The sequence below is a fragment of the Solanum dulcamara genome, chromosome 2 (assembly GCF_947179165.1).
Source record: "Solanum dulcamara chromosome 2, daSolDulc1.2, whole genome shotgun sequence".
NCBI classification, from domain to species: Eukaryota; Viridiplantae; Streptophyta; class Magnoliopsida; order Solanales; family Solanaceae; genus Solanum; species Solanum dulcamara.
In genome coordinates, this window is record NC_077238.1 from 7,781,233 (window position 1) to 7,853,321 (window position 72,089).

The 72,089-nt window shown below is 33.0% G+C and overlaps 4 protein-coding genes and 1 pseudogene across 9 annotated transcripts in view; 4 read left to right on the forward strand and 1 right to left on the reverse strand.

Annotated features, from left to right (window-relative positions):
* The window catches only part of LOC129880193 (PH, RCC1 and FYVE domains-containing protein 1-like), an 8,484-nt gene extending 5,730 nt beyond the window's left edge, over window positions 1-2,754 (forward strand). The window contains exons 8-10 of the mRNA XM_055954122.1: window positions 335-481; window positions 1,312-1,592; window positions 2,254-2,754. Coding sequence (XP_055810097.1) covers window positions 335-481; window positions 1,312-1,592; window positions 2,254-2,350 — 525 coding nt within the window. The 3' untranslated portion in view covers window positions 2,351-2,754. The remainder of the gene's footprint in view (window positions 1-334; window positions 482-1,311; window positions 1,593-2,253) is intronic.
* Window positions 2,755-12,159: 9,405 nt separating this feature from the next.
* Window positions 12,160-20,658, forward strand: LOC129880194 (uncharacterized). 4 transcript variants are annotated; one of them, XM_055954123.1, is made up of 10 exons: window positions 12,160-12,301; window positions 12,416-12,496; window positions 14,682-14,810; window positions 15,201-15,383; window positions 15,480-15,585; window positions 15,760-15,942; window positions 16,541-16,697; window positions 17,177-17,502; window positions 19,045-19,134; window positions 20,273-20,658. In XM_055954123.1, the coding sequence occupies exons 3-10, from the start codon at window positions 14,796-14,798 to the stop codon at window positions 20,344-20,346; spliced, it is 1,134 nt and encodes a 377-aa protein (XP_055810098.1). In that variant the 5' UTR covers window positions 12,160-12,301; window positions 12,416-12,496; window positions 14,682-14,795; the 3' UTR covers window positions 20,347-20,658. The 4 variants fall into 4 exon arrangements, with proteins under 4 accessions (XP_055810098.1, XP_055810099.1, XP_055810101.1 ...); XM_055954124.1 differs by having other exon boundaries at window positions 14,712-14,810; XM_055954126.1 differs by having other exon boundaries at window positions 12,163-12,496; window positions 20,276-20,658.
* A 5,154-nt stretch (window positions 20,659-25,812) lies between these two features.
* LOC129879840 (uncharacterized) lies at window positions 25,813-26,642 on the reverse strand (annotated as a pseudogene).
* Window positions 26,643-33,749: 7,107 nt separating this feature from the next.
* On the forward strand, window positions 33,750-37,358 carry LOC129880195 (ribulose-phosphate 3-epimerase, cytoplasmic isoform-like). Of its 3 annotated transcripts, none has more exons than XM_055954129.1 (9): window positions 33,750-33,948; window positions 34,063-34,184; window positions 34,553-34,620; window positions 35,609-35,671; window positions 35,760-35,866; window positions 36,321-36,418; window positions 36,632-36,724; window positions 36,814-36,855; window positions 37,020-37,358. In XM_055954129.1, exons 2-9 carry the CDS (start codon window positions 34,071-34,073, stop codon window positions 37,173-37,175), a joined length of 741 nt encoding a protein of 246 aa, XP_055810104.1. In that variant the 5' UTR covers window positions 33,750-33,948; window positions 34,063-34,070; the 3' UTR covers window positions 37,176-37,358. The 3 variants fall into 3 exon arrangements, with proteins under 3 accessions (XP_055810104.1, XP_055810103.1, XP_055810105.1); XM_055954128.1 differs by having other exon boundaries at window positions 33,752-33,948; window positions 34,059-34,184; XM_055954130.1 differs by lacking the exons at window positions 33,750-33,948; window positions 34,553-34,620 and having other exon boundaries at window positions 34,058-34,184; window positions 35,448-35,671.
* A 1,281-nt stretch (window positions 37,359-38,639) lies between these two features.
* LOC129880196 (40S ribosomal protein S9-2-like) lies at window positions 38,640-41,239 on the forward strand. The gene is made up of 3 exons (XM_055954131.1): window positions 38,640-38,792; window positions 39,494-39,875; window positions 40,800-41,239. Exons 1-3 carry the CDS (start codon window positions 38,765-38,767, stop codon window positions 40,981-40,983), a joined length of 594 nt encoding a protein of 197 aa, XP_055810106.1. The 5' UTR covers window positions 38,640-38,764; the 3' UTR covers window positions 40,984-41,239.
* The last annotated feature ends 30,850 nt before the right edge of the window (window positions 41,240-72,089 follow it).

Below are 72,089 nucleotides of genomic sequence, written 5' to 3' on the forward strand. Positions count from 1 at the left end.
AATTACAATCTTTGTCCAGCATCTTAAACAAGTGAACAAACTACTATCAGATACCTATTAACATAGGTGGATGATCGCTAGCTTCGCATCTTTAAATAATAAGCTCATGGTCGATCAAGATGGCAACTTAAATAGATTAGTATTGGACTTGGGACTAGGTGGGAATTTGAGCTCAATTCCCTCGATGCTATTGGATTTGAAATAGCGTTTACATAGTTGATCGTCACTAATTTACACAATAGTTTAAATATTCTTGACGCAAACCTCTGTGAGCAATTGAGTAAAGTGATAACAAAGTTTCACACTGCTAAGCTTGCCTCAAAAATACTTGTAGCTGGAAGAGCTGGCAAGCAAATCTCAACTTCTAGAAGCTGAACTTGGGAGAAAGACAAAGCAGCTGAAGGATGCGACTGCAAAAGCAGCTATTGAAGCAGAGAAAAGAAGAGCTGCGAAACACGTAATCAAGTCTCTGACTGCCCAGGTTAGATTATCGCAGACGTTTAATCTCCAACGTTTGCATATTTATTGCACATAAAGTCTTTTAACTATTTTAGCATTCTTCAGTAAATCAACTTTTTATAGCCTCATGATCTCATATGCCCTTCTCATATTTTGCTCTGCGCTGGGCAAATATTTGTATCTATTTGCTCATCAGTTGCAGTGATTCGCTTTCGGTTAGCAGTAACTGGAGCTCGTTCCAACATGTGGGAACTCAACCTATTAGTTTGGATATCGTAGTGTGCACGTTATTCATTCAATAGTATGTGCTGCTTATTGCTGTTTTGCCGTGACATAAATTTACATGGTACATAGTAACATATGCATGACCTATAAGGTTCTCATTATACATCAGTTGGCTGTTTGTGTTTCTCAGAAAGCATTCAGAGTATGTAACTATGTCTTCTGTGTTTTTGTTTACTCATTCCATTTCAATTTTGTTTGTATGCTTTTGACTTGGTACGGAGTTTTAGAAAATAAGGAAGACTTTTGACTCTCGTGGTCTTAAAGATAAGTACAATGTACCAAAATGTCCTTTAATCTTGTGGTCTTAAATATGTCATGTGGAAAGTTGTTAAAGAGTTGCCAAAAAAGGAAAGAGACATTCTTTTTAAACGGACTAAAAAAGAAAGTAAGACAAACATATTGAAATGAAGGGAGTATTTAGTTATATCTCACTGCATAAACTCGCTACATAAAATGAATCACTTGTTTATAAGCTTTGGGGGAGAGTGTAGGATTTTGCTGATGTGCATTATTAGTTTATTACTGTGACATGTATTCTAATGGCATAGATAATCCAATTTTCTACAGCTAAAGGAGGTAACTGAAAGGCTTCCAGAAGAGCAGATCTCCACCAGTAATTTAGATTTTAATGTTGAACAAACGTCGTTTAATCGTACCCGTCCTTCTAATGGTAAATGTGTAACCACCACAACCCTAACCGAGTGCAGTGGCACTTCTAATACTGCTGTCTCAGCCAAGAAGTCTAGAGGGCAAAAGCCAGAGCGCATGTTACAGGTTGAACCAGGCGTGTACCTATATCTTATTTCCTTACCCGATGGAGGCAATGAACTGAAACGAGTTCGTTTCAGGTACTCATCCTTTAACCTATTTCATTTTTTACATGGTATAATCATGCAATGCTCTGCTCATTTAGCAAGAGGAACAGAAAACTGTGATTTGAGCTGAAAATACCTGCAAAAGTTGTTCAGTTATCACTTAATTTGTTGCTCGGACATATTGATATTTTTGTCTTCTGCGCCACTTTAGTTTCCACCAGAATGACAAAAGAGGTTAAATATCTTTCCTCTTGTGAATTGAGAACTAATATATGGTTGTTGCCCCAAAGTGATCATGCTGGATGGCTTAGTGAAAGCCTTTGAATCGCTATCATGCTTGGATTCAGCTAGTTCTTTATCCAAAAACTCTGCATTCTATTGGAAAGCTCCATTTGCCTTGTTCATAAACTATGAATCCAAGCATGACCACGATTCCATAAATATTGTAGGTAAAACAGTGTATTCGACATCCAAATAGATGGACTAATACTCTCCATACCTACCCTAACTAAAATGTGTCATCAGAGATCAAACAAGGACTACATGAAACATAAAGCATCATGCTGCACAATGTAATATGTGTTGCAGAAAAATCTTAATCAGTGCTTTATTTTTTACTTTGCTTCGACTTGAATCATGATTAGTGGTTTATATCATCATGTGTTTACTGAAGTTTCTTGTGCTTTCCTTACAGCCGTAAATGCTTCTCAGAGGATGAGGCAGAAAAGTGGTGGAACGAAAATGGACAAAAAATCTGTGAGAAGTACAACATCACACCAGATCATGTCTAATTGTAGCAACTAGCAACTGTGCATTTTGTCCTGTAAAAAGACGCGAAGGAAGGCTATACAATGGATTCTTACGATGTTCTCTGCTCTTTGCTATGACACTGGAAATTTTGTTCATTTTTGAGGCTTGAGCAACTACATTTCTGCATTCAAAACTAGAACAAGGAGCAGCAGCATCCGGGAATCAGCTGAAGACAGAGGAAAAGGTTATGGAGAGATTAGAAGAATCTGATTTTTAGTTTGTATTTTTTGTATATCTTTTTTGACTCGAATGTCTCTATATTTTTTGACGATTTCATTTTAACTATAGCTAGTTTTCATGTAGCAAAATTAGTGAGCAAAACCAACCAATATGTAGGTATAACTTTTCTTTATGAATTTGATACAACAGTCAAGAGTTGCACATTCTTTATATATATATATCATCATGTTGAAAGTGTTGCCCCAAATTGGTCCTGCAACTTGCGATCCAAATTTAATTGGACTTAAGTATAAATATCGGACATCAGGTGGAAAATAAAAAATAAAAATTACAATACATCATATACTTGTATATACACAACAATCAACATCATAAAGTATTTCTTTGTAGTGTTTGCATGTATACAAGCAAAAATAAGATATTGATCTATGTATAATGAATTTGTCATTCTTGTTGATACAATGGAAGTAGTACTTCAGCTTGTTATCATAGTACATGTGAATAAGAATGGGAGAGTTACATATTTGGTCGGTCTTCTAAAGTCAATTACATTCACTAGCTAAGTATATCAAAAAGTATACACTATTTTGCATATATTATGTATATCATATTTCAATATACAAAAGATATCCATTTACTGGTTATTATTTGATGGACGGTTACTTATGTCAATTTCTCAATTAGAATCACTGAGGGGACATTTGGTTGGTGGGATGGCAAAAACAAAGATATCTGATGTAATTATTTCATTCAGTCTTCTATGTGAAATCACTTATTCCATTATTCATATTAAAATTATGGGATAAAATAATCTTGGGACTAAATAATATTCATGACAAACACAGGCTAAATAAATTATTTTGAAATTATTATTTTTATCTCATCCCACCAATCAAAAGATGGGCTTTGGTTTCACATAAGAAGGGAAACTTATGGTATATTAAGAAAATATTTTTCATCTATAGGAATACTTTTTTTTATTGGACACTTATAATACATTTATAATATAATTTTAATATATATTATAGAGAATAATTTATAAAAATACATATAATACAAATTTTATTCATAGATAATACAGTTATCACATACTTTAATACACTTATAATACATTGTGTCAATTCTTTATCAAACAAGCACAATATATTTTAAAATACTTATAATATATTAATATTGCATGTATTATTCGCTTTCAATATATAACAAATTTATCATAATATTATTACGCATTATTATAAATTATAATAAATAAAAAATATTATTAAAATCAATAATTATTTATTAAAAAATAATCAACTAGATAATTTTTCCACGTAAAAATGGGACCAAGGCCCAAAAATTCAAAAAGTGGGCCCAACTTATGAATTTGTCATATCCAAACAAGGAAGTGGAGTCAAGCAGGAAGTTTGAAAATGTAATAGTAAATAAAGGGTAGAAAAGGAAGCCACGATGTGCCACTCTTTTCTTGAAACGTGTGCACTTAGGACCAATCATATTTAGTTGACAAGACATGGGGGGGGAGTATGATTTTTTACTTCACTTTTTTTCATTCATCATTTGTTGGTCTGTCCTTTTGAACAAAAAAAAGAAAACAAACATGTCATATAAAAATGTAGCCTACTCATTCCTGGCTGTTACCCAATCAAAATTTCCTATTAGATAAATCTTTTCTAATAAAATGATAATCAATTTCAATATATTTGATGCAAGCATAGAAAGTAAGATTTAATGGACATATAAGCATCATCATGATTAGAGGAGAATTAGATTTGACAATTTTTTCATGTATTTTTCTAGACAAGTGCTAATTATGCGTACGTGATATATTCAAGCACTATAAAGACGTATTATTCATTAATTACCTTCTATACACTCGTGCCTGAATATTACCTATCTCTTCATAAAATAGTAACTTTACTTAATTTTTCATTTTCCCTCCAAAATGGGGAGTTATTTAATTATATAATTATCCCAAAAATTTCTAATCAATCCACATTAATTAATCTTTTTATTTATTAATCCCAATTTACACACACATATATATATTACAATGAATACTATTAACGAAATTTATGTATTCACACACTGCTAATTAGACATGGAAAAGAAAATCTCCTTCATTGGTTTTCAAGAGGGAAAAATAAGAAATAGATGGGTTGACATATTCTGTGCCCACTAAAGGCAATTGCTTTCGCGACATATATTTCATCCGTTCTAATTTGTTTAAATTATTTTAATTTGATACGAAATTTTAAAAAGTAAAAAAGATTTTTCAATCTTATAATTCTAATTTGGAGATAAGCAAATATTTGTTGTTTTAAACATATCATGTGAAAATTAAAATTATAAAGTTATCAAAAAGGAAGAAAACATATAGACTTAACGTCTGTGTATATGATGAACATGCACCTGCAAAAATATAGAAAGCGTAGAAATCAGGTTTATTTAAGACCTAATCTACTTATATGTTTAAAACTTTAAATGTATTAATTAATATTTTTTTTGGTCATTAGGTACGTACTATAATACAATCGAAGTTTGTTGGTGATGGTTTGAAATAGTAGGGTAACTTCTTCTTTTTTGAACTTTTTAAAGAATTTTCGACATTTTGAAAAAGTCATTAAATTCTCGACCAAGGGTGTGTTTGGTATGAATTCTCTTCTCTTTTTTCACAAGTGGTCTAATATTTTGTTTTCAAAATATGTTTTTTTAAAAAAAATAAATAAATTCCTTAAAAATCAGAAAAATAACATCACTAGTAGAAGCTAAGTAGAGAAAATAAATTTTATAAATGAAATTTCATGTCGATTATCCCACCCCCTCATGCAACCGTTGTAGGGGAGTGGAGAGAGCCTATAAGTTAGGAATTCAGACAAACCTAGTAATTAACTCTTATTTAAAATTTATATTTGTATTAAAAAATTTCTTAAATATGTATAAATATTTAACTGTGAATTCAGTAACTATGACAACTATGAATTTGGTGACAAATTCAGAATACATGAACTCTAAATCTTACGTATGTTTTTGCCATTAAATCTGCAACCCCCCTCACCCTGTAAGGCCCTAGAAGTTGAAAAGTTAGAAGAAATGAGTTTGAAAGAAATTCTTTGAAAAGCTGCAGTGGTGATCTCCACGAGGTCCTACACGGATCGTGTAGGGATCCACGGCCCCGTGGAGACTATCTGTGAAGGAGCTCAAGAAATGGAAATATGAGGGCCAATGCTTACAGACCCTTGTACGATCCGTGATAGTTTCTACGGATCGTATAAAGGGCCGTGAAAGAAGGGCTTCAGGAAGACTTTGGAGTTACTTTCCACGAGCCACTATACGGCCTGTGGTGACCTGTACAGCCCGTCATGGTGCCCTATAAGGCACTCCTTTAGGATCCCAAATTTCATTCCCATCACGTACCCTTGAACGGTCTGTGGTGTTGTGTATGGTCCGTTAAGCGCATCTATGAAGGGTGCTCGACAGTTTCTTCTTTGAGGATATTTTGGACTTTTTTCATTTATCTAATGATAAAGTTGTGTTGTTTTGGGTATTTATCCTAAGCCTATAAGTACCTATATTCTTTTAAATTTCCCTCATTCCCTCACAAACAACTCCATACAAAATTCTCTCTCTAAGATTTCTTTCCCAAGGATTTTCTTTTTCTCCAAGCTAGGGTTCAATTCTCCAAGGTTCAAGTCTCTTCTTCAAGGTTTGAAGATAAATTTCATCAAGGTATGTTGGAAACTCATCCATGGATCTTCTTCCATCCATGGAGTCCCAAGAATTTTTTTAATTATCTCTTTCATGAATTTCTCCTAAATTATAGTTTTGATCAATTTGCATTGGATCAATTCAATTATGATTTTATTGAACTTTAATGATCTATTCCTGCATGATTTCAATTCAATTATATGTTTTCAATGTGTTTTACAAGAATCCATGCATTATGCTATCAATTTCAAGTATGGACCATGTATTTGTGATCATGAATTTTATGAATTCTCATGTATGATTTATGAAAGTTATGCATTATGATTCAAGTACGTTTTCAAGTATAAAATCATGAATTGTGAAAGGTTTTCTAACAATATGCAAGATATCATGATTTGAATGCTTAAAAAGGTAAGTATCCACAAGTTCAAGATATAATCATGATTTTCAAGGAGCTATTCTTATGATGTATTTTCATGATGTTGGATTGGTTGATTTACATTTTCTAATGACTATGTTTTATGTATTTCGTTGGAGTAACTTAGCACCGAGAGAACTTTATGGTGCGGATCCATGAGGGAACCCTAGTAGCAACCCTTAGTTCCAAAACTATGTACCACCAGAGGTGCCTTTATGGCTTAGCTAGTGGATCCACAAATAGCTCTCATGTTGTTACTTACGGAGTCCACCTTGACAAGTAACCTATCTCTTCTCAGTATGGGAGTTACATCAAATTCCATATTATAGCTCACATAGTTTTACATGTCTATTAAGGTTAATATCCCACATATGTATATGCTATATCTACAACTTTAAATAATTTTTTATGACGCATTGGAGTTATGTTATGATTTCAAGTGTTTTCAAGCTTTATTCATGTTTTCGAGATATTGGTGATCATGCATCACATGTTCATATTGTTTATGTCCTATTATTCTTGTTCATACATGTTTCTCACATACTTAATACATTACATGTAGTAACGCAAACTTTTTGCCTACATTGTATCATAATATATGATCCGACTATCACCACTCTACGCACGCATCCCGCTCGTGGCTAGATATTGTGTTACTATCTCTTGTTGGTGAGTCATCATGTTTCAAGGATATGACATTTATGATTTCTATACATTTCTTATGACTATCACTCTTACATTGGTAAGCTAGGAACTTGTCATAAGCCCCATCCATAGTAGTAGAGGCGTGTTAGATTTGTCATGGAGTCTATGTTGTTCCGTTATTCGGAGATTTTTACTTTTCTTTCCCTTACGATGAGATTTTTTATTTGAGACCTTTATTCCGCATTCACGATGTCTCGTGTTATATTCTTATTTACTTTATGTATGCTCTTAAATGATATACTAAGAGGCTTGGTTGAGGTCTTTCGGGACTCTAATCGTCATGTAACGTCTAGGGCCTAGCTTGGGTCGTGACACACCCCTACTCACTCCCACTCCTCATCCCCCCTCCACCCTCACCCCATAATTATTTTACTAAATTATATGTAAGTATTTTTAGTTATTTATTTAAATACATGATAAGTAAAAACGTTATATATGTTAAATTTAAAAGGATTTTTTTTATAAATAACATTATTTGTGCCCAAATTTGTGAGAAAAATAGCACGATTTTACTTAATTATGAAACGTAGTAGAATTTTTGAATTTTTAGCATAGCATAATACATTGTATTTACATACACAATAATAGTGAAATGCATTATCACTACAACAAAAACAACTGTTAGCGGCAATAAATATGCACATTAACAAAGAGTACTAAAATCTTTATCGGCATTGGTTAATTGTCATTAGATCCAATGTTGTTATAGACTTTAGCGATATTTACAAAGAGTGTTAATTGCCTCTAAAAAGACAATTTTAGTGGCAATTAAGCTATTGTCGTTAATTAATTGTCGCTAAAAATTATTTTTGGTGTAGTGTATATTCATACATTTCCGAAATCTCTATAACGGAATACATTATATTTTTACATAGTAAAATATATTATATCCGTGTACATAATCACTATATTCATACATTTATAACATCTTTATCTAATTGTATCGATGCACATTATAAACGTGATGTAGATATTTGATTTATGCATTTAAAGGAAAAAGTGTTTGACCAGTGAAATGTATTATTTGATTTATAGATCCCTAACTTATTAGCTATTGGCATGCAATAATGGGCCAGCAAAAAAAGGATTGGCTCGATGAACAAGTCTAGAGGTCATTTGAATTGGCTTATAAACTGCTTATAAGCTCTTTTCAGCTTTTTTTGATTATTTGGTTGTCCAACTTAAAGTCATTTTGTGCTTAAAATAAGCCCCAATAAATAATTGGGTTTATTTAGATGATCTTATTTTAAGCAGTTTATAAGTTGAAAACAGCTTACAAGTCACAAAAAAAAGTTGGTCTGCACCTATTTTTTTTTAACTTATAAACAATTTTCAACTTATAAGCTGCTTAAAAATAAGTCAGTCCAAACATGCTACTACTTTGTGGGACCATTTTCAGTGTGAGCCCCCTATCAAAAAAATTATGGTTAATTTATGAGTAATACAAGTGCATATTGTTTTTTTTAAAAGATAAATTAAAAATTATTACATTAATTCGTCTTAATTTATGAGATATTTTAGCTATTGAGAGTCGATTTAATTAAATTTTTGAATCTGAATTGACTTAGAGTAACTCAATATTTCAAAAGTTAGATATTAAAAAATTATATAAAAATGTAATTCTTGTCATGTCAATATGATGAAATAATATATTTCAAAATATTGGTCAAAATTTACATAGTTTGAAATCGAGAAGCAATATATTGACAGAAATTGAGTTGGAGGGAGTATTTTTTTTATGTTTTCATTTAGTATTTGAAAAACTACTCGTTCGAATTCAGATTTGAATGGACATGTAGTCCAATTAAGGTGGAAACACTCTAACAAATATTTTTTTATCCCTTTTTTTTCTTTTTTCACCCCCATGTCGCCACACGGGGGGAACACATATAGGGACGTAAAAAAGGGGGTCCTATCAACTTGTTCCGACCTAGGATAATAAGCTCATGAGCTTGGTCTTCCTTCACAGTCGAGAAAGAAAAGAAGACTTCCATCTCCAAGTTTAACTCAAACGTAGCTCACTTTTTTTTTTTGGTGGGTGGATGGAAGGAGTGTGTGAAGCAGTGTCAAACCAAAATACCCAATAAGAATTAGATCTCCCCGAAAAGAAGGTGATTCAACTGCACCTTCCAGTACGGCTATCTTTTTACGACCTCATTCTAGTCACTAGCCCTGCCTTCGGCATCCCTCTCCTTGCGGTTAAGTTAATGACTTCGGGGCATGGCCAGCTCCCATAGTGTGACAGACGATGTGTACAAGGCTCGAAAATGAATTCATGCATAGTAAGGTTGTCATTATTAGGTAATTATGCTTTTGTTTGGATGCATAGAACCTTGAATTACTATTCATATTGGTATTGAAAAGTTAGTTATTTATGCATTTTAATCAAAAGAGAAGTGCCTTGATTATTATCTTTAATCTTATGGTTCAATTCTTGATTGATAATTTCATGAAGTAGTCAAAAGGGCTTGAGAATTGTTGTTAAGAATTAAAATTAGAACGTATTCACAAGAAGCTTTTTTAGAACTAGCCTTTCTAGTACATGTATGCATAGATTTACTTGATTTATGTTACTAGTCTATTGGAAGTCAAATTCTTTCGAAATAAGAGTTTTACTTATTGATAGAACTAGTAACAAATGTCCGTATTCGTAAGAAGCAGAAATATTTATTTGTGAGCCTTGAACTATAGCATAACCTTAGGTTTGCAACCTTGCTATCATATTGTCCGTATCCTGAATTTCTTTTATTGATACTAAACGTTGTAGTTAAGTCTTTAATTTACAATTTAGTAGATAATCGTGGTTCTTAGCCACAATTCAATCTTTTTTTTTGATCACTTGAATAATAGTTAACAAGATTTGATTGAATTATTATTTGTAACAATCCCCATGGAGACAATCTTCATAGACATAATACATAAATAAGACCCTTAACTTGGCAATTATAACTTTGACAGTGAACAAGTAGACATTTTAACTATCTAACACTTAAACAAAAACTACTCAAATATTGCAGCCCAAACGCGTGATACGCAGATGCTCCGACGTGGATTACTAAGCCACTCAGTGACTGCCACCTAATGAGAATAAATACACATGGACTTTAAAAATAACCTTTAACTTTGACAGTAAATAAGTAGACATTTTAACTATCCAACACTTAAACAAAAAAAACTCGAATATTGCCCTCAATTTTATCTCTGACGCGCGTAATTTGAGTGTTTTTCACGCATTTTGCTAAGTAGGATTAGAGTGTTTTTTTTATTTAAGTGTCTACTTATGCACTATCAAAATTAAAGATCAAACTTATAATTTGAAGCCATGTAGAGAAATCTCATCCATCCACCATAGTCACATCACATTTCTCGTGGAAGTTTTATAATTAAACTTCATTAATGTATACATGGCATAAAAAATAACTTATTTTGTCATGTCAAAAAGATTTTAATAATAAATTTAGTTGAGTGATTTTATTAATATAAAATTTAAGTTGAGTGATTTTATTGATACAAAACAAAGTTTAATGACTTTGCTAGATAAATTCTCAAAATTAAGTGACCTATTGAAATAATAAATAAATGACATAATATATAAATATGTCTTTTAATTTGACTTCATTTCACATTTATGCCCTCCAACTTTGGGTGTGTACAAGTAGGCACTTAAACCTGTATAAAATTGAACAAGTAGACACACATGTGTTGTGTGGCGCAATACATGTAAGACGCCATATAGGACACAAAATTGTCATAAAGGACGAATGTGTATATTTATTTAGGTTTTGGATAGTTAAAGTGTCAATTTGTGCATCAGAAAAGTTAGAGGTTATAGTTGTCAGCTGAAGCCAAATATGTATTATGCCTAAATAAAATTACATATATAATTTAGTATAAACATCGAATATAGATAAGTGTTGGTCAATATTACACTGGTAGTAAATACTATCTAAACTTTATACTGTTGTTTTGCAGACAGCAAAATAATTATTTTCAGAAAAAGAAAAAGAGAGGCAAAATTAAAAAAAAGACAGCCAACAATTTGGGTTTAACGCTACAAAGTTTGCGTTTCTTTGTAATGTTCATCCATGCCCAGACAGCTTCTCTACATGTGCATGTTACATAAAATTTGGTCTCAAATTGTGTCATATATTTTGTTCTTTTCCTAATTTTTTTTTTAAAAAAATATTGCTGAAAGTGAGAGACTGAGTTCACTTAAAATAAAACATATTCTTGTTGTTAAAAGTTGAACACAAAGTGAGAGTCTTTTACAAAGATTTTAGAAATGTAAATTATGGGAAATTGAATAAAAATGCTTTCAATTAATAATTTGGTCGAAAAATGTCTTTGTCGTCATTAGTTTGGTCCAAATATACTTCTATTGTTATTTAATTTGTCAAAAATATCCCTTTTCAAATAAATATATTATTTCTTTTCTTTTATACGCATTCTTTTCCTAAATAATTTTTAAATTAGAAAATGTTTATCCTCCTTCAATTCAGAAAAGATTATAAAAGAATAATATTTTCTATTTTATTGGGATTCTTTTTCGTTATCTAAATGACAATTAATGATAGAGATTACTATAATCTTATATATATGATTTTTTTTTTCAATTTCACGCAATTTAAGAATATTTCTGACGATTCTTTGTGTTATTTCTAAATTTGTATTACACACAAATTATTATAGCATCTTCTAATTCTATGGAGAATTTTATGAAGCATTTTCTCCACTTTGAATTCAAATTAGAATAAAATAATGTAATGGTATTATTGAATCCATGTTTGGCGGTTATATGCACTTTCCATTGCTATTTTGCAATTTTCTTTACTGAACAAAAGCACCAATAAGCAACTCTCATAAACCATTTTTTTCACATTTTTGCTGTAAAACCTTCCTTAACTGTACAACTCCTCTGACTCTTGTAAGCCAAAAAATCCGTCAAGACTTTTTTTTCCTTCATCATCTTCTTTAGCCTATATTCTATATCTTGCAGATTTGTTGATTTTTTTTTAAAAAAAAATTCTGTTTATTTTAGCAAGTTCAGATTTTGCTGGCACTTTGTTCAATTGATGCTACTGTAAGACAAAGGGTTCAGTTGGCCACCTGCAAGGCTAAGGTTTGACCTTTTTTCTTTTTTTTTGGGTTTCTCTTTGTTGTACAAGCATTTCTTGAATTGGGTTTTTGTTTTTGTGTTTTTTAGATGTTTTTTTTCTGCATAGTTTGTGCATTTCTGAATTGGGTGTTTGAATCTGCTGTTTCTTGTTTAAGTTTTAGGGTTTTAGCTCATAATATACAAAGTTGTTGTATGTCTGAACCCTGGTTAGGGATTTATCAGATTGGTGCTTGTATGGTTTGTTGTGTGTTACTAAGTGATTTTTGAATAACCCCACAATCTTGATTTTCTGGAAAAAGATAATCTTGATTGGAAAAATGGTAACTTTTTTGCTACAAGATTTGAGATCTTTGATAATTTCTACTACTACTAGAACAACAACAACAACATACCCAGTGTAATCCCACAAGTGGGATACAGGATGGGTAGAGTGTATACATACTTCACTCCTATCTTGGGGAGGTAGAGAGGCTGATAATTTTCTGCTAGTACTATGTAATTTCTATTATTAAGCTGGAGGTCTTGTACTAGGCTCTTGCAATGTGGATATATTTTTGCCTATTAGAATGATGGTTGGATTATTTTTAATGAAATGGGGATTGTTGTTTTGATTTCTTATCCCATCAGAGCGGCTTTCTGCAGTTCAGCTTTTGATTAAAGACTTTATGGATTCCTATTAAAGTCAAGCATTTGGTAGAAAAGTCTTATATCTTTTCTGTGAGTTAAAGTCACACATTCTGTAGAAAAGTCTTAACCTTTTGTGGAGAATTTTTTTGGAGAGTTGATTCTTTTTGTAACTTTTCAGGTTTGTTTGTTATGGTATGTTAATCTCATTAATGTGATGTTTGCTGATGCTAGAGTTTCTCTGAATTTTCACTTTTGGGTCTCTGTAGGTAAGCATTCTGAGATTTTGAAGGAACCAAATTACATGAGAAATATAAAATTTCCCAGGACAGTGTTTCTCTTTAGTGTTCCTTTCAATTGCTCCTACAATGTAGAATCCAAACCTGGGCAGAGAAAATATAAGGAGACTTTTTTGAAGTCAATCTCTTTGTAGTATTCTTCAAATCAATGTTTCCATTTTCATCAGTATTAGCTCCTCCATTTGTATTAGTTCTTGAATTATTTGAAGATAGTACAGCTTGAGCGCCTTACAGTGTAAACCCGGTGATATCAATATTTAAGTCAGCAGGTACAGAACACATACAATTTTGGGATGAGACTCTGTGGAGATACTTAGTTGTTACTTGAGGATTTAGGGCTTAATAAACAAAATAGACAGAAAACATTAACTAAACAACTATTTGTAGAATATAATGGAAGTTGGAAAATCAGTGAGTGATCAGAACAGATGACCATTTTGTTGTGATAGGGTGGCAGTACATGTTCCATGAACCTTAATGCTGCAAAGGCAGCCCCGTGCACTAAGCATCCCGCATTCACGTAGGCTCCTGGGAAGGGCTGCCTCATATAGGGGTGTGATGTAGGTAGCCTACTCTGATGCAAGCATCAGTGGCTAATTTCATGGCTTGAATCCGTGGCCTATAGGTCACATGGAGACAACTATACCATTGCTCCAAGGCTCACCTTAATGCTGCAGTACTTGATTAATAGTTCTAGCTCCCAGAAAGTTGGAGTAGTCTACCATGGGGGATGAAATAGCGGTACCTCTATTAGAGACTGGTTTGTATCTCCATCTGAATGCATTATTTCTAGCCATGACTTTGATATTCGTTAGTATATCATCCGTTCTTGTATATGTATAAGTGTGAAATGAAGTTCTTATCTCAAGATTTTAAACAGAAGATTCTCCAAGGATCATTGCACTATGACCAAAAACGGGCTTTATTTCTGTGCAAGTAACATCGGACTCATTTACTATCCAGTGCAATAGGTTCCTTTCGACCTTTTAATAGCTTGCTCCTTGTTTGGAATAAATTCTCCTTTTTCAGTTTGACTCATCAAATCTATAGAACTCAATAAGTATCATGTATCGGGGAGTGGGAGTACAATGCTTCGTTTTAGACTTGACACATTATCCTAAAATATACCAGTCTCTTGCATTGAAAATGTTATTTTTTTTCTCAATTCTGAAATTTTATGCTAAAGTCTCAATATTCAATTTTCTCTCTTAATGAACTCGTGTGATTTGTTGTATCTTCTTATTGATGGTACTTTTTATCCTAAGGTGATAAGCTCTCCAACATCCCATATGCAGTGTGCTAGAAGTACATACACAAATTGTAGCAGTGCCATGTTGGGGCTTCGTGGAGATATTTAATGTGCTTGGAGTTGAGCTAAAATGAAGACCACCAAGGTTGTTGTGTGTATTTCAGCGAAGTTACCTATGCTGTGTTCACATCTTTCATTTCTTGCTGTTATATGTGCGTTCTTTTGGCAATGCGACCCATCATTTTTTCAGAACTGTTAAAATGCTGCTAGTTGGAAACAATATCTAATTTTATTAGTTCGCGTGCCGCCTGTATATCTTTTTATTTGAAGATTGGGGATTTTCCTCTCTATAATTAGGTTATACTTATCCCTATAATAAGTGATTACATATCAATGCACTATACTAAATGGTTAGTGAATAATTTTTTCTAAAATTCTGAAATGCTTGTGACTTTTAGTGAAGAATATCTGTTGCATAGCTATTATTCAGATATGGAATCATGTTTGCTTCTATTATTTTACGAAAAAACTGCAGCCAATCAAAGCAGAAAAAAAACTGCAGCCAAACAACACAGAAAAGAAACCTTCAATTCAGGCTTCTCATGAGGCCCAAAATGACCAGCAGAATCAGACAGCAGATACACCTGTAGCTGATGCAGGTTCTGTTTCTGCATCAGGCAATGATAACAGAAAAGTTTCACGTGAAGATATCGAACTTGTAAGACAGTCTTTAAGTTCTTCATTTTGCCTGGATATCATTAATTGGGAAGTTGTACTGGGGTCTTTTAACTTTATGATGACATATTTGTTGCAGGTCCAAAACTTGATTGAAAGGTGCTTGCAATTGTATATGAATAGGGATGAAGTGGTAAAAACACTTCTGAATCGTGCAAGGATAGATCCTGGATTTACAACTCTAGGTAGGTACATGAGTTACTGATGAAGTTGCTTATGACATTGTCTGCTTGCATTATATAGCTGTGTACTGCCTCACATGTATCGTGACCAAGTGTTTTCTGGTTTATGACTACGGTTATTGGGTGGTCTTTAGATTTTCAATTTCTAACTTTAAAATCTTTTTGAATTGTGTCCAGTTTGGCAAAAATTAGAAGAAGAAAATGCGGATTTCTTTCGGGCCTACTACATTAGGCTTAAACTGAAGAAACAAATCATCCTGTTCAATCATTTGCTTGAGCATCAGTATCATCTAATGAAATATCCAGTGCCCCCAAAGGTTCCGTTGGCTCCAATGCAGAATGGGATGAGTACCATGCCAGGTAAATTTATTTGTCATATGAAGGCGAGTATTACTGTATTGTTCTGCCTCGGGATTAGATTTTGAAATGTTGAGATTGTCCAATCATCAGTTACTGAGCCTTTTCTATGTCCTCCTTTGTGATCTTTTAATTATGTGAACATGTAGTAGATAAGAACCCCTCCAGTTGTAGTGGAGGGTCAACTGTACTAATCGTTATTAACAAAGAAGCTTGTATCTTCTGCAATATGTCTCTCCTAAATGCTTGGAATGGGCAAAGAAACTCATGTTACTTTATAACTTTATTTGGAGAACACCTGCATTCTTGAATGGACCGAATAGAGGCACTCTACGGAGGGGAAGTGTAGAGAGTTATACAATATAAGTCGCATTATAAAACAAAGAGTTTATATTGCATAAATTCTTACAAAATATGTAGTTCAACTTGCCCTCTGCACTTACTATCATCTGCTTCCTTTCTTCCTCAATATTGTGTAACATGGCTTTTCAAATTGGAATTAAGCTGCTTGAATAACATGGGGATTAATATTATTCTCAGAACAGGTAAATAAGTCTTTTTTTATTATCATTATATTTATTGCCACTTGTTTCCAGTGCAGTCAACAACTTACCCATGGGATATCCCGTCCTGCAGCAACCTCCAGTCCCAGCTGCAGGTCAACCTCATCTTGATCCAATGGCCATGTCCAGCTGCCACGTGGTTAATGGTGTGCCTGCGCCAGGAAACTATCCTATGAGGATGAATTCAGGAAATGAGTGAGAATCTTCTTTTGTTTTGGGATTTTAGGTCTCTTTGATATCAAAATAGAAATTTATGAGCTATCGGAATTCTTTTCTGGTTTAGCCAGTTGTGTCTGTGGTACTTGTTTGCTCAGCATCTTACTTGCTATGCGCTCAAAGATTTGCCATTTGACTATTTCCAGTTCATTTAATTCGTGCTTTCCCAGATTAGTAGGAATTGAAATTGCATTGATATTTCATATTGGTTTAAAATGAGTGTAGGTTAGGGAAATAGGTTGCTTTTATGTGAATATTTCAAACCTAATACTTGTTTGTTGTTGCTCATGCGGAGTTTGTTAAAGAAACGAGGTTCAGGTCTTCTTTTTAAAGATGATGAAAAAATCTGAGTGTTGAAATGAACATATCCTTGGGCTTCTGGGATGAAAAGCTTTTTATATTTGTTGACGGAGACCTGCATGACAAATGACACTTTTCACATTGTTCTCTGCTGACAGTATGGTGATTGACACTAGTGTGTCAGATGTAGCAGCAGCTGTTCCACCTAGCAATGCCATGTCATCTATGTCAGATATGGCTGTAAGCCCTACATCAGTAGCTTCCAGCGGCCATTTTCCCTTTACTGCTTCAGAGATTTCGGGTATGGGAGTTGACACCTCAGCCCTTGATGCTGCCTTTCCATCCGATGTAGCAAGTTCAGTAGGATTACAACTACCACCAGATAATGGTGTTGGTAATTCTAGGGATTCACTGAGATCTTTAGCTCAAATTCCTTGGAACTTTAGTCTCTCAGATCTAACAGCAGATCTGTCGAACTTGGGAGGTAAGTTAAGTAATGCACAACTCAACCATTATCACTGCTCATGACTAGAAAGCAAGATTCAGCGTTAATTGCAATGTGGTTCAACCCCCTCCCACTCCTTTGGTGCTTCTTTTGATGTTGTGAAGAGTATTTTATTTGAGAACTTTGTTACCGTCTTATTTGATGCATTGCCAATTGGGCTGTTTTTGACTATTCATAATATGAAGTATTAAGTTTTAGACACTCACATAAAAAAGTGGCTCGTTGAGTTACAAATGAAGTCCATTAGTCTGAAATGAGAAATTTACTTTGAAGGGGAGCCTTGGAGTAACTAATAAAGTTGCTGCCATGTGACCAGGAGGTCCCGAGGTCGAGCCTTGGAAACAGCCTCTAGCAGAAATACAAAGTAAGACTGCGTTCAATAGGTCCTTGTGGTTGGGCTTCTCCAGAACCTGCGCATAGCGAGAGTTTTAATGCACGGGGCTGCCCTTCATTGTTCTTATGGAACACTAGATGAAGGTCATGGTAGTTGCTCCATTAAGCAATATTTCATGTATGAACTTTCATGTTAATAGTCAACCACGGCAAACTCTAATATATAATTTCGGAGGAAGCATGGTATGTGTATACATATTTAGTGTACTTCTAAGCTCAGTAGAAACATTGGTGTCAAAAAAGTCATGTTGTCCACAATGAAACATTAAGGTGGTTTTCATGGGTTATCACAATTCTATCAAGGTCTTGCTTTATCTCTAATAATGCAAAGATCTTTAGTACTAGATGGTATTGATGTTTTGAACTGTCTGGCCCTAGATATCTTATCTCTGAATTGTGCTTTCAGAAAACATATAGTAGTTTTCAGATTGGTGCCTTCTTCCACCTTAGAGCCAAAAATATCTTTAGAAATTTTGGGGAAGCCGTCTTTCTTCATTTTTTCAGGAAATGCTTATAGGTTTAAGGTCAGCAGCAGAACACTACTTGATATTATTTCTAGTTAGCTATGGACTTCGTTAGGCCAAAAGGAGATCCATTTGACAGGAAAATAGAGTAGTCTATGGTGCACTGGCCAGTATGCGCTGTGGCCAGCCCATTGGGATTTGCAGTCATACTCGTCAAAGACCTTTATTTTCGATTAACTACATACTTTTCAAGGACTTCTAGTATGGTCTTGCTTGTTTATTGTTATGTAGTGGTATGGATAGGCAGAACAGACTAAGAGACTGCAAAAATGTTGCATCACAGTAATCTTTTCCAGGGAATAAGGTGCAATGCTCTAAAAGTAAAATATATGTAATATATTTTCAAATTACATATATGATATGTATTGAAAGATATGACTTACAAAGACATAGTTGCACTGGTACTAGTAGTGAGTACAATAATTTGTATGTGCTGTTTCTTCAGTGACGATTTTTATGGATTGTTATTCTGCTCAGAGTTTCTAAAGTTTTCAATCCCCTTTCTCATGGCCCATGCGTCTATTCCTGTCTTTTTTCTTCCATTTATTAATTTATTCCTCTTTTATTCTGGTTAATATTCATTTTTGCTCCAACATAATTACAGATCTGGGACCTCTTGGGAACTATCCTGGTTCTGCATATTTGCCTTCTGATTCAGATATTCTACTTGACTCTCCCGAGCAAGATGATATAGGTGAGAACTTTTACTTTCTTTCCCATCGAATGTTATGCTTTGAGTCATAATCTGCAGAGATGTTCAAAATATGTTAGCATTAAGCATCTCAACTTGTCTATTGTATCTAGCCAAAGTTATTAGATGCAATGTTGATACTGTTATCTTTACAACAACAACATACCCAGTGTAGTCCCACAAAGTGAGGTCTGGGGAGAGTAGCGTGTACGCAGACCTTACCCTTACCTCATAGGTAGAGAGGTTGTTTTCGATAGACCATCGGCTCAAGGAACAACAGTCCAAAGCACTTCCGAAAAAGTACACCCCCATATGATGTGGTTTGACTTGGCAGAAAGTTTAACAAAGAAAGACTTTTGAAATTTGTGGTTTAAAATGAGTGAGAGATGTTTGTGTAGCTATAAATCATTTCATTAAGGGTAAAATGAATATTTTAAAGTTAAATTGTTACTAAATATAGAAATGTGTTTTGTGTCATTTTTTTGGAGACTGACTAAAAAGGAAAGTGAGTCATATAAAATCGGACAGAGGGAGTAATAGAAGTACAAGAAACACAAGTAATAACAAACATAGCAGATAGTAACAAAATGGAAACTACAACAAAGCAATATGATAATTGAGGTACAAGAAACGACAAATAGTAACAGAAATCGAAGGACAAGAAAATACATGAGCAATACTACGACTACTAATATGAAGGACAACAAGACAGCACACTGCTACCTACTAAAATTTTCAGAAATGCAATGCTGTTTTCTCTAAAATTTTCTTTCTCTACATTAATTGTGGCTTTATTTGGCATCTCACTTCTGATCTTTGTTAGTTCATTCTGGCTTTCATTTCCTGCATTTTCAGTCAACATTGCTCATGAATATTTACTTTGCATTACTACTGTTCAATTGCAAGTTTCCGACTGGTTGATAAGTTAGATGTGAAACATTGAACATAAATTTCCAGTGGCATGGTTGGACCAATAAACATGTTACTGTTTTCATTTCCATGCGCTTCTCTTCGGGAATACTGTTTTCTGTGAAATAAGTTCATTTCGCTATTATGACACTGTTATTGAAATGCAAACTAGTGTTATTATATGTTTGCTTGCATTAGCTTGATTTGTTTTTTTTTCTCCCTTTCTTATCAGTAGAGGAGTTCTTTGTTGATGTTGAGGCCTCTCCAGAACCAACTTGTCCTCAATCGGATGAAGAGAAGCCATAGTTTCAACTGAGATATTAACGTCACGTTGCATTTGAAGTTAGAATAAGCTGTTGTTAAAATGATCATAAAACTGATAAGAGTGATGAGCTGAAAACCATTGATTTACCCTTTGTTAGGTGTGCTAGATATAGTTATTAACCTAATTTAGATTTATACTTTACCCTTGGATTATCATAGTGATCACATCTTTGTTTCATCAGTAGAAACAGGACAACATATGTTATAGTGAAAATAGTCTATCAGAAAGGATTTATTATCCATATGTTGTTAATTAAAAAAGTTACTATATTTGCTTTTGGATGATTGAGATGAGATCATTGATAGTATTTGTTTATGCAAAGTCTGATGTATTAAAATTCAACTTTGGTAGGATGTCAATTTCCAAAATTTGTTGGTTTAATTAGTGAGAGATGTCTAAGATTTGAAAAATTATGAACCGTTAAAAGATTATGGTGGGGTGATAAGAAGTCCATCTTTAATTAGAGGTTTTGATTCGACCCTTGTCTTTGGTAGGGAGCTTTGTTCCCAATAGTATGACTTTCTGGCTTGATTTTGAATTATTCGAACCTCAAAATTGATGCGAGATATTGAATGGAGACCATAAAAAAGTCCACGAGTCTAGAGTTGCTGGTAAGAGTTGAATTCAAGTTGATTTTATAATAAAAGATTGATCATATCAATCTACTATTATAGGCGTTTTAAGAGGTTTTGACACTTCAATTTGTAATGTTAACTAGCATAACTAGTTTAAAATAAAAGGCCAATTGATCACGTAAACACAAGTTTGTTAAAATGAGATAAATTACTTTTCTAATGGAAGTAAGAAAATTAAATTTCATAAGTGACATTTCAGTGCGAAGCCTCATAAATTTCTAGACGTAAAAAAGTTAGCAATTTTTAATGATTCAATTTTGCAGTTAATCGATAATTATCCTTTAAACTGTTGTCGATTTTTTTTTGATTAATAAGTTAGGGTATTTATTGTTAAATTAAACGTCATGAACATTAATATGAGGCCAAAAAATAAAAAGATTATTTATCTAAACAAAATTACTAAAAAAGTATTGTGAATGATGTGTGGTAAACCGTACTTCAAAGACATAAATTTATATGTTTTCAACTATTTTATTAGTGTTAATGGCACTTGTTCATTTCAAATCGAAGTAAAATTTTTAAAGAGCTCAAAAGTATTCTTTCGAAATTTGAATCAAAGAAATTACAGCATATCAATCTCTAGAAGTTTGATGTTTTGCTCAGGAGAAAAATAAAATTTAGAAAACATGAATAGATTTTATCTAAATTCTAAAGTCATTTTTAATTAATTAGTAATAAAAAAGTTAATATGATTTTATTGAGTTATCATTTAACTATTAATTAAAACCTAAAAATTGAACCGAGGATGGTAAATACTTCTACTTCTGATCTAAAGGTTATAAATTTGAATTATGAAAGGAGCAAAAAGAATAGAAGACTCATCGCATGTTTTAAATAAGTTAAGCCAAACAAGCTCAATTTTTTTTGGCTTATTTAAACACAAAATGACTTTAAGTTGGTCAGTCAAACACTCAAAAAAACTAAAAACAACTTATACATCAACTTATAAGTCAATCCAAACAGATTTTCAATAACCCGATATCAATAAATTAATTGGATAAGTACACAAAATGGACTCTTTAAACAAACTATTTAACACCCCATACACCACCCCTAAATAATTCATTTCTATACCCATTCGGCCCAAATTAATTACCCCTTGTCTGCCTTTTAGTTTAGGCTCAATTCGCGTTTATGATGCCATCACATTTTATATATATACTATGATGGTATCATTATGTATTTGTGCAATTTTTCCTAAATGTTTGATTACTTAATAATACCATAATATATGCAATATATTTTTATGATATCATTGATGATTTTAAAAGTGTCTCATTAAATATTTTCAATATCATGATAATATACAAATATACTGTGATATATCACTCATGTAATATCGAATGACTTAGGAAAACTTTATGATACCATCACAGTGTATATATACTATAATGGTATCATTCAATATTGTGATGGTAGCATGTTAGTATACAATATATACTTGAGGACTGCTCATTCGTGAATGATATCATGCTTTTATATATGATATTATGTGATGGCATCATTGATATTCACATATTGCGATGATGTCATACATAATTTGAGGAGTGTTACTGATTATATGAGACAATCCTTAATGATACCATGTCAGTATATGATGGTATCATGGAGATGTCGTTATAGGATTGAAGTAGACATCAATGATATCATGACAGTATATAAATATACTGTGGTGGTATCATTACGGATTGAAGCAAACCTCAATGATACCATGTCAGTATATTGATATTGCAATGGTATCTTGGTTTGAATCTCATGTTCTGGGGATATGAATTGTAAATGGGTATTTGTTTGTAATTATTTTGCTTTTATGGAACATGAGCTTAGTTTTTCCTAAATTAATAACATTTTTCCCCGATGAGGTTTAGATTTTGATTTACACTAATCACTAATGGTAGGTAGAAGAGTCCGGAGCTGAAAGGGTATATTTTTTTTTGCAAAAATTTTAAAACGATAAATAATTTTTTTTGAAACTAAAAGGGCAAAACGCAAGGCATCTTGCGACTTGCCTTTTTGTATCTGACTCCGTTAACGCCCTGTCTTGCGACTTACAAGTTGCGAGGTGCCTTGCGAATTCTTTCAACATTGTGGCCCCATGCCCCTCTTCCCCCCCCCCCCCCAGCCCCCCTACTCCCGTTGCCCACCCTCCCCCAGCCCACCCTCAATGCAATGTTTTATATTAATTTCCTTGTTTTGTAAATTTATATATTTATGTTTTAGCTTAATATTTATTTGATATTACAAATGTTTTCTATTTAACTTTCATTCTTTATTTTATTTCTTATAAATTTACGATTATAATATTTTTAAGTTTACGTGTTTCTGATAAATTAATAGTATTTGTAATGTAGGATAGACATTCTTATTGCATTGTCCAATTATTCATATATACGCATTTTCATCATTAGTTTGTTGTTTTATCAGTTCAAATAAAGTAGTACATTTTGCATATCATATGATGTTATTATTGTTTCTAGTAGAGATTTCGTGCATTTTTTATTTATAATTATTCAATGTTGTGTTCTTAATTTATAATATGTTGTTATTACTATAATTAGAGTACTTCATTACTAATTAATACTTTTTTAAAAAAAAAATCACATTTGTAATAAATATGTAATGACACTTCCTACTTATAAATAAAGTTTTTGTAAAGCTATATAATATAATTATTTGTTATCAAATTTCTTAAGTTACATGACCTCGAGGGATAAACTTGATACGACCCAATAAAATAAAGATATTTCCTTATTCTCACCAAAAGTTAAGTTTTTATAAATTTTATAGTGTTAAGGGCCAAACGTTCAACGCACGTTTCCAAAATTAGTATATATATATATATATATATATAATCATCAAAGAACTAAGCCACAACAACAACAACAACAACATACAACAATAACAACAACAACAACAACATACATTCTAGGTTCTTCGCCTTGCAACTAAAGACCTAACATGATTGTTATGTATGTAAACATAACAATCATGTTAGTTCTACTACTAAAACACTTACCTAACTTATTCGAATATTTGACTTTTCTATCCGTTGTAGTGTTAAGAATAGCTCCATAATTTTATGACATTCAGCAAGGTCGGCCTGAGCTTGAAAACTTCATGAGATTTATAACTCCATGAACTTGATAACTTTATGATGGCTCAAAAAAAAAAAAGGGCAGCCCGGTGCACTTAAGCTCCCGCTATGCGCAGGGTCCGGGGAAGGGCCCGACCACAAGGGTCTGTTGTACGCAGCCTTACCTTGCATTTCTGCTAGAGGCTGTTTCCAAGGCTTGAACCCGTGACCTCCTGGTCATATGGCAGCAACTTTACCAGTTACTCCAAGGCTCCCCTTCAACTTTATGATGGCTCACTTAACAATTATTTTTTCTAGAATGTATTCAAACATACATTCTAGCTTCTTCGCCTTGTAATAAAAGGCATTCTAGCTTCTTCTCCTTGCAACTAAAGACATAACATGATTGTTATGTATGGAAAAATATATTTTGCTGTAAATCGAATATAATTTTTTATTTATTTTGATTAGTGATATAACAGATCTAAACATTGATAGAAGTTTCATGTTAAGTGAATATCTATCAAATGAAAAGCTACGTATATATTGGAGTTTTTGAAGGAAGTAGCACCGTAGTGTGCGACTTGTAAGTCGCAAGGCAGTATGCGACTTGTAAGCCGCACCCTAGTGTGCGACTTCTTTCCAAAACCCTAAGCCTAACCCCAAATCAACACTGTAATTTTTTTTAATGATATTTAATAATTGATCTTAAAATTTAAATAAATTAAGTTATGAAGTGATAAATTTTAATACAAAATAACTAATTATTTTAATACATTATACATATCTTTAATTTAAAATCAGTTAATATAAAAAAATTATTTATTATTTAAATTTTATATTAATTTAAAATCAAATAAATAAATTTAGGTGACAAGATTAATTAATTTAAGTAAGCACCTTTATACAATGATTATTTTCAGTGTGAATAGTCATGTCATCGCAAGATGTATTGAAAATAATTTGGAATAGGAATTGTGAATAGTTTAGTCAGAATGAGTAGTGATTCATGACACATCTATGACAAACTTTGCAGATATCTATTCCCTGTAACGTGTGTTGTGCAATTTTGTAGTAGTTAATTTGTAGTGTTGATGTGATTCAGCATTGCATAAATTTTTTAATGATATTTGATAATTAATATCAAATTTAATTAAATTAAGTTATTACGTGATAATTGTTAATAGAAAAATAACTAATTATTTGTTTTTAAAATTATATTCCAATAATTAAAATTATACTTTGCTGATATCTAGATATTTATTTTTAAAAATATTGCAGTATCTAATCAACACTGCAAAGATTTGGTCTCAAATTTTTAAAGTAAGTCACATGGTCGTGTGCGACTTTTTTTTTTTTAATTATGTATATCTATCTTTTTTATGGTATTATAAATAAGTGTCTAATGGCTATTTTGAAACATTGTATTTTCAATCATGCAAAGAAAAATTCAGTTGCAATGTTGGTTTGATATTACCAACAAAAATAAAAATAGAAATGTCCCCCAAGGACCCAAGAAAGGTATTTGGATGCTACACTAATTTATGTGGAAAAAAATAGTATGGCAGAATTCGTCCACTAGAAAATAAATCCATTGATATTTATTATGATTTAAAAGTTGTTGGACGCATCATTGAGGGAGAAACAAACTCTTCTAAAATGGATGATTTTATTATTTGGGGTGAAACACTTAAATGACTTAGTTTATATTCTAAGAGGTGCGACTTCGAAGTTTTATGTCACTGGCATGGTTTGGTCAATCCATTGTACGTTCGCTTGTAGTACTTTGTGCTGTAGTATTTGCTTACGTAAGTTTTTGGCTCGATACCACAAACACCATAAAATTTAATTGCATGCGAGCATGACATGTGATATTTAAAACATTTGCCGCATGAACATTTTTTCGAATCTGCAAAAACTTTGTGAACACATCCTCCCTTACTATTTTTTTCAAATGTGAGGATCTCACATACAACTGAAGTTGTACTATAGTTCATCATTTCAGTATGTGCTTAGGCTCTTCTCCAATACTCGCTGAATTTTTTGTCTACACCAAGAGGTCAAGGAATATGTTTTTCAAGTAAAGCATCAGCAAGGGCATTTCGTTCAACAAAACAATCAACCAAAACCCTAAATGCCATGTGATCCATAACAGTCGCCGGAAGCCCTATTGCTTTTTTCAACATACCATCGTCGACTCAGATACATTTGTTGTCAAAGAACCCATCTATGACCCCCATCAAGATACATAGTCCATTTCTCCAATGAAAAATCATTTAACCACCTGTAAGCTTCACAGTTCAATGCTTTTATTTGTTGCATCTTTTGTAGTTTTTTTTTTCTTTTTTACTCTGTGGCGGCATACCACATCAAATTTTCAAGTTCGCTATTTAAAATTTTTTTATTGAAATTTTCTTTCAAATGGCGAACACAAAATCTTTGATGAGTTTTTGGTGGTTGCAACCAATCGAAAGATTGAACACATTTTAAGATACCTTGATGGCGGGCAAAAATAAGGCCAACTCCTCTGAACGCGCCAACAATATGTCTGCATAATAAGGCTAACCATGATCAAGATTCAAAGCTCTTACGGGCAACTAAGGCATATGCAAGTGGAAAAATATTTCTGTTTTCATCAATAGTAACGACAATTAATAATTTTATATCATACATGCCGTAAAGATGAGTTCTATCTATTGAAATGATAGGCCTACAATTTTTAAATCCATTAATGCACGCTTTAAAATTCTAAAATAAGTATTTAAAAATTCGCTCACCTTACATCGTTGTTGAATGGTGCTCCCACTCAACAATGGTACCTGGATTAAAAAATTGCAAAGCTGTCATATACCTAGGTAATGTCTTAAATGAATTTTCAAAGTCTCCAATAAATCATAACAAAGGCCTTCCGTCGGCCTTTTTGGGCTTTTCGATAGTTGAGAATGTAGAAGTGCAATCCTTTGATGATTTGCTGAACCATCTTTATAGCAATATTGGGGTTCTCGATAACATAAGGAATCAATGAAGTAGAAATTATATTGCTATTCAAATTGTAGTGATCCTTATTATATTGATCTGGATTACAAGTATGGTTGATCATTTTTCCTGCCTTTCAAATACCACCTCCAATCTCGCGAAAATGAATTATCCATTCACATCCCGAAATGTATTTCTTGCATGTTACCTTCCAACTTTTTCCTTTAGATTGGTCACACAAATGCTTTTTCTTTATGAATATATCCAAAAAGTTATAGTCAAATCAATGAATAATTTATCCTCTTCAATAATGAAATGAACATCTTGGTTTATTCCAAGAATGAGGTAGATCATGTTAGGCACCTGAGGACAGTCCTTCAGAGATTAAAAAAGGAGAAGTTGTATGCAAAATTCTTCAAATGTGAGTTTTGGCTTGAGTCCGTGACATTCCTGAGTCATATAGTGACCAAGAATGGTATTATAGTTGATTCGGTCAAAGTTACAGCAGTTCGTGATTGGTTTAGACCTATTTTAATTAACGAGATTCAGAGTTTTATTGGATTAGCAGGATATTATCGTCGGTATGTTCAGGGATTCTCTTCTATTGCAGCCCCATTTACTAGGCTAACTCAAAAGATCATGACATTTCAGTGGACTGATGAGTGTGAGTCAAGCTTTCAAAAACTTAAGGAGTTATTGACTTCAGCACCTATTCTAGCCTTACCCGAGGAGGGTGTGGCCTTTATTGTGTTTTATAATGCTTCGAGAGTCTGCTTGGGTGGTGTATTGATGTAAAAAAGTAGAGTTATAACTTATGCTTCTCAACAGTTGAAGGTACATGAGAAGAACTATCCTACCCACGACTTAGAGTTGGCGACGGTGGTGTTTGTTCTGAAGTTGTGGAGGCACTATCTCTATGGAGTGTATTGTGAGGTCTATACTGACCACTGTAGACTTAAGTATATCTTTTCTCTGCCGAATCTGAACATGAGGTAGCGTAGGTGATTAGAGTTATTGAAAGACTATGGGATCAGTATTCTTTATCATCTGGGTAAAGCTAATGTGATAGCAGATGTCCTGAGTCGCAAAACATCTAGTATGGATAGTTTGGCCTTCCTTAAGGCTGATGAGAGGCCTTTGGCATTGGAGGTTCAGTCATTGGCTAGACAGTTGGTCCGACTTGATATTTCTATACATCATGGTATTTTGGCCATTGTGGAGGCTAGGTCTACTTTGATGGACCAGATTCATACACATTAGTTTGAAGATGGCAAGTTGAGAGCCATTCATGAAAAAGTGTTGAGTGGTGAAGTAAAATCATCCTCTCTTGATCCGGAAGGAGTTTTAAGGATTAATGGTCGCATTTGTGTGCCCAAAGTTGGAGAATGGGTATGTATGATGTTGGAGGAGGCTTATTGTTTCAAGTATTCAATTCACCTAGGAGTGGCAAAGATGTTTTATGACTTGAAATAACATTATTGGTGGTGTGACATGAAGAGAGACATTGTTGATTTTGTGGCTAAGTGTCTAAATTGCCAACAAGTGAAGTATGAGCATCAAAAATCGGGTGGTCCTATGCAAAGGATCCTCATTCCCTAGTGGAAATGGGAGTGTATCATTATGGACTTTGTGTCTGGATTACCCATGGCATTGGGTAAGTATGACTCTATTTGGGTGATTGTGGATCCATTAACTAAATCAACCCATTTCCTTCCGGTGAAGACTAGCTACAATGTGGATCAGTTAGCTAGGACCTATCTTCGTGAGATTGTTAGGTTGCATGGGTTGTCTATCTCTATTGTGTCAGATTGGGGTTTAGTGTTCACCTCTCACTTTTGGGAGACATTGCAGTGTGGTTTGGGTACGCGGCTAGTGTTGAGTTCAGCATTTCATCCCCAAACTGATGGTCAGTCTGAGCGGACTATTCAGGTGTTGGAGGATATGCTTAGGGCCTATGTGATTGATTTTGGTGAACATGGGACTAACACTTGTCCTTAGCGTAGTTTGTCTATAATAATAGTTATCACTCTATTATTCAGATGACACTATTTAAGGCATTATATGGCCGTAGGTGCCGATCATCTATTGGGTGGTTTGATTCTATTGTGGTTGATGCATTGGATACTGACTTACTCAGAGATGTTGTAGAGCAGGTACATTTGATTTAGGGTCGACTATTGACAACTCAGAGTCATCAGAAGAGTTATGTTGACAAGAGGGTTCGTCCTCGTAGAGTTCATGGTGGGTGATTGTGTGTGGCTTAAAATATCGCACATGAAGGGTGTGATGATGTTCGGGAAGAAGGGCAAGCTTAGCCCGAGGTTTGTGGGCCTATTTGAAATCCTAAGGAGAGTAGGTGGGGTGGCGTATGAGTTGGCCTGACCCCCTAAATTGTTAGCTTCATGTTTCCATACTTCGCAAGTACATAACAGATGAGTCTCATGTGATTTCTTATGATGCGATAGAGTTGGGTCTAAATTTGACTTATGAGGAGGAGCCGACAACTATCCTAGATAAGCAGCTTCGTAGACTCAGGACCAAGGAGGTCGCTTCGGTCAAGGTGTAGTGATAGCATCGACCTGTTGAGGAGGCGACTTAGGAGTTAGAGCCTGATATGCAGGCTCGGTACCCTCAACTTTTTTAGATCTCAGGTGCTTTCTTTTAACTTATGCTCGAGGACGAATATCCTTTTTAGTAGTGGATGTTGTAATGACCTTGAGGGTCATTTTTGAAATTTTGTGCAAAATTACCATTTTACCCCTATCTTTAGTGCCTCCGAGTGTTATTTGATCGGTTTGTATTTTTGGTTTTGTTAAAATCTTAATAGGTTGTGAATTGTGTAAGTTTTTGAGTTTTTAGAAACCTTAAGTGTTAAAAAGTAGTTTTTGGTACCAACTGAAGCTACGGGTCTCGGAACAGAGTTTCGTAAGTTCCATCAGCTCCAGAATGGGGAAATTAGTCTAGGAGAGTTCTCGGAATCACATTTGGGTTAATACATGGATTTGAGGTCTTGAGGTTGAAAGTTTGATTTTAATAAGCTAAGTTTGACTTTGGTCAAAAAATTGAGTTTCAAGTGTCGTATGGTGATTCTGCTAGTTTCATTGGATTCGAAATGTATTTTCTAATCAATTTGTACTATTAATTCATATTTATAGGGTTCCGAATGAGATTTGAGGGTCAAAAACATGTTTTGAAGAGTGATGGTGTAAGTTGACCACGATCAATGCGTGGTCAACAGTAAACATGCGTGAATAGTAATACGCGTAGACAGTAATACCCGTGAACAATAAGTTTTTGGGCAGAAAATGTCTTTTTCTTCTCATTTCAATATTTTCACCATTTATTTTTGAGTTCTTGAACATCATTGAGGCAATTTGAGAAGAGATTTCCGAGGCAAAGTATTGGGTAAGTGATTTTTGACCTAAAACCTTCCTTTTTCATAAAGTATTTGATGATTTTAACTCCTAAATCTTAGTTTCAAACCCTAAAATCCTTATTTCTTTCCTAATTCGAATTTAAGGAAATTAGTGGTTTCTAACTCGTTTTGAGCTCTATTTTTATGAAATTTTCAACCATGGGTTCTTTATTACCAGTAGAATGTGATTGTACAATAAATTTCCAAGTTTGACCCTTTTCAAAAGTAATTAATTTTTGGACCATTTTACCCTCGGTTCTGAAACCTATCAATATGGTTGTCATTGGACTTCTTGTGATGTGTATGTTTCATTGTTGATAGTAAGTTGTCATTCCGGGCGTTAAATTCGAGAGTTGCTTTTCCGATGGAGGTATTCGGGTGCGGTTTCAATAACTGAGATAGGTTTGACTATCCTTCTTTGAGACTGAGATGGGGTAATTAGTCATTCATATATTATAAAATTTGGGATGGAGTTGTAGTATGAGTTGAAAATTTTATATATATTGTGATGCCCGTGTGGGGGCTTATTTATTAATGTGTTTCCGCGTGAGGGCCTATTTGTATTACATAGCCCATGTGGGGGCCTTATTTGTTATCTTATTTGCTTTGGAAATATGTGATTCATGATTTTTTTGTGAGAGAGGCTTGAGGATATTATTTGACTTGTGATGTCCGTCTGAGGGGTTGAGTTGGGGTTTTGAGCATGCCTGAGTATTGAATTATTGTTGAGAAAGTAATGAATATTTAAATTGAAGTATTTCTTTTCCATTACTATTTATTGAGGGTGAGTATCATGTGTAGCTTAAGTTTTGAGAACTTTGAACATTGTACTACATGTGAGTTGAATATTACTTTCATGCCATACATGTTTTGATGCATTCATCCTCATTCATCATGTCATGAAACATGAGAAGTTGAGAAATATGAAAATTCTTTTTGAGAAAGAAAATGAAACACCTTTAAACTTTTATATCTTGAGTCCCTGACCAAGACAGTTTTACGGCAGGGTAGTGGATACATTGTGATCCCTTGATCACGAGGAGGTGGCAAGGATGATGAGATATTGTGATTGAGGCATATGGTCTGCGAGACCCCCATGGGTCCTGTTTGGTAGCATAGCTCGGCAGGTGTATACGATAGGTTATGCGACAATATTGATTCCACCGTACTACCACATCATTGTATCATCATATTGCATTGCATTGCATTGATATTTGTACTACTTGAATCATTTGGTTAATTGTGATTATGAGTTATTGTTATAGGATTAATTTATTTGCATCATTCTATATAAATTGGCGGTACCGATGCCGGAGTTGGACTTTTCTGTATGTGGGTGGAAGCGTTCCTTAGTTTATTTCATATGTTTGATTAATTTCTTATACTCAGTCGACTAAAACCTACTGAGTACATGTGAATTGTACTCATCCCTACTTTTGTGTCCCTTTTTGATGCAGATACTAGTTAGGGTACCTCACGTGACAGCTGATATTCTAGTGGATTGTATATTGTCAGATTAGTAGTGAGGTCTCGGGATTCAGATCGTTAGTAGTCTATTTTTATTTTTCAGTCTTTTATATCATTCAGAGACTTATGTTGTATCTTTAGACTCGAACATTGTATTAGAAGCTCTTTATACTTATGACACCAGGTTTTGGGATAATTTTATTGTTGTCCGTTTATTCTGTTTAATTGTGGCCTGACTTTCCTTTGAGAGTCTCGTATGATTTTATTTTTTGGGGGGCTTACACATCGGGATGGGATTTGGGATTGTTCCATCATGACCTCGATTTTTAAATCGTGACATTTATGTTGTAAGACAATTAGACCAACTGGTGAGGGATGAGGGAAATTATTGAATGGTTAAGATTGCTAGGTGGGGACTATTGGGGTGATGGAATAGCAGCGAGGTGGGTCCCTAACCCATAATTTTAAGTCATGAATAGGGTGGTAGTGAAACCGAGTTGCGTAAGGTGGTGAATACCCTAACGGTGAGAATAAAGAGTGCACTTATTGGACTGGGGTGGCTAAATTGAGAAAGTCTAAGTATTATGATATCTCTTACTTTTCTATTCATATATTATGCGGTGGGTGTCAGATTAAACAATGATGCCTACCAGTACGTGTTGTTTGTACTGATACTACTCTTGCTATGCCACTTGGCATAGTCTGATTGTAGAGTCAGTGATGTTTCATAGGTGAAGTCGAAGATGAGTCTCCAACAACTTCTACTCTTCCTTCCTTATGGTGGGAGTTGTGTCTTGTTTTTATTTATACTCTGTATTTTAAGAAGCTCGTGTACCTGTTTAGACTAGTATCCTTGGAGGGATTGTATAATTGAATAAACTGAGCTTTAATATAGTTCTTTTTAGAAATTTGGGCTAATTTTTCAATTTTGTTTTAAATTCTGCAGCTGTTCTTATATAAGGGTTCTCCTACTTAGGGTGTATAGTGGGTGCCCGCACGGTCCGGTGGATTGGATCGTGACAACCTTTATTTTATTGTGTCCTATTAAGTTTATCCCTCGAGGTCATGTAACTTAAGAAATTTTGACAATAAATAATTATAATATATAGCTTTAGAAAAACTTTATTTATAAGTAGGATGTGTCATTACATATTTATTTCAAATGTGGAATTACTTCTTAAAAAGTATTAATTAGTAATGAAGTACTATAAATTATAGTAATAACAACATATTATAAATTAAGAAAACAACATTGAATAATTATAAATAAAAAATGCACGAAATCTCTACTAGAAACAATAATAACATCATATGATATGCAAAATGTACTACTTTATTTGAACTGATAAAACAACAAACTAATGATGAAAATGCATATATATGAATAATTAGACAATGCAATAAGAATGTCTATCCTACATTACAAATACTATTAATTTATCAGAAACACGTAAACTTAAAAATATTATAATTGTAAATTTATAAGAAATGAAATAAAGAATAAAAGTTAAATAGAAAACATTTGTAATATCAAATAAATATTAAGAATATACAAATTTACAAAATAAAATAAAATATAAAACATTGTATTGAGGATGGGCTGGGAAGGGTGGTTCAACGAGAGTGGGTGGGTGGGGGTGAAAAGAGGAGTGTGGGGCCACAGTGTTGAAGGAATTCGCGAGGTGCCTAGCAAATTCCTTTAACACCGAGCGTTAACGACGTAAGATATAGAAAATCAAGTTGCAAGAAACCTTGCAGTTTTACCCTTTTAGTTTAAAAAAAGTTATTTACCATTTTGAATTTTTTTAAAAAAATATACTTTTTCGGCTCCGGACTCGTAGGTAGAAGGGTAATATGTGTAGGTAGAAGGGTAACATGTGTTTACTGTTTAGTGCTACAAATTTTCTCGTTAGGTGGCGGAAACTGACAGAGAAACGAGTCGCCCCGAAAACAGAGAGAGACAACAACTACTTTCGCCGGCGCCGGACTTTTGATTGAACGGAGAATTAAACGGCCGGTAGGTATTCTGGAAGCTTTCATGAGTTTCGCTTTTCTAGTTTTTTTCCAAAAAACAGCCATAGCTTAGATTCCTCAACTGATTCATAAATTTGTTTGATTTTTTATTAGCAAGTGAGGAAGATGGTGAAGGCAATCATAGCACCGTCGATGCTCTCATCGGACTTCGCTAATTTGGCATCTGAAGCAGAGCGCATGCTCAATTGCGGTGCCGATTGGCTACACATGGACATCATGGTAATTTTTGCTACTTCCTCTTTCTAGCATTTGCTAAGGTTTTGTTGTTGCTGTTTTTTTTTTCTTTTTAATCTTTATGATTAATTGTTTGATTGAAGTTAAAAGGAAATATGTTGATTTCTAGCAGAAACTGTAGCCGCTTTCATTTGCTCTTTATTTCTGAGCTCTTGTTATTACCATCTTTCGATTGAAATTTAAGGAACAGATTTTTTTTTTAATCTAGTTTAAGTGTTTAGTTGTTTATTAGCATTGCGTGAATAGAGTGGAGCAAATAAGTAATACACAGGATTCATGGAGCTTTGCCTAATAATCTGAGAGTGATGCATAGTTGATTGATTGGTAGTTTTTTCTTTTTTTTGTCACTGTAGTGTCCGGGCCAGCTTTCGCACACCTCTACTAATTCCACGAGATACCTATCACCTCCCATTAGCAACAGGTACCGGGTAACTCTATCCACCTAGGCTAGGACAGATGCGAAGAAATTACTTAGTGTTTTTGTGATTGGAGGTGTCTTTTTATTAGCTAGGTTTTAAAAGACAATGCAGAACCACATGATCTCATATGTAACTGAGTATCAAGAAAACGAAGTGTAAACATGGTGTTGAGAAGCTGGTGTAAAGAATTCCAAACTGTTGAATTGGTGCATTACTTTCCCCTCAACAAATAATGGGCAACTATAAGCTATGTGACATTTGGAGTGTCTACATTAAGACTGGGAGATAATCAGCTTCAATGACGGCATGTTATACTTTGGGACCTTCTTGGTCCATTTAATGAAATATCTTTTGCTTATCAAGAAAGAGACTGTATAGTTACTATGTAATAACAGCTAAGAAGGTTTATTATTACAAGTAAAGGTTGCATAGGTTTCTGATAACATCTGGACTTCCATTTATAAAAAATATATAGTGGTTGACTACCTTCTTTATTTAGGTATAGTTCCGTTTCTGAGGCCGGTCATATCATGTGAAATTATCACTCCAGGATAAAATAGGTGGTTGTACCAGCTCAGCCTCTTGTTTGCTGACTCTATAGCATAATGAACTAGCTAAATCTATCATAAACTCCTCAAACTGGAATATCAATTGGTCCAGAATTCTATGCCAAGTGTGCTTCATCTGCTTTCGCTTGGATTATGTTATTAGTGATATCTTCAGTCGTCTCTTTTTTAGAATAAGTTTGATGTAAAGTGCTGTTGAAAATTGTTCCATTAGGCACTTCAAGCATCAGCAGTTACTGAAATGTTGTATTGGTGTATTGCAGGACGGGTAGGTCAGATAGTCAGGTCAAGCTCTGGTTGTATACATGTTAAAATACTGGGTGGATAATTGAATGAAAATTATGTTCATTGGATTTTTTCATATTTCTAAAAACAGAAGGTACTGTGATACTCTTTTATTTCTCCACACTTGTCTCTTTTGCAGTCACTTTGTCCCAAACCTTACCCTTGGTGCTCCAATTATCGAGAGTCTGAGAAAGCATACACAGTATGGCTTCATGAGTTCCCTATTTCAATTATATTTTTCTTGTTCATAAATTATTTATCGTACAAGAAGTTGTTCTAAATTTCTGCAGGGCATATCTGGACTGCCACCTAATGGTCACTAATCCCCTTGATTATGTGGAACCACTAGGCAAAGCTGGTGCCTCAGGCTTTACTTTCCATGTTGAGGCATCTAGAGGTGGGGTTTACTTTGCACTCTAGATACATGAAGTATTTGAGGGAGAATCACTCTTTGGCATTTGATAAGTTAATGTTAGTAGCTGTTCACTAGAATGTGATATAGATAGATTGAGTGATGTAGGAAAATGATGGGACTAGGGTATAAAATATGAGTAGTTAGTTGAAAAGGTTCAATAAGGGACGAATTGCATGTCAGTGTTTTGTATTACTGGTGGTGGAGCATCACTGCATTAATATTGTTTTGTGTCCTAAATACATTGAGTTGTTTTACTCTGTTGTGAAACATTTTGATTAGCAAATTGTTTTACTAGTCTAATGGAACCAAAACTGAAAACTGGACAACATTTTCCATTAAAACATTTTATACTCACACCTATTGGATCTATGATTTCTGCGGACTTTGTTTTCATTAACTTTCATTTCTGTTACAAAAAAGGCATTACTCCTTGCAGATAATTGGCAAGAGCTTGTTCAACAGATAAAGTCAAAGGGCATGAAACCTGGAGTTTCTTTGAAGCCTGGTACACCAATTGAAGAAGTGTACCCGCTGGTAGTTCTTCATTATCACATTTTATTAGTTTTATTAGTGAAGTACTCAGGATTTTCTTAATACTTTGACTTCTCCTTGTTGTGAACTAAGAATATAACATTGTTTTGAAAAGGAAATCACTTGTTGCCATTGCTGTTGGTGAAAAAGGCACAAACTAAATGATATCTTCAAAATACCTGTCATGATACACCAGTTTACCTGTATATTTTACAGCTTGATGGTGAAAACTCTGTCGAACTGGTCCTTGTTATGACTGTTGAGCCTGGTTTTGGTGGACAAAAGTTTATGCCAGAGATGATGGATAAGGTGAAAATACAATTTGGTAATCTCGATATTGGATATCATTCATCATTTTCTGCATAATAACTTAAAAGAGCCACTCTTTCAATTTTCAGGTACGCACTCTCAGAAAAAAGTATCCATCACTTGATATAGAGGTGAGGTTTTGTTTCTTGATGGTTTAGTTCTTGTTTTAGATATTCTGACTTTTTCATGTTTTCACGGGCCATTCCCTCATGCATTTTCCATTTCTTGAGTTGTCACGTTGTCAAGCCGTACTGGATTTTACGCTTAATCATTGGTATGAACGATTGTGATACAGGTGGATGGTGGTTTAGGACCTTCAACCATTGCGGCAGCAACATCAGCTGGAGCAAACTGCATAGTTGCAGGAAGTTCAGTGTTTGGAGCTCCAGATCCAGCACAAGTCATAACTTTGATGCGAGGCAGCGTGGAGGAAGCTCAGAAAAGGAGTTGATACTGGAAGAGGCAAGATCTTAGATTTCATGTTGTATTTTAACGACTATTAAAAGCGAATACCTTCTTTATAATGTTCGTGGAATCAATATCTTGAGATGCCTGCACTTGTTGAGTTATCCAAGTAATATTTGTTGAATAAGGTTAAACATGTATTTTGTCATATCATCTTGAAACTTTCACACATATTGAGTTATCCAAGTTGTATTTTTGAATAATGTGAAATATCGGGTGATGGATTTAGTTTGAAGTCCATGAGACTGGATGCCAAGTTTCCAAGAACTAACTTGGCTGATTAATCACATTATTTCAACTAAAACGTGAGCAATTCCTCTTTCTTTGTGCTTGTTTCACATGTTGAAGGGGGAAACTACCCTCCAGTGATATATAACATTATCACAGGAAAAAAGAGGTGGACATGGTGCGGTATATACTGATTATCATATTGAAATCAAAAAAATTTAATATTGCAATTTTGATATTATGGAAATTGGTATGCATTTTAAACTTTTTGGGTGTTCGGTTTTTGTAAAGAAAATAATCGAAATATCAAATATTGTATCGAAGTATAAAGTTACATATACAATTCATTTATATTATTATAATATTAATAAATGTATTAGTATTAGTTTAAACTAAATGTTTAGACATTGAAATGTTGACTACTCTTTCTTGATTGAAATGTCATTTTATAAATGTGTAAGGTTTCTTGATTGAAATGTCATTTTATAAATGTGTAAGGTGTTAAGTATGATATAATTGAGACATTTTTTGAAAAGTTAAAGTCATATTACAGACAAGTATATGTAAGTCAAAGTCAAACGAACTATGATTATCAATTTACCGTAATACAAAAAATCAAAACTAAATTGAATATTGAATCATACACAATTAATATGGTATGATAATAGTATAATATTTTTAAAATTGAAAATCAAAACTATTGAATTGAAGGTTTCAATGTCGTATCATGCCCACTTCTACCAAAAAATATTTGGTCTAATCTATAAATTAATAAATCATCATCTAAATGATCCTTATTACTCCTTTCTTACAATCTAATTTATGTGACACGGTATAATTGAACAATTGTTTTTAAGAAAAAAAATACTTTTGAAATTAATGGTTTAAGTAAATTTTAAATATTGGTGTGACTATAATTCTATCTCATTTTCTGGGACAAAACGGGCCTAAAACATTTGTTCTTGTCCCTTACATTTTATAACTCAGTTTTATTCATAATTAATTGAGTTTTTTAGAAACAGATAATTATTTTATGAAAAAATCTGTAGTAATTAAACATTGATACTGGCTAATTTAAAGTTATTCTAATTAAATTTTTTAAAAAACACAAAGTTACGTAAATTCCCCATTTGGGCCAATAGTATCATCCACTACACAGTTTGGGCCCAATATTTTCAACCCAAATTAGCTTTGAAAATTTTAGGTTGGGCTTTGAGAGACAGAATATATATATGTAAAAGCAGCCTCACAATCTCATCAAACCCTAGTGTCTCTATAACCCTAGCAGTTTTCTCCGTTCATTTCAGCAGGTCGCCGATCTGAGGACGGCGCCGTCAACTGGTAATTATGGTGCATGTATCCTTTTACCGCAACTGTAAGTCTCCTGGATTTCATTGTAGAGTTCTTGTGATTTTGTTCGGTGTTTACCTAGATTTCTTTTAGTTTGCTTATGTTAATGGAAATATTGAGAATTCGTAGTGTTAGAAGCCTCCAGCTTGACTTGAAAAATATACTGAGTATTAGAATGAATCGGATCCAAAATGGAGTGAATCTACTGAATTAGTTAGTGTTGTGATTGAGGCTTAGCATGATCTATTGATGTGTGTTTTTTGTTATCGTTACTTTAAATTTTAGATAATGCTAATTATTAGAAAATTGGCCTGATTATGCCTATTGAATTCTTCCGGTTGTTAGTATTGTTCGTTAAATAGGTATTTCGAGTTAATAGATACCGTGGTCTAGTTAATTATTCTGTTTCAGTTTTGACCTTTAGGTTTTATATGATGGTATTTTCAGCTAATGTGACAGTTTCCACAACTAAAGTTCAAATTTTGTCTTTCTTAAAATTCTCTAAAAGCTAATGTAGGCTCTTCTTTTAGTTTTGAACTTTTCATTTTTGTAGAACTTGTATTATTCTGTCAATTACATCGGGAAACTAGATTAAACTGCAGCTGCATTAATGTCTCTTTTATGATTGTTATATTCTTAAAATCTTAATCCTATTTTGATGAAAATGTTGGACCGGAGAAAATAGTTTTAAGCTTTTGTTTATTTGCTATTCTGGTGTGTAATCAGATGGGAAGACCTTTAAGAAGCCTCGACGTCCTTATGAGAAGGAGAGGTTGGATGCGGAGTTGAAGCTTGTTGGAGAGTATGGACTGAGGTGCAAGAGGGAGCTGTGGAGAGTTCAGTATGCTTTGAGCCGTATCAGGAATGCTGCAAGAATGCTTCTGACCCTTGATGAGAAAGATCCACGTCGTATTTTTGAAGGTGAAGCTCTCTTGAGGAGGATGAACAGGTATGGGTTGTTGGATGAGAGCCAGAACAAGCTCGATTATGTCTTGGCACTCACTGTTGAGAACTTCCTTGAACGTCGTCTGCAAACCCTTGTTTTCAAAACTGGCATGGCTAAGTCAATCCACCATGCTAGAGTGCTCATCAGGCAAAGGCATATCAGGTAAAAACAGATGTCACACATTGCAAATAGATAAGCTGTTTTCACCCCTTTGCTTAGGTGTTTTGTGAAAGTAGATGAGATTTGTAACTGAATCCCTTATAACAAATCATCTAAGTTGATACAATAATATATGACTTGAAATGTGGCCCTTTTAAGTGCAATTAGGGGAATGGTGGGAAGTGCTTTTTATTTTTTCTGGTCCTGTACTTAATTTTTTTCAAAAGAACTTCTACACTTGTAAGTTCTTATAATTTTAAGAAGGTATCTTACTATCTTTATTCCCACAGATATCCCTCAACAATAAAATAGGAATTCTTGATACAAATTGCTGAACAAGATTACTTATTTCTTTAAGCAAGTTATTGTATGATTTATTCTCTATTAACCTATAAAGATGAGCAACATTGGCATGGGTGATTCATGTCATTTCACTTTTGTTTTATACACCATATATAATCATTCATTTTATATGTTAACTGAGTTGTATTCTAGGAGCCAAATGTCTACTTCATTAGTAGTTATAAAACTTCCTTAATTTGCAGAAAGATTGTAGACACATTATTTTCTTGCATTGGTAGATGAGGCTTGTGTTGCATTGTAAGGTCTTGGGAAGCTTGTGTAGTTGTGTTCTTAGCAGTACATAGCAGATTCTTATTCTGTAGGTAATCATGCGTAGGTTTTTTTTTGTGTAGTTGTGTTCTTAGCAGTATATAGCCGATTCTTATTCTGTAGTAATCATGCGTAGGTTTTTTTTCTCCCTCCTAATGGACACATAGTTCAAAGCCCTTCAGGGTATCCAAAAAATTTGAATAGAAACATTTACATTTAATAAAGTAATCGGCTCTATGGACTACTGGTTCTTTGTTTACTTGCGTGCACAATACATCAACGAAGCTAACCAGACTTACGTTCACTGCATTGCAGAGTTGGAAGGCAAGTGGTGAATGTTGCTTCGTTTATGGTGAGAGTGGACTCTCAGAAGCACATTGACTTCTCTCTAACCAGTCCTTTTGGTGGTGGGCGTCCAGGAAGAGTGAAGAGAAAGAACCAAAAGTCTGCTGCTAAGAAGGCTGCTGGCGGTGATGGTGATGAGGAGGATGAAGAATGATCTTTTGCATAAGAACCCAAAGAATGCTGTTGAGCAATGGACTGTTCATTTTTGAAGTTTTTAGTTACCATGTAGTGCTTCCTTGCATTCCTTTCTTCAATATTTTGATATCTTCATATATTAGAAAGAAATGTTCTTATCAGAGATTGGGAGAATGTTTTGGTTTTTGTGTTTTGCACTGATCTTTGGGGTTTCAACAATTTGGTTTGAACCAGGCTACCTCTTATTATGAGATAGAATTGAGTCTAGTAAGTTATTCCCTTGCTTCTCCAACCATTTCCTTAAGTAGACTATGAATTTTGTTTATATTAGCTTCTTCAGCTAGACTATTGAAATGCTAAATAATCTGGGGGTCCATTGGGGTTTTATCTTGAAGTTTTCTGGGCTAATCTTGACTGAATTTTCCTGATTGAAGTTCAACTCTGAGAACAACAAACTAGTAAAAATTTTCTGTCTACAGTATTTGGACATCATTATTTAATTTTTACCTATGTGTTTTGAAAAGACTTAAATGGTGATCCTAAAATTCCATATGAGTGCACTCGGCCTAAAAAGTAGGATCGACTAAAGGGTATTGCTATAACTCGTGTTATAGAATCAATAAGTTTTCTAATTGTAGACAAAGATAGTGGAGACAAGGAATAAAAATGTTGACGAGCAGCAAGAATTGACAGGTTCTAGTAAGTGTAAAGATGTTGACACTATTACGAGGGAAATATACTAGTATCTATCTAAATTTGTAGAAGTCGAACAAGATCTATTGTTAAGAATAAAGAGATCCGAGTCATTCCACTACCATCTATATAGTACTACCATATGTCGTACTTCACAATTGCTGTACGCACTTGACCTTACCATTCCAATTTTCAGGAACGAGAAAAAGAAAAATAATTCTATATGCAGTTTACGAGATGCACTGGCTTTCTTGGATCATTAAGCAATTTTAAAATTTTAAATCGGTTATTTTCAATTATAACAGGAAAAGGAATAAATCCACACGAAATGCCCAAATTACCAAATATTCTTGGCAAATTATTTTTGGCTACAAATTTGCCCAAGAATATTTGACTGTTTTAAAAAAATATTATTTTGTACCAGTAAGTTCTAAAAATTATTAAAAATACCTATAAGTTTGTATTATCATTTATTAATGAACATGTCCGTTAAAGAAAACCTTATAAACATAATTGAAACAATCAACAACAACAAAATAACAATATAAGCAAGAGCAATACACTAATCGCATTGTAAACAAATTGTAGAAAGGAATAATCTGGTTATTTATTAATAGGTAGAGATGTTATTTAATTGTGTTGGTTGGTTACGTCAATGAAGTAAGTTGGTAGATAAGTGTTAGTTGAAATTAATAAATGATGCGTGTTTTTTTTAAATATAAAAAATTAGAGTAATTTTTAAAATTTTAAATTCCCAAGTTCTCAAGTTCTAATATTTTCTAGAACTTGGGAACTTGAGATATTTGCCAAAAATATTTATCAAGTAATAACAAATTATATGACAAAGCACTAAATCTCAATTTTTTTCAAATTTTTCTTAAAAACTATTTGGGGCCAAACGACAGTTTTTGGAAAAGAAGGAAAATAGAGAACCCCAAACTTACTATAAAAAAAAAACAAGAAAATCTTATTATCTATATCTTTTTTTTGGGTGCCGACTGGTATAGAAAGTAATCTTCTGTACTCTTTCTTCTGTCTTTCGCTTTCTTCGACAGAGATATTGAATTCGAGTCTATTGAGTATATAATTATCTTTGTTACAAAATAATTTTATTTGTAAATATAGGAACTTTTCAGTGCAAATTAAAATTCAATTGGACTTCAAAATGAATATCAGACATGAGAGGAAAACAAAAATAAAAGCTTATGTCATTCACTTGCTCGAGGTCAAATAAATTCCATTACAAATATAATATTCCAATATATAAGGAAAACTTTGGAGCAATCATAAAATTATTTTTGTGTAATTTAAAAATTATGAGCTCGAACCATGAAAACAATTACTAATGCATTCTTATATTAAAGTATACTATCTATATCATAATTTTAGGAATATGGCCCTTTTCTGAATTTTGCTAATGCGGAATACTTGGTGCATGAAGGCTGCTCATTGATATTCACAATATTATAGTGGATGCTAATCAATAAAGGCACTATTACAACTTGTAATTTTAGAAACCATTTCTAAAATGGGTAGTTGACTCCAATCAATTACTACTGAATTTATTCAAAGTTAATGAGAGATATGCTGGCAGACAAGTAGTAGTGGTGGTTTGAGAAGAATACAAGCATCAACTTAGGAAACTTAACTTTATTTAAGTCATATATTTCAATCCACAAAATGCTATCTACATGATTAATGTGCCTTGACTTACCTGTAAAATAATACTCATCGATTTACTTTTACTTGTTTTTTATTTTAAATATAAATTTTTATTTTACTTGTCATTTTTAATATATTAAAAGAACATAATTATTTGTTTTGATGTTTATCCTTAGTATTAATTCCTTACTCCCAAATCAGTTTTCAAAATCTAACCTAAACGTCAATTAATAAAAATAGTGTGAGAAATTAGTCATATCAATTATTATAACCTAATGAGTGTGACAAATCAAAATATAACAAACAGAAAGAATAATATTATAATATTATTTGGTCCGATGATAAAATATAATTGCATCAGCTAATTCTGTGTCAATGGTCCCAATAATACAAAGAATACAAATATTATCCAAAATGATTAGATATAAAGCGTCGTTCATATAATGAATGGCCAGTCAGACTATTATTGGTTTATGTGTTGTGATTTTCCTACATTGATTTGGATGGCAATAGTAAAATTAGACCATAAAAATATGATCATTTAATTTATTTAAATTTAAATAAATCAATAATTTGTTTATTTATTAGCATAATTTATTTTAATTGATCTAATTAAAATCAATTTAAAAAGTAATTTATGTAGTCCATATAAAAAACCTTGAAAAATAGAGAGAGAGAGAAAAAACACATGAGGTGAACAACTAAAGAAAATATCAAAGTGGAAGGTTAAGTGCGGTTTTCATTTTTTTTTCTTTTTTATTATTTTTGTATTCTGTATGTGTGCATTGGAGTCTGATTAATTTAGATTTGTGATGCATAGGACTCCATTTAGGGGGAAACTTCCTACCAAGAATTTTTTTTCATACGCAGAACTCAAATTCGAGACTTCTGATTAAGATGGGAACAACCTCATCCACTACTACCACATTCTTTGATGGTCGATTGTCACCTCTTATTTCACTCTATCAGATGAAATTGTGAAAAGAAAATTAACCATAAACATCATAACTTTTGTCTCACTCTGAAAAATCGCAATATAGAAATTGTAGCAGACAAAACAAATAGATCAAAATATTAGTTGTTTTCATTCAAGTTCAGTTCAGAAAATAAGAAAATTTCTGGATGTGTTTGATACATGAAAAATATTTTCTTCAAAAATAAATGTATTTCTTATTTTTTTTGTATTCAGTATGTAAATAAAAAATTTATTTCAAAAGCATTTATATATGATCTAATAAAAATTTAACCAAAAAAAATAATATAATTTAGATAAATATAAAGAAAGGTGAGAGTACGGGGTATACGTTTGGAATGTGGAGTGAAATTGAAGTGTGCTGAAAAGGGTAGGAAAAATACAATCAATATAAAATATTTTTTGTTAAACAGTTTTTTTATTTTTATCAAAAATTTCATTCCTCATTTTTAAAAAAATTATTTTCTCAAAAAAATTATTTTTAAATTTTTTTTCTTAAACTTTATCTAATCAAACATGAAAAATTGTCTCCATATCAACCACACCCTCTGCTATCACAAAAGCTAGGAGGCGGAAGATATTTATTCGAATTTTTTGGTTAAAATATATATATATATATATATAACATTTATATATATATATATATAACATTTAAATATATATATTAAATTTCCTTAAATTTTTTTATATTATTTTTTTTTTAATTTTTATTTTTTTTTACTGAAAATCAACGTTCCGTCATTGTTTTAAAATTGTCTATTTTCTACCAACTATATCGTCAAATATTGATCCATTTTGAGATTTCATAATTCAAAAAGAAATGACTTTTTAAAAATATTTTAATTTTTCTTTCAGAAAATTCTGATTCAACCATTATTTTAGAATTGCCTATTTTTAATCACCACGTGGACGTTAATCAATGGCCAATTTTGAGATATTTCCTATTTTTATGGGGCTATTGATTTTTCGGAGTCAGATCTTATGCAGCAGCCCATGTTATGTAGTTTCTTCGAAGTTTGTAACTAACTTTTTTGATTTTCCATTCCGCTTTCCCTATTGATATTAATGTCTGATTAATTTGAATTAATGTCACATCAAACTTCATTCGAAAAAAAGCACTTTTTATTATGAATTTTTTTATATTCAAAATTTAATTTAAAATTTTAATTAAAGAAGAAGCAGTCCAATCTATTATATCGTATCCGGTGGTTGTAACCAACTTATCATATCCAAACACAAATAAACTCTAGAAAAGGATGTTTGGAAATTTATGCCTAACTTTTCCTTTCCCTTTTTACATTGAATTAACGGAAAAGGATCAAATATATTTCTATACTATTGAAAATAGTTTAAATATATTTTTGTTATATTTTCAGGCTAAATATACCCCTCGTGTTATACTTTTGATTCAAATATACCCCTTTCATTATATTTTGGTACAAATTCGTCCTTAATTTTAACGGAATAACACTTGAAAAGCTCAAAATTAAATAACTCATTCTCAATTTTAAATATATAATTTTTAAAAATAAAAAAAATTCCAAATACTAATTTGAGTTTTTTTCTTAAAAATGACAATACAAAAAATATATTATTTTGAATATATTTTTATAAAATTCAGAGAAATATTATAGATGGTGGAGGTGGGGTCGGATAGGGTGGTAGGGGTGTGGAATGGTAGAGATGAGTGGCTACAGAAATGAGAATGAAGATTGGGTGTTTTCTCCATTATTTTCAATATGGAGTTTTCTTTCATACTTATTTTGGTATGTTTTATTTAAATTGAGAGTTTAACAGAAATAATTTATTTATCTTCAGAAGATAAAAATAAAATTATGTACACATTATTTTTTTCTGAAATCTCATTTATAAAATTACGCTAAACATATTATTATTACTATTATTTAAGCCTGCACAAACTTATCTTTCGAACTACGCTACATCTGAGTTCCTAAAGAATGTGTTCATGTAAAGTTGAATTATGCTTTGAGAAGCTATATTTATGACATGCCTCTCCTAATAATGTGAAACTCGCCTAAAATATAATATAGGCTTCATCTTAAAAAATTGACTTTAAGTGATTAATTTATTTTTATTAAGATTAACACATCTGAATCTGAATGCACATTTTAATATTAATATGTGCATCAAGATTAAGATGTCAGAATTTGATATACATTTAAATATTAAAAATATTATTTCTAGGTTAAAACATTGAATAATTAAGACTATTTATTTCAATATCTGAATGTGCATGATTTAATTAATATAAAATTTAAATAAAATATAATTAGAAATTAAACACTATATCAATAAAAACTATAAGAAACCAACACACCTTCTTTTAAAACCAAGATAACTTCTTCCACAAAATTGTTTCAAGAATAAGATTATAAGAAACCCTAATATTTTAAAAAACTCTGAATGGTATTAATATTTTACATAATTTGCATTCAATCTTTCCACTTATTTTGTCTTAATTAGATTTTTTGTGTATAGCAATTAGAAAACGTGGAGGTTTATATTATTTTTTTCAAAAAGAATTAATCTGCTTTTGGAAAATAAAATAGGAGGAGGAGAATAATTAAAAATGTCTATATAGTGGAAAAGGAAGAAAAATAAAGTGGTATAGCCCACACAGCATATGATTCTAATTAAAGCTTACCTTTCACATCATACTATAGTTTATATTTATTTTTATTTTCTTTATTCCTCCTTCACAAGTTTATTACCCATTTATCACATGACGTGTGAGATTATATATCACATAAAAGTAGGGTTGCATGTTGACATCTTGGCTAAAATACATAGATAGTCTGTCTAACTTTGTCTTCATTTGTTCATTTTAACGATCTCTCGTTCATTTTAATCGTCTGACCTTTTTAATGTGTTATTTTAATATAAAAATATTATTTGAAATAAATTCCTCAATATATGTATTAATAAACATAAAAAAAACCTAAAACGTTCAATTAATTTTTCAACAAAAAGATATCAATTATATTGATTGTCATTCAACAAAAATGACTTTGATATTCTGGCAAGATCAGCAATAAGGCCTCAAATAGAATGTAAGCAGCTTACTGTCACAAAAACATCGATAATTGATTCTACAATTTATAATAAATTATTATTTTTTAAAAAACATATTTATGAAATGGTAATAAATTGTGATAGAGTGGTTAGTGCTGCTTTTAACGTCTACTTTAAATCTTGTTATGAGATAATGCTTTGCAGGACTTACGATGTTCAACTAAAGAAGAACATGTGATTTTATCTATAGAAAACACACACCACACCATTTAAAATATATACAAAAGATAATGCTCTACAAAATATGACAAATTTTATATAGCAAGTTCCATTAAATTCAAAGTAAAGCTTATAAACTCATAATATTTTATTGTCATATGTTATTTGACAATTTATTAAAGTTTATCAATGATACTACCATTCATAAAAGTTGTACTTGAGATCCAATAATGGTAGGTTTGTGTATTTTGTAGTTGCTTGATTGCTTCCATATCAATTCATTCCGAAATTCAATGTTAATTTTTTTGATGTTTTCTATTTCTAAACCTAACCTATAAAACAAACCTTATACATATAAATTTATTTATCAAATAAAAAAATATTTTAATTCTCTATACGGTTATAAATATATGTTATCTCATGTATTAAGGCTAGTAAACCAAAAACACTAAATATGACAAATAAAACATTATCTGAATCCACTGAATTCACTATGTGGCCTTAAAGAATTTAATCTCCTTACTGTACCCAAGTTTATGGATTGTTTTCTCTCAAGATAAAATGGATAAAACATTAAAGAAGTAGCGGTACCTCAAACTGGAAACTTAGAAAAAAAATAATGTAATCACACTAAGATACAACTTTGTTTGTAATCACGGCTACGGCTTTGGCAAATGATATGATTTTCCGAAAAGACACTTCCTTCCCAAAAAACAGCACAAGAAGACACCCTCTATTTAACCTTTTATGAGTTAAAAGAAGTTTTTCCTAATATAAGGACAAAACTTTTTCTTTCTTTTATCAATGAGGAAGAAATAACTTTTCATTTTCCCGTCCTTTGGTTCCCCTACATTTCCTAATTCTTCTTTCTCATTCTTTTCCATTCACACTCCACTTAAACCCATTAATATATAGTGAAATCTACGATTTTACTTTTAAAAAATTTAATAATCAGTTCAGTTCGGTCGTTTTATGAAACGTTTTGACACCTTATTTGCCTCACAATTTATTGTGATTGTGTTTGATTAAACACAAAATTTAACATAAAGAGATATCTTTTGAAGCTCGTGCTCTAATATTTATTTTTAGTTGCTATTTTTTTTAAATACCTGCGTCCTTAACATCTTTCTATTTTTTTAATTTATTTTTTTAAAAAAAATATTCCCAAGTTGCTTTTATATAAAAAGAATTCAAAAAGCTCTTTTTGAAAAACATTCCTATTGGGGAACAGTTCAAAAAAAAAAGGGAACCCAACATATCATATGGGTTCAAATTTCGAAACCCTACCCTATTTTTTCCTTACTATACAAGAAGATATTTCCATAATAGTAAGTAAAGTAGATATCTTTAATTTTTCATGTTTTAACAGTTTAAGCAAATAGCCTATTGGATTCATTGTAGACCTTTTTCTTAACTGTATATATAAATTATTCACTATTTTATATGAATTGTTTATATATTTTTTCATCGTTTCATTTTATTTGATACTTTTTTTTAATTCTTTTTAAAAAGAATGTTATTTTATTATAACTATAATAATATAACTTTAAAATTCACCTTCAAAAGTTTTACTTTTTTTTCTGAAATAACATATCAAGTCAATCAATGTCATATACATACAACAACAATAACCCAGTGAAATCCCACAACATGGGGTCTGGGGAGGGTAGAATATACGCAGAACTTACTCCTACCAAGGTAGGACGGCTGTTTCCTGGAGACCCTCGGCTCAATAAAAGCATAAATGTCATATACATAAAACAAAAGAAATATATATTTGTCGATTATTTTTAATTCAATCAATGAACAATTATTTAAGTTAATTGTTAACAGAAAAAAAAAAGAAGACGGTGAGAGAAAGTGTGTATTTTTAGAGAGAGAAAGCAACATTAATTATTGAAAAGAAAAATGGTCATATTTACTCATATATTCTCACAGAGAAGTCATATTTGCTCTTTCTTATATTATTTCAATATATTTATCCAACTTTAAGCTTATATTTATTTTTTTATTCTCAAAAAGGGTCATATACACTCATACCAATTAAATTTTTATGTCATCAATATATTTGCTTCTTTATTCTCAAAAAGGATAATATTTACCCAACAATATTATATTTTCATATCATCAATATATTTATTTTTATATTCTAAAAAAATCATATTTTTTCTCTATACTCTAAAAAATGGCCATATTTATCCTAACGACATTAAATTTGCATATCTCATCTTAATTTTCTTATGTGCTTTACGAGACATATTTTTTTTTCCAATTAAATCATGGAAAAATTAAGGTAAGATATGAGGATTTAACGTAATAAAAATTAATATAATCTTGTAGAGTGGAACAATAAATATAATCCCCAAATTAAATGAAGAGGATAAATATATTGTGGACATGCAGATTTAATATCATACGAATAAATATAATTTTTTTTAGTACAAAATCAAATATATTTGATAACGTAAAATTTTAACACCTTAAAATTAAATATGATCCTTTTTTAAAATATCATGACATAGCAACGTCAGCATCATCCAAAGGGAACAAGTAGACCCACCATACACGTAAATTGGGACCATGTGAGGTTCCCAATTGTACTTTGCTTTGTCATAACTCATAATTATGGGTATTTTGGTCCTATTCTATCTCATATCTCTTTATTTTATTAAAATATTTTATTTTTGAGATAAATTTTTAATAACCCTCAATTGTTTGTTTGGTTACAAAGTGTGAGATAAGTTATCTCAAGATTAATAATTATGACTGGAATAAGTTATTCTTCCCTTGAATAGTATAGTAATCCCGGGATAACTTATCCAGAAATAAAGTAGATAGATGACAAAAATATTCCTTTAAACTATTTTTATACATCACTTTTAACATTCATAAAGAGTATTTTTGTAAACAAATAATTTATTCTTAAAATTTATATAATGTATATTATTTTGAATGCAACCAATCAAACACTAAATAAAAAATAATCTCATCACAATTTATTCCATCATAACTAATTTCATCATAACTTGTATTCAAATCAAACGACCCTTTAGAGTTGGAATTATTTTTTATTTAAGTATTATAATTAAGTCCTGTTCATTTTAAATATTTGTAATAGAATTTTATTATGTTATTTTGTGACTTTTTTAACAATGAACTAAAATTTTAAAAAATATGTATAATACATTCATGAACAATATGACATGATGACTAATTAAAAAAGGATACCTATTATTTGAGTGTAAGATAATAATTTAAATGAAAGTTATCTTTTTTTTCTTTTTTGGTTTTCATTGTTTTTTTTTTGTAGATTTGATTTGAAGGACTATTTTATTGATAGTGTTTTTCGACGAGTTTTCGATATTCATCTTCTTTTATTATTATTTTTTTGTGTTTTGTTCTTTCATGTTCTTATGAAATTTTTGAAAATTATTGAGAGTTTTTATTTGCTTTTTCTTTGTTTTGTTGTTTCATGTTTTGTAAGTTTTTTCATGAAGTTTTTTTTATTTGAAAGATGGAGTAGGTGGTTGTGATAAAGAGTGAAGATTGAAGAAGAAGAAAAAAAAAAAGTTCATCTAACACTAACATTGGGTGTAGTATACATAACGTGTCAAGTCAGTAAAATATATTAAAATGACACAACGAACTTTACTTGAAATGTTTAAAATGTATGAGTTCTACTAGAATATTTAAGTGAAAGTTGATACTAACTTTAAAGAATTAACGATAAATTTTGTTTTTGATATTTACGTTAAAATTTGATTAATTTAAATTAACACTGTGTAATATTTATTTAAGAAAAAAAGGCTATATAATAAGATTTCTTTTAGATTCGGGACTCAAAATAAAAAGAATTTTTTTTTAAAGCAAAAGTCGAATGAATGTATGATAAATTTATCTTCCTTTTACTCATGAGGTATTATTTTATATTTTAAAAAATCGATGTCCACCATTAAAGTTTTTTTAAAAACAAATTTACACAATTTAAAATCTCCAATGGAAAGTTAAAAAATCCTTTAAACTGCCACAATTTTTGTTGGTCCCGCATTCTCATCCTATCGCTTTCTTGTGCATCATATCCATATACACTCTTATCTCAATTTTTATTTTTATATATAAAAGTTACTTTAAATAAATAAATTGAATCGAATTTTCAATTATGCATTCGATTATAGAAAATTTATTATGCCTTCAATTATATTTTTTAAATTTTAATTTATCTATGATATTTCACAAGACATAAAACTTTAAAATATATTAAAAATAATATATATATATATATATTAAATGAAATTGGGGCCCTCTTAAATATTACTCTAGACTAGATTGGGGTTGAGTTGTGCAACACACGACCTAACATGTATATATTTAAATAAAAAATATTCTTATTATTTATCCTTTTCCTCGTTTTAGTTATTCTATTCCTTTTTCATATTCCTTTTCTTTTCTTTTTTTTTTCACTTTCTTCTTTTTTATTTCTTTTGTTCATCATCACCCACCTTAGTATTCAATAATAACTTAAACCTGGCGGCCTAAATTCCTAAATATTCTTAGTAAATTATTTTTAGGTGAAGTTTTGGTGAAATTTTATCATGTATTTGGTCATAAATTTTTTCAGAAATATTTAATTATTTTAAAAAATATTATTTTGTATCCGTAAGTTTTAAAAATTATTAAAAATATCCATAAGTTTGTATTATCATTTTCTAATGAATATGTTCCGTTAAAAAAATTATAACATAATTGATAATAATCAACAAAACAAAATAACAATATGCGCAAGAACAATATATTAATCGCATAAAAATAAATAGTTTTTTTCTTAATCTTATCACTCAAACTATTCTTTTACAGAGGAGGTAGTAATAAACTATTATTTTATTAATAGATAGAGATGTTATTTAATGGTGTTGGTTGACTACGTTAATGTAGTAAGTTGGTAGATAAATATTAGTTGGAATTAATATATCATGAGTGTTTTTTAAAAATTAAAAGTTTGGGGTAATATTTAACCTTTTAAAAATTCCAAATATTAGAACTTGACACAAATACTAGTTTTTTGTAGAACTTGGGATGTTTGTCAAATATATTTGCCTAGTTATATGGCCAAACATTAGTTCTCAAAAATATTGGGGGCCAAACATCACCTAAGATAGGGATGTCAAATTAATGAGTTGAATTAAACTTATTAAATATAGTTAATAAATAAAAAATTTATTAATCTATTAAATATTACTTGGACTGAATGAAATAATTTAAAGATGTCCAAAGAATGAATTATAACTTAATGCGCTCAACACTTACCAAGTTTTATTACTTAATGAAAATTTCTTTATTATGACTTTTATAGTAAAAATTTCATAGCCTTCCTTACTTTTTTCTGGAATTCAACATCCTGTTGTGTTTGTTTATGAATAAAGATTGTGTTATTCTTTGAAAGTAATTTAAAATAAAAATACTATTTTTTGTTACGATTTTTGAAAATTCTAAATTTCAACTTCAAGTTTAATTTCAAAATTTTATATTCAAACATGTTTGATCATTTTTCACTTAAAAATAATTTATTTACTTATTCCAAAATTCAAACGAAACATGGCCAAATGTAGGACAGGGCATAAAATACCGAAAAACCAAATTATCGACCTGAATCAGCTATTTTGGTATTTCGATATTCCGTAATTCGGTTCGGTATTCGGTACTGAAATATAAAATTTGGTATTTCGATTTCGGTATTCGGAAAATACCGAATACCGATTTTTCTTTTTTCATTAATACAAAAAACTGGGAAAAAAAGAAGAAAAACTACCAAAAATAGAAGAGTTTAGTAAGAGGAAACTATCCCATTTTTTCATTTTCTTACCATTTCCATTTCAATTTTCCACGTTTACAGCATACTATATGCACACTTTCAAACACGTACATTATGGACAACTGCTAAAATTTAAATTCATTTACATGTAAAAATTATAAATTTTAATTTCAAATTTATGCAACTGGTTAAGAATTCTAATTTCACTTTGCATGATTCACCACGTTAGTTATCTACATAAACTATTTGGTAGTTACATTGAAAACGAAAATTTTCAACTCTTTCATATCTTTGCAGGAACTAATTAATAATTAGTGCAGTGATGTAGAGTTTTTGGATAATTCAAAGAAAAATATGTGTATAAAAATTATGTGTGATATATCAGAGTTTTTTATTTTCACTCTTTTTCATCATTTTTATTACATGGTAATATTTTTTTATTCTGTATCTATTCATAAATTATTTTCTCTTTGTTTACGATGTATCATTTCTCTCCCGTAGAATGTGACTTTAGAGAAATTTTGAACCGAAGTTTGATTTACCGATTATCGAATTATCAAACCGAAATTTGAAAGTTTGGTATTTGATATATACTTTGAATTATCGATTAACGAATTATCGAACCCAAACTATGAAAATATCAAACCGAATACCGAACGCCCAGCCTTAGCCAAATGTCTCACCTTATTTGAAGAACAAATGACCCTTTAAATGTCTAATTGGCATTACCCATCATCTCAATTCCCATCACATCGTTTTACCTAATATGTTAGGAGATTCACCTTGGACAAAACATAAAAAAGAAAATGTTTGTTACTTAATAAATTAACTTAACAAAATAAGAAGAAAAGATAGTAGGAGAAAAGAAAAGGAGCAGAAGGAAAAGCCAGGTATATTTTTGTATCTGTGCATTCTCTTACATTGAAAATGATGGCCTTATTTATAGACAAAAAGATGAAGAAAAATAGTGGGCAGTGGGCCCCACTTAAAATAAAAATAATACAAGTTGACAACCACTTGTCCCACATGTTCTTTAACACTCCCTCCTTGAATGTCCACGTGTTAAAGAAAACACTTTACTATAAACAATATATATAGTTATCCTGAACATCCATAGATGTTGTGCCTCGTTAAAATCTTATTAGGAAACAAAAACTCAGTGGAAAAAAGACTAATGAAGGAAAAAGAGTACACACATTTGGTAATACGCCTTGAGTGTTGCCTCATTAAAACCTTACTAGAAAAATTTAGTGGGACAAAACTTTGGTTAAGAAAAAAAGAGTGCAGCGCGTATTTTAACCTCCTGATGAAAACTTCATTTGATATTTTGGAGACGACGCATTCCAACCTTATATATTAGCTTCTCAAAAGTTGATGTTGGTAATGCCTTTGTGAATAAATATGCAATATTATCACTAGAAGAACTTGTTGTACATCAATATCACAATTCTTATAGAGATTATGTATGAAGAATAATTCTTATGGAGTTTATTTACATATGATTTTTGCATGGGATTACTGCTTATATTAGTTGGCCTAGTTTACTTTGGATATCCTATTTTATCTATAGTAGTTAATTCTTCTTTATCTCTGATCTTTCCTACCCTGACTTTATCGCTCTCAAGATTCATATTTTTATATTGTTTGCTATATGCCTCGCTATACTGACCTATGTCTTATTTTCCTTGTTTCTCCTCTTTTTTTCTCTCTCTTAAGCCGAGGGTCTTTCGGAAACAGCCGTCCTACCTTTTAAGATTGGGGTTAGGTCTGCGTACACTCTACCCTCCCCAGACCCCACATGGTGGGACTATACTGGCTTTGTTGTTGTTGTTGTTGTTGTGTGCTTCTTTCTATCTTCTTTTATGAAATCACCTTTCAATTGAGCTATGTACGCGACATTATTTTTTAATATAATTGTGGGTACTTTGACATCATTTTTTAGACCGCTTCTTTCTTTAATGAACTATAGCATCGATCTCAACCACATATATTCTCTATTTGATTCATAAATTGCGATTATTTCAGCATGATTTGAAGAAGTAGCAACAATAGACTACTTTGTAGATCGACATGATATAGGAGTTCATTCGTGTGTAAATAGATAGCCTATCTAACATCGAGCTTTATGTAAGTCTAATAAATAACCTGCATCTGCATAACCAATAAGGTCTGCATAATCTTTGTTAGTATAAAAAAAACATATCAATGGTACCTTTTAGGTATCGCAAAATATGTTCAATTCCTTCGCATTGGGGATGACTATACCTTGCCAGCAAATTAACAGAAAATGTTATATCATGCCTGATTGCGTTAGCAAGGTACATAAGTGCAACAACAGCACTGAGATATGGTACTTCAAGACCAAGAATGTCTTCATCCTCTTCTGGAGGTCGAAATGGATCTTTTTTCACTTCAAGTGATCGAACAACCATTGAAGTACTTAATGGATTTGATTTGTCCATGTAAAATAATTTTAAGATTTTTTTAGTGTAGGCAGATTGATGGACTAATATTCCATCTACTAAATATTTAATTTGCATACCTAGACAAAGTTTTGTCTTTTCAAGGTATTTCATCTCAAATTCTTTCTTTAGATATTCAATCGTCTTTTAGACCTTTTCAGGGGTTCCTATGAGATTTATGTCATTGACATAAACGGCGAGTATAACAAACTCTGATTCCATTTTCTTAATAAAAACACATGGACAAATGACATCATTTATATAACCTTCATTTTTCAAGTACTCACTAAGGAGATTATACCATATACGCCATGATTGTTTTAGATCATATAATGATCTATGCAGTTTCATTGAGTACATCTCTTGAGACTTAGTACATGCTTCAGGTAATTTTAATCCTTCTAGAATTTTTATATAAATTTCATTATCAAGTGAACCATAAAAGTAAGCTGTAATTATATCTATTAAATATATTTTAAGATTTTTATGTATAGCTAAACTGATTAGATATTAAAAAGTTATTTCATCCATAACAGGTGAATATGTTTCTTCATAGTTGACCCGGATCTTTGAGAGAATCCTTGTGCACCAAGAGGTGCCTTGTATCTTACAATTTTATTTCTCTTATTTTATTTTGCACAAATACCCATTTATAGCCAACTGATTTCACCACTTTTAGGAGTTTGGACTATAGGTGCAAAAATTTCACATTTAGCAAGTGAGTCTAATTATGATTAAATTGTCTTTTGCCATTCTGGTCAATCATATCTACATCGATATTCTTCGACGGAATTAGGCTTAAAACTTTCACTATCTTGTATGAGGTTAATTGCAATATTATATGAAAAAATATTATCTACTATAATTTTCGATCGATCTAAATTTATCACATCATCGATAGAACTTATTGAAAGTTCTGCATTCACTTGAATCTTGGGCTCACTGATCTCTTCAGCAATATCAGGATTACTCAAATATTGACCTTCTTTGGGGGATTCTTTTGTAGTGTCATTTTTTATATTCCTTATGCTTCTCTTTCTATGATTTTTATCCTTTGAACCCAATGGTCTACCACACTTCAGGCGTGTTTGAGATTCAGAAGCTATGATATTAGTTGATGGTCCTTTTGGACCATCAATCCGGATAGGCACATTCACTATAGAGATATGTAACTTAGTTATCAATTTCAAATCAGTAAATGGATCTGGTTTTAATTTGCTATGTTCTGTAAGTGGATGATCTTCTGGACCTCATGTTCATATGTGCGGGTACAAGGATCAAAATAAGATAATGATGAAACCTTTCACGCAATTTTTCTTGTGGGGTCCTTTTTCTCTCTCCCTTAATGACAGAAAAATTGTTTCATCAAAATGACAATCGGCAAATCGAGCAGTAAATAAGTCTCCTATCAATGTTTCAAGGTAGTGAATTATGGAGGGTGAGTCAAACCAATATATATGCACAACCTTCGTTGAGGGTCCATCTTTGTACGTTGTGATGGTGCTATAGGTACGTATACTGCACTAAAAATGACATACAAACCCCAGACCATGATATGAACGCAATGGAGAATAGAGATACACAAAACTCTTCAGGTATGGTTTTGAAGAGATTAAGCATGAGTAATATTTCTCAAACACCTTTATTAGGAATGATGCTTAGTCCTAAATTTAAGATCTCAGCCAATGGAGAAACAATAGATCCAACTACATGAGTTAATGAATCTGGCGATAATGCAGTATTAGAAGTGGGACGACCTGAGCCATAAACCAATCTCTTTACCAAAAATAGAGCTATAACTAATGGCCTATCACTTGACTATATTCTTCTTTAAATACTGAATGGGAAACGAATAGTCCATCTGGACAAAGATGAGGTAAATCAGGAAGTCAAAAATGAAACACTACTTTAATAGCCTATTCATAAGAGATGTATTGGGATATAATGCCCTAACAAGATACATTAATCATTTCCGGTCTAATATCATAAAATCTGATCTCTAATACCATGAAGAAAGGTATTGTGTGATTAGATTTCATTCGATTGAAGATATGAATGAAGTCCTCTACTCAGGACCTTATACCATTAATAATAGACCTATAATTCTTAAACTATGGACTGTGGATTTTGACCTCAGTAAGGAATTCCCTAAAATAGTTTCTCTTTGGGTAAAATTTCCAAAACTACCTATGTCTTGCTAGGGTAAAGGTTCATTGAGTAAAGTATCTAGTGTCTTAGGAGTTCCTATATATGCTGATGAATGCACTGCTAAATAAACAAGGGTCTCTTATGCTCGAATATTGATTGGAGTGAATGTCACTCAACCACTGCCCGATAAGATTGTTGTTATGGACCATACAACAACAACAACAATAACCCAGTGAAATCCCACAACATGTGGTTTGAAAAGGGTAGAGTGTACGCATACCTTACTCCTACCAAGGTAGGACGGTTATTTCCAAGAGACACTCATGTTACGGACTTAGACTTCCACTAAGACTTCTGTGCGGCACTTGACAACTTACTCACGAATATTTCACGATCTTGTAAGCTCAAGTGAGCCTTTAAGACTAGATCGCTAAGGGAACGCTAGATTGTAAGAAGACAAGAGAGCTTTTATGAAGAAGACTTTTGTATTGCTTTAGAAGAATGCTTGTTTTCTAGATAGTTTACAAATGAATGACCCCCTTCTATTTATACTACTCCTAAGGGGCTTAAGTATAAATAAATATTTACTATACAAGTCCTTCCATATTTACAAAGAAGTCCCTACTCTAGAACTTTCCACACTCTAGAGAATTCTAAGTCTTTCAAGACTTCTCTACAAGTTTCTACAAGAATCTAGAGTCTTTCACTAACCTTTCCAAGACTCTAGGTTCTTCTACCTTCTTCAAGATTTCTCTTGAACATTCTAGAGCCTTCTATTAACCTCTCCAAGACTCTAGATTCCTATACCTTCTTCTAGAATTCTCTTGGATATTCTAGATCCTTCTATTAACCTCTCTAAGACTCTAGATATTTCCCCCGTCTTCATGATCAAGTGGCGGGTCATGACACTCTCCCCCACCTGATATAGCGACGACCTCGACGCACTACTGCTACAAAAGCCTCTAGACTTAGTCTTGAAACTGCCACAAGTCTTCATGTCATTCTTATGTGGCCTCTTCCAAAGATTGTCCCTTCTAGTGGATGAGGAAAATTACCGTGGCCTGTTGTCCCTATTCCTACTTGGTTCAGTCAACACTGGCCTCTGTTCTTTCTTGCACTTTAGAGGCAAGTGTCTTGGTAACTTCTTCGGCATCACACCCTTTTTCATACAAGGTGACAATGTCTCTCTAGAACCATTGTCTTCACTAAAACTCGCAATGGTGTCTATGAACGTCGGTACTCTCTCCTCTAGGCCCTTCTCAAGTTGCATGGCCGAAAGTTGGGTTGGTCCTTCCATCTTCGGCACCTTGACTAAGGGCACCATACATGATCCCTCTTGCTCCATAACCACGAGTTGTTGGAGGTAGGGGTCAATCACCGTATGACATCGCTGGAAGAACTCTTGCCCAAGGACGATATCAGAGATATCTAAGGGAGCGATGGTAAAGTTGGTCTTACCTCGCCACTTTTCCAATGTGATGTCTACTCTTTGAGCGACTCCGCACACCGGTGTTAGAGGTGCATTAACCGTTCTGAGGCGGGCATCACTTGGACTGTAACTTAGCCCCAACTTCATAGCTGCTGACTTGGTCATTAGGTTGGCCTCTGTGCCTATGTCAACCATTAATCATGATGTCTACATATTGTACGTCGTACTCCTTAGACTTTCCTGATTGCTTTGCGATAGCTCCATATAGTCCAATCAGGCCCAATTGTGTTGTGTCTGAACCTTGCTCCTGCCCTTGTGCATCTTTCCCCTTCCATTCCCGTTAGATGGCACCAAGGTCTTTCAGTTCAGGACACATTTCATAGCCATGCGGCCCTCCGCATATGTAGCATCTATTCCCCTTTGTATTTTGTGCCTTTCTGTCGGCATCACCTCGTCGTTCAGCGTTCTTACCATCGGACTTATGGTTGTCATGGTTTTTGGGATGAGGTTGTTTCTCTTCACAATCTTCCCCACCTTGTTCATGACTACCTCTCGTCTCGTCTCCTCTTCCTCGGTCATGCTTGTCATGCCTGAACTCTGTCAAAGCTTCGGCTTGTGTGATGGCTTTATCGATGGTGCTGACTTGGCGACGCTCCAACTCTATCTTAGCCCAACTTTGTAGTCCATACATGAAGTGGAAGAGCATGTCTTCATCCGTGAGGTTGGGAATATGAAGTGTGAGAGTAGTGAACTCCTTCACATAGGCCCGTATGCTACCCGTTTGCTTCAATTCCCGAAACTTGCATTTGGCCTCATAGATGACATTATTGGGGAAGAAGGCCTTCTTGAACTCATTCCAGAACTGCTCCCAGGTGTTGATGGTTCATAGACCCTTCCTGATCTCGGACTCCTTGCGCTTCCACCACAACATGGCCATCTCTGAGAGGTATAACACGGTCGTGTTGATCCTCGTCTCGTGGCTCTTCACTTTGTTACACTTGAAGTAATTCTCCAAGTGCCAAAGGGAGTTCTCCACCTCTTGTGCATCACGGGCACCTTTGAACATTGGTGGCTTGGGAGCCTCAATCTTGGCCTCTCGATCCGCACTAGATGCTATGTATCTCCCAGCATCTATGTCTCCTTTGAGTGCTGCCATCTCGGCCTTCATGGTCTCCACCGTGCTTAGCGCGTCCATGAACCGACACTCCAAGGAAGTGATCACCTCTTTCACCTTGTACTCGACAGCCTTACGCACCTCCAACTCCTTATGGATATTGTCGTTCTCCTCAAGGGTGAACTACTCTAGAGACTTGAACTTGTCGTTGACCTTGTTCAAGCGCTTGCCTAATATCTCCACTGCTTGCCTGGCAGCATCTACCCTTGTAATCCACTCCATGTTGGGCGTGTCATCCACAGGATCCTCTCCTCGCTCATCATCACTCACCTCAGTGGACGAGGGTGAGTAGGATGTTAGGGCCTCACTTGGTGTAGGCTCCAGCGGCACCTCATCATTTATCTTAGAGTTTTTCTTTCCCTTGCGGTGCTTCTTTCCAACATCTTGCTTGACGTTGGTGGTGATAGTGACTTTGATATCTCCCTCACTTGACATATCCCTTAGTAGAACCTCGCTCTGATACCACATTGTCATGGACTTAGACTTCCACTAAGACTTCCGTGCGGCACTTGACAAATTACTCACGAATCTTTTACGATCTTGTAAGGTCAAGTAAGCCTTTAAGATTAGATCGCTAAGGGAACGCTAGATTGTAAGAAGACAAGAGAGCTTTTATGAAGAAGGCTTTTGTATTGCTTTGGAAGAATGCTTGTTTTCTTGATAGTTGACAAATGAATGCCCCCCTTCTATTTATACTACTCCTAAGGGGCTTAAGTGTAAATAAAAATTTACTATACAAGTCCTTCCATATTTACAAAGAAGTCCCTATTCTAGAACTTTCCACACACTCTAGAGAATTCCAAGTCTTTCAAGACTTCTCTACAAGCTTCTACAAGAATCTAGAGTCTTTCACTAACCTCTCCAAGACTTTAGGTTCTTCTACCTTCTTCAAGATTTCTCTTGAACATTCTAGAGCCTTCTATTAACCTCTCCAAGACTCTAGATTCCTCTACCTTTTTCTAGAATTCTCTTGGATTTTCTAGAGCCTTCTATTAACCTCTCCAAGACTCTAGATCTTTCCCCCGTCTTCATGATCAAGTGGTGGGTCATGACACTCAGCTCAATAAAAGTATAAAATCATAAAAGGGTCAGATAAGGTTAAGAAATTCAAAGCAGTATAGAAAAATAAATAACGAAAGTAGCACAGATAAAATAGAATAATTAAAATACAAAAGTAATAAATAATAACAGAAATAACAGAAATGAGAGCATAAGAAATTGCAATGCGCTCATGCACCTACGAATAGAAAAGAATAACGAGATTATGTACTAACCTTCTATCCTAATGTGGGTCCTCCACACCCTCCTATCTAATGAGAAAATATTTGAGCAGGAGGTTCTATATGATTGGAAGCCTAAGTTCTACCCTAAATGCTTAATGGTTGGACATATATGCCCAAGCCAAACAACGCAACAACCCTTCCAACTTAAGAAAAAGCAAGGCACTAGCAAAGTTGGAAAAGAATGGAAGCCTACTAGTGTGATCAGGGAACCTACTCCAGAAATAAAAGAAACTTCAATGCAGCAACAAGCAGAAGATAAGTCCTCCATAGGTGCAAAGGGTAAAATGGTTTAGATGGATACTAATTCAAAGAGAAGAATAGATGAAGTTCCTCAATGCTCCAAAGGTAGAAATCAGAATGGGGAAGTAGTATATAGCCCCGATTTTAACTTGACTGACTTCCCACTTTTGAGATCTTGGCCAAAGAAGAATAAATGGGGAAATACTTCCAGAAGGCTTAGTGAATATGTTCAAATACCTCCTGATAAAGGAGAACAAACACATAGTATCTAATGAGTTGGCTCATATGGAATGTAAGAGGAATGAATAAGAGGCATAAGCAAAAGGAACTAAAAATCTGTTTAAGGCAGAAAGGCATTAAACTAGCTGCTTTGGTGGAAACTAGAGTCAAGAATCACAAGGCTCCTAAGACTCTTGCAAATATCAATCCTGGGTGGCAAGCTCTCAATAACTATCAATGTGCTGAGAATGGAAGAATCTGGCTGATGTGGGATACAAACTATTATCAAGTGACTCATAGTAGAACTACTGCTCAATCAATCTATTGCATGATAAATAGTACCACTGGAAATCTATATTATTTTGCTACTATTGTATATGCTTTTAACACTAATGAGAAGAAAAAAGAACTCTAGACAAAATTATCATAGATTGAACAAGGGGTTGATAGACCTTGAATTTTAGCTGGAGACTTTAATTTTGTACTGTATCCTAATAATAGATTAATGGTGACCTAGTGTCCTTAGCTGAAACTCAAGACTTATCCAAGTGTCTTTATGATTTACATTTCAATGAACTACCTTGGAAAGGAGATTACTATACTTGATCAAATAAACAGATGGTTACTGATATGATTTATAGCAGAATTGATAGAATATTTGGTGATATAGATTGGATGATGCATTAGGGTCATGTGGTTACATATTATGAATTACCCTATATCTCTGATAATTCTCCTATGCTAATCAAAATTGAGGACAACCAACGGACAAGAAAGACTCCATTTAGGTTCTTCAATATTTGGGCAGATCATAGCAAGTTTATGGATATAGTAGCAAAAGTATGGCACAAACAACTAGCACCAGGGTAAATGACAAATATTTAGGCCAAGTTGAGAACCTTAAAGCAGGTATTGAAAACTTTAAACAATGAGGAATTTTAAAACATTTCCACTAGAATAACTGAAGCTAGACTTGAACTAATCCAAACTCAGGAGAATATTATTCAACAATGCACAATTGAACTTCTTAGCAAAGAAAGGCAAGCACTGATGGATATTGAGAAATGGAACCTTGTGGAAGAAAGTGCCCTCAAACAAAAATCTAGATCTAAATGGATAAAACTTGGAGATGGCAATAACAAGTATTTTTCAACAGTGATCAAAGAGAGAACTAATGAGAAAATAATGCTAGAACTCACTTCACTCAATTGAATAAGATTCAAAACTCTAGAGGCCATTAAGGAGGAAGTCATTCAGTTCTATAAGGCTCTTATGGGATCTAGCAACTCAGATTTGCATGTTGTTAATAAGAAGACTATGAGGAGGGGAGCTACAATCATATATGAGCAAATAGTTAAACTATATAAAGATGTTACAGATGAAGAAATATATAATGCATTAGCTTCTATTGGGTATGATAACCTGGTGTAGATGGTTATAATGCCTATTTTTATAAGAAAACTTGGAGTATCACCAAGGATGAGATTGTTTTGGCTATTAAAGAGTTCTTTCTTTCTGGGAAACTCTATAGACCAGTCAATTGCACTATGGTCACTCTAATCCCAAAAACTGCTAGCCCAATAAACATTAAAGAGTATAGCTCTATAGCTTGCTGCACCATTTTATACAAAATCATTGGTAAAGTTTTAGTTGCTAGGACGCAAAGGCCAGAGAGTTATGGTATGCATTATTAGTGAAACACAATCAGGTTTTAGGAAACACATTTCTCCAAGGTGTATGATCAAAATAGACCTGCAAAAGGCTTATGATTTTATGGAATGGTCATTCTTGGAACAAGTGCTAGAGAATTTATGCTTTCCTAGGAAATTTATTGGTTGGATCCTTGAATGTGTCCACACTGTGAACTATACAATTTTTGTCAATAGGGAACCCACTCCTCTTTTTAATACTGCAAGAGGACTTAGATAGGAAGACCCCATTTCCCCTTATCTAATTGTTATCTCTATGTAGTACTTGAGCAGATGCCTAAATGAAGTTAAAGATAATGGAAGTTTCAAATTTTATCCTGAATGTGCAAGATTGGGAATAATTCATTTATGTTTTGTAGATGATTTACTCTTATTCTGCAGAGGGGATCAGCAATCACTACGGGCTATATATCAATGTTTTCAAAAGTTCTTCTTAGCATCAGGACTGCAAGCAAATATGACTAAGAGTTTGATTTATTTTGGTGGTGTCATTGATCAGATAAAGGATAATATACTGTAGTAGTTTCGTTTCAGCTATGAGAAGTTCCTTTCAAATATCTTGGTTTTCCTTTATTCACTAAAAAGTTATCGCTTATGCAATGGACACCACTAGTGAATAAAATTGTAGCTCGAATCACCTCCTGAATTGCCAAGAAACTTTTTTATGCAGGAAAAATGCAATTAGTTCAATCAGTTCTCTTTGGAATACAAGCCTACTAATCCCAATTATTCATTATACCTACAAAAGTAGTTAATCTCATTGAGGCTTATTATAGGGCACTAATAGCATGTAATAAGATGCTTACCCAAATCTGCTGGAGGAATAAGGCTTATCAACATACGAATGTGGAATCAAGATGTTATTGCTAAGACCTGTTGGGATCTTACTCATAAAACTGATAAGTTATGGATTAGATGGATCCATTCATTTTATATGAAGTCCCACACTTTCTTTAGTGTTATTATACCTCAACAGGCTTCATGGATGGTTAGGAGGATATTTGTTACTAGAGTGATATTAGAACAGATACATATTCAAAGAGACTTACCAACTATTGCCAACTTTTATGTGAGCTTGCTGGGTAATAGGCCAACAGTTCCATGGAAAAGTCTGATGTTTAAAAATAATGCAAGACCAAAATCTATTGTTACAATGTGGATCATGAAACAGAACAAGCTCCCAACTACTGATACATTAACCTCCTAGGAATGGATGATAATCTACAATGCAAACTCTGTAAACAAGACCTGGAAACTAGAGATCATCTTTTTACTCAATGTGAATTCACTAGAGCTATTTGGAAGAGACTGCTTACCTGGATCAAATGGACACTCTTTCAAGCTGATACATGGGATGTACACTTGGAATGGACTCTGAAACAATCTAAAGTCAGGTCTCACAATGCGCAGCTCTTCAAATTAATGTATGCAAAGTGCTCTTACGCAGTGTGGATGAAAAGAAATTAGAGGACATTTGAAGAAAAAAAAGAAATTATGAAGGTATAGCTAAGGAAAGAGCATATATGTGTAGTTTGAGAGATCCTTTGGTGATTAGTACTAGGCTACAACAACTTCTCTTCTGCTGAAGTTAGTAGTACCTTTGAGTTTTTTGTTTTATGTTGGATAACAAATTGTGATGTAGTTTGTTATGATTCTGTAAATATCTCTTGGTGATTAATAAAAAATGTTAGTTACTAAAAAAAACTAAGTAAGTTTATTATTCTAACCTTATTTAATGTTTTTTTTGAAGTCAAGTTTTCAATCTATGAACAAAAATTAATTTATTTTGATTAATTAATTTGATCAATAGACATAAATTATTTACTTAGTTTTTCTATGTTGGATAAATTGTGACAGGTATCTCAAAGGCTATGAAAAATAATTATAGAAGGGGATTTTATTGGTCACATAGGGACCACTTCAAGAAAATTTGATAATGTACATGGAGGTTTCGACTTTAAGAATAGAAATGAAGGTGGATTTCAACTTTTAGACTATATGAAAGTTAGGCGAGCTTCCAAAAGAGGAAGCACTTGGTGACCTTTCATAATAGTGGCTAAAACTCAAATAAATTACTTGCTCCTTTGAAAGATAGAGGTGTATGTAAGGACTATAAGGATATCCACATTAAGAATCTCACAACCTAACCCAATATAAATTCATGTTTATGAATTTAGTTGTTAGGAGGAGGAGGTGGATGGCATATGACCAATCAATGACTAGATGGCCAGACATGACTGAGTCTAAAGCTCATGAGATTGGAGAGAAGTTAGTGATTGTGTGGAAGAAGTGGAAACATTTATAGTATGTGGCCGGAAAACTAATTGCCTCAAGAAAGAAACTAGAGAAGTGTTAGGGGTCTCATGAGGTAACCTAAGTGGGCATAAAAAGATTTGTGATGGAATGGAGAGTTCCAAGAAAAAGGTGAATCCAAGAAGGTATATAGCTTACATAGCGCTAGAGGAAAGCTCAGACGATAGGAGAAATAAGGAGAGGTATAAGACAACGAGCAGGAGCAAACCTACCGATCATGACAACATCGACAAGTTTTGAGCACTTCTTTAAAGAGCTCGAGTGCAAAGACAAGAAATAGTGTTCGTGACCTGAACTAAGTGAAATGCATTAAGAAGGAGAATGATAAAGTGTTAGTAGAAGAGACACATCATGTTGAGGTAGCTAGAGAAATGAGAGTTGTCAGATTTTGAGTATTATAGGTGCATAGAAGTGGTGGAGATTAAATGGGATTTTTATCATATGAGGAAGGGACGAGTGACCAGACTTAGTGAATTTTTGAAAGAACTCGGGTAAGACAGGTCTAGAGTAGTTGAGTAGTTTATTTAACGTCATATTTTAGATGATTAAAATATTAAAATAATGGAGATGGAGTAAAATGATTATGTTGTACAAGAATAAAAGTGATTTCTAAGACAACAATAACTATAAGAAATTCAAGCTACTAAATGATCGAGATGAGGATGAAGAGTGATATGTCTATCTTTGAGAACCAATTTGGATTCATGTCGGGGTGACTTTCTACAGAAGTCATCTATGTTATAAGGAGATTATTGGAGCAATATAGGAACAAGAAGAAAGATTTACACATGGTGTTCATTGACATAGATAAGACATATGATAAAGTTTTAAGTAAGGTCTATTAAAGATGTATGAAGTTGATAGGGTGTAACTTTGACTTACATTAGGGAATATACTGTAACGACATTTTCTCATTGTTATGGATAAGCCAATGGGGAAGAAAATTGAGCCAGAAAACTTTTGAGTAGTAACTTGGAAATATTGAGGCTAGGCTAGAATTGGACAAAATCTGAGTTAGGTGGGATCTAGGGTAATTCAGTAATGGATGGGGGATTGAATTGTTAGTATTATTAATTGATTTGACAGCCATGATGATACAGAACATGTACGGCTTACCAAATCATATTTGGGCGAGTAAAACTCTCAAAATTGAACTTGGTGTAAAGTATAGATGTTAGAACATCATGGGATTAGGGTGTGTTGTAAAATGGGAAGCTTGGGACTCAAACACGGAGATTCTATCTCTGTGCATCTAACTAGGGTGGGGACGATATAGTAAAATAGCCCCTCTATGTCAGGACAGTCATGATTAAAATCGAAAAAAGTCCCAAAACCGCTGCTAAAGGTAACTTAATCACTCCCCTAACTTGTATTTTGATTGTAAGTACCTAGAGTAAATGAGGAATAACTTAGTAAAGGGTTCTTTACTTGAATTTAATGGTAAAAAGTAGCCCTAGATGGGGGTTAGGATCATAGGTTCTGCTAAATTTGGGGATTTTGTTATAATTCAGATAAATTAGGTCATTTTATTTCTCCCTTGAATATGTGTGACTTTTTTTAGACTAATAACAAGCCGAACGAGTTCGAAAAGGGAAAGCTCTAGCAATTTAGAGTTTTGAAAGCTTTATTTCGAGGTAGGTGGTGATTTTGTCTTTCCATATATATTATATGTGCTTGATAGATGCTTCATACATATGCATATATGTATGTGAATAGGTAAACATAAAATAAACCATGCTAAATAATTGTTTATTGTATATGTCTTGCAATGAACTTGTTCTTGGTAATTATGAATGTTTAAACTATTCACTATATTTGTGGTTGTGATGTATTTTTCTGGATCAAGTGTCATATTCTGATATATATTTGAATCAGGTATCACATTCTGACACATAATTAAAATTGGTGTCACGTTCTGACACAACATTGTATTAGGTGTCGCGTTACGACACACCAATAGGTGAAGTATGGGTTCTACTAGAAGAGCATTCCTGACTGTGTTGCGAAACTAAGACTATTATCTTGTGTAATCTATATATGTGTGTATTTACTGGTGTTGTAGTTTTTGTTCATATCTTATTTTTTGGTCCATTCGCGTGGTTCTAGCAATACGCCTTTATTTTGTGTACTGATACCGTACTTGCTCTTTCTTTCTTTAATATAGTACATCTTCAGGCGACTATTAAGAGACCTCGAGTAGAGGATCACTGAGTACTGAATTCAAGGATGAGCCAGCTCTTTCAAGCTATCATTGGTTCCTCTTTGTCTTGGTCCCTCCTTCTAGGACTTAAACTTTCAGACATTGATGTTTTTATGATTTTCGAGGTTACATCTCCAACCTTAGGCTTGTTGGTAGAAGCTTTGGTATGATGACTTTCAGGTCATAAGTGTAAAATTTTCGCACTATTTATTCTAATTTGGTTAACTTACTAAGTTTTGGGGACTCCCACTAGAGGATTAAAAGTAGGTGTCAATCATGGCGAGTTAGGATCGTGATATACATAATGGAGCCAAGACCCGAGTAAGAAAAATATGATGTGACTAAGAACACTTGTATTATATAGTCAATCATTAGCCTATTTCTGTTTACCTTTATGATAGACATGTTATTCATAGATGATATAATATTAATTAACAAGCGCAGTAATATCGATATGTTGGAAGTTTGGAGAGAGGTCCTAGAGTCTAAAGATTCAAAGTTAAGTAGAATCAAAATAGAGCATTTAAAAGTGTAAGTTTAATTATACAAAATATAAGGTAAAAGATGAAGTGATATAGAGGATTAACTCATACCCAAGAGATGAAGTTTCAAGTAATATAGATATAGAATTAAAGAAGACGGGGAGATTGAGGATGATGTCACATGTTATATTGGAGTAAGATAGGTTAAATAAAGACTCACCTACGAAATATAGTGCGACAAGAATGTGTCTCCATTGCTTAAAGATATTTTTTACAGCGTAGTGGTTAGACTAACATTATTGTATGAGGCAGAGTTTTGGCTAGTCAAGAACAATTATATTTAGAAAATTAAGGTAATAGAAATGAGAGTGCTTACATGGATGTGTGGTCATACCCGGAGAAATATGATTAGGAATGAAGTTATGGAGGAAGATGAGAGTGATATTTATGACAGCCAAGTTGAAAAATACGAGGCTAAAATAATTTGTGCATGTGAAGAGAAGTTGAGAAGAAACAATAGTAAAAAGGTTCAAGAGGTTGGCTTTAACAAAAATTAGGATAGATAAAGGTTGATTGAAGAAAAATTATGAAAAAGTGATTCGATAGGACATGACATAACGTTAGTTAACTAAGAATGTAACCTTAATTAGGAAGGTATGAAAATTAAGGATTAGTATAAAGATTAGCAGATAATTGTGGGGTAGGATAGCCTTCTTTTTGCCTTTTTCCTTTATATTATTAATATTGTAACAACCTGACCCCATCATTATGGATAGACCAATGAAAAAGGAATTTAGACTAGAAAATTTAGATAGTAACTTCAGAAAATTCGAGCCTAGGCCAGACTTAGATGAACTCTAGATCAAACGAGGTCTATGGTGACCTGATGATAGGTGGGGGATCGAATCGGCGATTTGATTGAATTAGTTGATATCCAAGATGATACAAAACCTTTACGGCTTTATGTAAGGATCGAATCGGCGATTTGATTGAATTAGTTGATATCCAAGATGATACAAAACCTTTACGGCTTTATGTAATCGCACTTGGGTAAGTAAAACTTTCGAAATTTGATTTGGCATGAAGGGTATGATTTAAGATGCTGTGGGTTCGGAATGTGTTGTAAAATAAGAGTTTGGAGCTCAAGTTCCGAACTCTTTGTTTTTGTGTAACCCGCCAGAGTGGGAATAATTTCACCAGAGCGTGATGGTCCTGCTGTGTCGGGACAGACGGAACTTAATTCTGAAAAAAACCTAGAATGATTTATTTTATTTTGCTTTCATTCTTGAAAGACCGAAAATGAACTAGACTAATTTTCTAATAGTTTCCACTCCAATTTGTGCCAAAGGTAAGTAATTTACTCCCTAAACTTGTAAATTGATTCTTAAAACCAATATTTTTTTGTGGGTGATCTTGAGGGAGGGTTTTGACATGAAACTAACGGTGGAAAGTAGTCATAGAATCGGGGATAGAATCATGGGTTTGTCCTAAGATGAGAATTGTGTTATAATTCATATTAGTTTGGCCATTTTGTTGATTCTTGTATGTATTTACTGTTTTTAGACCAAGAACAAGCAGAACGAACCCAAAAGGGAAAAGCTCTTGCACCTTAGAGTTGTTGAATTTTGAATTCGAGGTAGGTGATAGTTTTGTTTTCCGTTTGTGACTCATGTACTTGCTAAATTACTTCATTGTATGCATATATGTATATGAATAGAGAAGAAGGCTGGAAATTATGTAAATGATCACTTACTGGCCTGATTTATGATGAACATATTCTTGGTGATATGATGTTGATTATTGATTGTAATTGTGGTTGCTTTGTATATTTGAATCGGGTGTCATGTTCTGATACATAATTAGATCGATTATCCCGTTCTAATATATAATTAGATCGGGAGTCCTATTCCAATACATCTTTGGATCGGGTGTCATGTTCTGACACTAATTTTGGATTGGTGTCACATTCCGACATATAATGAATGTTTACAGGTCCCATGAGGGGATCCTTATGTGAAATTCCATGATATTGAGATTGATGAACTATAATCTATTTGAGTACTGATTAAGATGAAAATGGTTAAGTTATTATGTATATATGTGCTTACTATGTTGGATTTACTTGTCCATGACTCGCTTACTGGCTAGTCGCGTGATCCTACCAATACACTGTTGATTTTGTATACTAATACTACACTTGTTCTCTCTGTGTTGAGTACAAGACATATTTATTTGGCTACTAAAAGACCTCGCCTAGAGAAAAAGATAAATGTTCGAGTTCAAGGGTGAGTTATTTCTTTCAAGCTACCGTGGACTCTCTTTATTCTTAGTCCTTCCTTCGGACTTAGATGTTCAAAACTGATTTTAATTTTTATGACTCTTTTGGAATTGCATTCCCTTTCTTAGACTTGATAGTGTTAGAGTTTTGGGTACGATTGACTTTCAGTTTCTAAGATGATTTTTCGCATGTTTTAGTTATTGACTGAATTTTTCCTTAGCTTATGGGCACTCAGGCCTGTTTCTTTAGTTAAGACTGCTTTCACATCCTTATCTTGTTTATCTACTGTATATGTTAATTTGGGGTTGTTATAATGGTTCTCCCACTGGAGGGTTAGTATGGGCGTCAGTCACGGCGGGTCCTTACTATATTTCACTTGATTGAAATTGTAAGACCTCAATATTTGGAAAGTTATAAAACGAGGATCAAAAAATAAATTCCCAGAAAACTCAGCTTTTTAGCACTAGGTGATGACCACGAAGGCCATCACACGTCGTATCCCTCACCACCTCTCATGGTGGGCTATCATAGTTAAAGTTTTGACACTCAGGTTTGCACGGAAGCCACCACAAAAGGGGACCGCGGTCCGTGGAGTGCACCACGAGCCATGGTGCCTCCAGTGGTGGATCCTTCTACAGGCTCGGTTGACACCCCCATTACGTCCCTACTACCACATGTCATATTACCCTTAACGGACCGTGGTAGGTCTCGTAGTTGGTGCTCATTTCAAAAAATCCTTTTTCAGAAGTTCAGTCCCTCACCACGATGGTGACCACAAACCGTATTGCTCATCATGGTC

Coding starts and splice junctions, on each gene's coding strand:
- LOC129880194 (XM_055954123.1), top strand. Junction 15,586..15,759: donor TCCTGGATTTACAACTCTAG/GTAGGTACATGA, acceptor AATTGTGTCCAG/TTTGGCAAAAATTAGAAGAA. Junction 19,135..20,272: donor TCCCGAGCAAGATGATATAG/GTGAGAACTTTT, acceptor CTTTCTTATCAG/TAGAGGAGTTCTTTGTTGAT.
- LOC129880196 (XM_055954131.1), top strand. CDS start 38,765: ATGGTGCATGTATCCTTTTACCGCAACT. Junction 38,793..39,493: donor TGTATCCTTTTACCGCAACT/GTAAGTCTCCTG, acceptor GTGTGTAATCAG/ATGGGAAGACCTTTAAGAAG. Junction 39,876..40,799: donor ATCAGGCAAAGGCATATCAG/GTAAAAACAGAT, acceptor ACTGCATTGCAG/AGTTGGAAGGCAAGTGGTGA.
- LOC129880195 (XM_055954129.1), top strand. CDS start 34,071: ATGGTGAAGGCAATCATAGCACCGTCGATGCTCTCATCGGACTTCGCT. Junction 34,621..35,608: donor TCACCTCCCATTAGCAACAG/GTACCGGGTAAC, acceptor TCTCTTTTGCAG/TCACTTTGTCCCAAACCTTA. Junction 35,867..36,320: donor CCATGTTGAGGCATCTAGAG/GTGGGGTTTACT, acceptor TACTCCTTGCAG/ATAATTGGCAAGAGCTTGTT.